Genomic DNA, 72,089 nt, shown 5'->3' on the forward strand with positions numbered 1-72,089 from the left:
AACCGGATACGTATTTATTCTTAATGGGGGTGCGTTAAGCTGGTGCAGTTTCAAGCAAAGCGTCGTAGCAGATTCTACATGTGAAGCGGAGTACATGGCTGCCTCGGAGGCGGATAAGGAGGGTGTCTAGATGAAGCAATTCATGACGGATCTTGGAGTGGTGCCAAGCGCACTGAATCCAATAACCTTGTTCTGTGACAACACGGGTGCCATTGCCTTAGCAAAGGAACCACGGTTTCACAAGAAGTCCAAACACATCAAACGACGCTTCAACCTCATCCGTGACTACGTCGAAGGGGAGGACGTAAATATATGCAAAGTGCACACGGATCTGAATGTAGCAGACCCGCTGACTAAACCTCTTCCACGCGCAAAGCATGATCAACACCAGAACTGTATGGGTGTTAGATTTATTACAATGTAATTCGCATGATGATGTGAGGGCTAGATTATTGACTCTAGTGCAAGTGGGAGACTGTGGGAATTATGCCCTAGAGGCAATAATAAATATAGTTATTATTATAATTCCTGTATCAAGATAATCGTTTATTATCCATGCTATAATTGTATTGAATGAAGACTCATTTACATGTGTGGATACATAGACAAAACATTGTCCCTAGCAAGCCTCTAGTTGGCTAGCCAGTTGACCAAAGATAGTCAGTGTCTTCTAATTATGAACAAGGTGTTGTTGCTTGATAACTGGATCACGTCATTAGGAGAATCACGTGATGGACTAGACCCAAACTAATAGATGTAGCATGTTGATCGTGTCATTTTGTTGCTACTGTTTTCTGCGTGTCAAGTATTTGTTCCTATGACCATGAGATCATATAACTCACTAACACTGGAGGAATACTTTGTGTGTATGAAACGTCGCAACGTAACTGGGTGACTATAAACATGCTCTATAGGTATCTCCGAAGGTGTTCGTTGAGTTAGTATGGATCAAGACTGGGATTTGTCACTCCGTGTGACGGAGAGGTATCTCGAGGCCCACTCGGTAATACAACATCACACACAAGCCTTGCAAGCACTGTGACTTAGTGTAAGTTACGGGATCTTGTATTACGGAACGAGTAAAGAGACTTGCCGGTAAACGAGATTGAAATAGGTATGCGGATACTGACGATCGAATCTCGGGCAAGTAACATACCAAAGGACAAAGGGAATGACATACGGGATTATATGAATCCTTGGCACTGAGGTTCAAACGATAAGATCTTCGTAGAATATGTAGGATCCAATATGGGCATCCAGGTCCCGCTATTGGATATTGACCGAGGAGTCTCTCAGGTCATGTCTACATAGTTCTCGAACCCGCAGGGTCTGCACACTTAAGGTTCGACGTTGTTTTATGCGTATTTGAGTTATATGGTTGGTTACCGAATGTTGTTCGGAGTCCCGGATGAGATCACGGATGTCACGAGGGTTTACGGAATGGTCCGGAAACGAAGATTGATATATAGGATGACCTCATTTGATTACCGGAAGGTTTTCGAAGTTACCGGGAATGTACCGGGAATGACGAATGGGTTCCGGGAGTTCACCAGGGGGGCAACCCACCCCGGGGAAGCCCATAGGCCTTGAGGGTGGCGCACCAGCCCTTAGTGGGCTGGTGGGACAGCCCAAAAGGGCCCTATGCACATTGGAAGAAAAATCAAAGAGAAAAGGAAAAAAAGGAGGAGGTGGGAAAGGAAAGAGGGACTCCACCCACCAAACCAAGTAGGACTCGGTTTGGGGGGGAGTCCTTCCCCCCTTTGGCTCGGCCGACCCCTTGGGGCTCCTTGAGCCCCAAGGCAAGGCTCCCCCTCTCCCACCTATATATACGGAGGTTTTAGGGCTGATTTGAGACGACTTTTCCACGGCAGCCCGACCACATACCTCCACGGTTTTTCCTCTAGATCGCGTTTCTGCGGAACTCGGGCGGAGCCCTGCTGAGACAAGATCATCACCAACCTCCGGAGCGCCATCACGCTGCCGGAGAACTCCTCTACCTCTCCGTCTCTCTTGCTGGATCAAGAAGGCCGAGATCATCGTCGAGCTGTACGTGTGCTGAACGCGGAGGTGCCGTCCGTTCGGTACTAGATCGTGGGACTGATCGCGGGATTGTTCGCGGGGCGGATCGAGGGGCGTGAGGACGTTCCACTACATCAACCGCGTTCACTAACGCTTCTGCTGTACGGTCTACAAGGGTACGTAGATCACACATCCCCTCTCGTAGATGGACATCACCATGATAGGTCTTCGTGCGCGTAGGAAATTTTTTGTTTCCCATGCGACGTTCCCCAACAGATAATGGCCATATCATGTCACTATATGATTGCATTGTGATGTTTATCATGTTTTTCATCTTATTGCTTATAACAACGGTAGGATAATAAGATGATCCCTCTTAAAATTTTGAGAACGTATTCCCCTAAGTGTGCACCGTTGCGAAGGATCGTTGTCTCGAAGCACCACGTGATGATCGGGTGTGATAGATTCTAACGTTCGCATACAACGGGTGTAAGCCAGATTTACACACGTGAAACACCTAGGTTGACTCAACGAGCTTAGCATGTACAGACATGACCTCGAATACAAGAGACCAAAGGTCGAACATGAGTCGTATGGTTGAATACGATCAACATGAAGTTGCTCACCATGGTGACTAGTCTGTCTCACGTGATGATCGCACACGGGTTAGTCAACATGGATCAAGTTTCACTTAGATGACTAGAGGGATGTCGATTTAAGTGGGAGTTCATACTTAATTTGATTAAATGAACTTAATTGTCATGAACTTAGTCTAAAAGTTGTCTTCATAAATATTGTAGATGGCCAACGTCAACCTCAATTTCAATGCATTCCTAGAGAAAAACAAGCTGAAAGATGATGGTAGCAACTATGCGGACTGGGTTCGCAACTTGAAGCTCATCCTTGAAGCAGCTAAAAAGGCTTATGTCCTTGATGCTCCGCTAGGTGACCCTCCCGCTCCCGCAGCAGCCCAGAACATTCTGAACGTCTCGCAAACATGGAGTGATGACTACTCTCTCGTTAGGTGTGGCATGCTATACAGTTTAGAAACGGGGCTCCAAAGGCGTTTTGAGCAACACGGTGCATATGAGATGTTCCAAGAGTTGAAGCTAGTTTTTCAGGCTCATGCCCGTGTCGAGAGATATGAAGTCTCCGACAAGTTCTTTAGTTGTAAGATGGAGGAGAACAGTTGTGTCAGTAAGCACATACTCAAAATGTCTGGGTTACACGGTCGTCTGACTTCACTTGGAGTCGAACTTCCGGATGATGCTATAATTGACAGAATCCTCCAGTCTCTCCCACCAAGCTACAAAGGTTTTGTGCTGAACTACAACATGCAAGGGATGGAGAAGACCATTCCCGAGTTGTACTCGATGCTCAAGTCTGCAGAAGTAGAAATCAAGAAAGAGCATCAAGTGTTGATGGTCAACAAGACCACTAGTTTCAAGAAGGGCAAGGGTAAGAAGAACTTCAAGAAAGACGGCAAAGCCGTTGCCGCGCCCAGTAAGCCAGATGCGAGGAAGAAGAAAAAGAATGGACCCAAGCCTGAGACTGAGTGCTTCTATTGCAAGGGAAAGGGTCACTGGAAGCGGAACTGGCCCAAATACTTAGCGGACAAGAAGGCCGGCAACGTTAAAGGTATATGTGATATACATGTTATTGATGTGTACCTTACCAGCACTCGTAGTAGCTCCTGGGTATTTGATACCGGTGTTGTTGCTCACATTTGCAACTCAAAGTAGGAACTGCGGAATAAGCGGAGACTGGCCAAGGACGAGGTGACGATGCGCGTCGGGAATGGCTCCAAGGTCGATGTGATCACCGTCGGCACGCTACCTCTACATCTACCGTCGGGATTAGTTTTAAACCTTAATAATTATTATTTAGTACCAGCTTTGAGCATCAATATTGTATCAGGGTCTTGCTTAATGCGAGACGGCTACTCATTTAAGTCAGAGAATAATGGTTGTTCTATTTATACGAGTGATATGTTCTATGGTCATGCTCCACCGGTGAATGGTTTATTCTTGATGAATCTCGATCGTGATGTTACGCATACTCATAGTGCGAGTACCAAAAAATGTAAAGTTGATAATGATAGTCCCACATACTTGTGGCACTACCGCCTTGGTCATATCGGCGTTAAGCGCATGAAGAAGCTCCATACTGCTGGACTATTAGAGTCTCTTGACTTTGAATCATTTGACACATGCGAACCGTGCCTCATGGGCAAGATGACTAAGACTCCATTCTCAGGAATAATGGAGAGAGCAACCGACTTATTGGAAATAATACATACTGATGTGTGTGGTCCAATGAACGTTGAAGCTCGCGGTGGTTGTCGTTATGTTCTCACTCTCACTGATGATTTGAGTAGGTATGGGTATATCTACTTGATGAAGCACAAATCTGAGACGTTTGAAAAGTTCAAGGAATTTCAGAGTGGGGTCGAGAATCAACGTGACAGAAAAATAAGTGTCTACGATCTGATCATGGAGGAGAATATTTGAGTCAGGAGTTTGGCACACACCTAAGGAAGTGTGGAATCGTTTCACAACTAACGCCGCCTGGCACACCGCAACGCAACGGAGTGTCTGAACATCGTAATCGCACTTTATTAGATATGGTACGATCTATGATGTCTCTTACCGACTTACCGCTATCAATTTTGGGATACGCATTAGAAACTGCAGCATTCACTTTAAAAAGGGCACCGTCTAAATCCATTGAGACGACACCGTATGAACTATGGTTTGGCAAGAAACCTAAGTTGTCGTTTCTTAAAGTTTGGTGCTGCGATGCTTATGTGAAGAAACTTCAACCAGAAAAGCTCGAACCCAAAGCGGAGAAATGCGTATTCATATGATACCCTAAGGAGACTATTGGGAATACCTTCTATCTTAGATCCGAAGGTAAAACCTTTGTTGCCAAGAACGGATCCTTTCTAGGGAAAGAGTTTCTCTCGAAAGAAGTAAGTGGGAGGAAGGTAGAACTTGATGAGGTAATTACACCCACTCTCGAACAGGATAGTAGCGCAGCGCGGGAAGTTGTTCCTGTGGCGCCTACACCAACTGAAGAGGAAGTTAATGATAATGCTCATGAAGCTTCGGATCAAGTTACTACTGTGCCGCAAAGGTGCACAAGGGTACGCTCCGCACCAGAGTGGTACGGCAACCCTGTAATGGAAATCATGTTGTTAAACAACGGTGAACCTTCGAACTATGAAGAAGCTATGGCGGGCCTGTATTCCAACAAATGGCATGAAGCTATGAAATCCGAGATAGGATCCATGTATGAGAACAAAGTATGGACTTTCGTGGACTTGCCCGATGACCGGCGAGCCATAGAAAATAAATGGATCTTCAAGAAGAAGACTGATGCAAACGGTAATCTAACCGTTTATAAAGCTCAACTTGTCGCAAAGGGTTTTCGACAAATTCAAGGAATTTACTACGAGGAGACTTTCTCTCCCGTAGCGAAGCTGAAATCAGTCTGAATCATGTTAGCACTTGCCGCCTTTTATGATTATGAAATTTGGCAAATGGACGTCAAAACAGTGTTCCTTAACGGGAATCTTAAGGAATAGTTGTATATGATGCAACCAGAAGGTTTTGTCGACCCTAAGGGTGCTAACAAAGTGTGCAAGCTCCAGCGCTCCATCTATGGGCTGGTGCAAGCATCTCGGAGTTGGAACATTCGCTTTAATGAGGTAATTAAAGCGTTTGGGTTCATACAGGTTTATGGAGAAGCATGTCTGTACAAGAAAGTGAGTGGAAGCTCTGTAGCTTTCCTCATACTGTATGTGGATGACATATTATTGATGGGGAATGTTATAGAGATGTTGGAGAGCATAAAGGCATATTTGAACAAGAGTTTTTCAATGAAGGACCTTGGAGAAGCTGCATACATATTAGGCATCAAGATCTCTAGAGATAGATCGAGACGCCTCATAGGTCTTTCGCAAAGTACATACCTTGACAAGATATTGAAGAAGTTCAATATGGAAAACTCAAAGAAAGGGTTCTTGCCAGTTTTGCAAGGTATGAGATTGAGTAACACTCAGTCACCGACCACGACAGCAGATAGAGAAGATGAGTTTTGTCCCCTACGCTTCAGCCGTAGGCTCTCTTATGTATGCCATGCTGTGTACTAGACCTGATATAAACCTTGCCATAAATTTGGTAGGGAGGTACCAAAGTGATCCCGGTATGGAACACTAGACATCAGTCAAGAATATCCTTAAGTACCTGAAAAGGACTAAGGAAATGTTTCTCATTTATGGAGGTGACGAAGAGCTCGTCGTAAAGGGTTACGTCGACGCTAGCTTCGACACAGATCCGGATGACTCTAAGTCACAAACCGGATACGTATATGTTTTGAATGGTGGGGCAGTGAGCTGGTGCAGCAGCAAGCAAGAAGTCGTACATGTGAAGCGGAGTACATAGCTGCTTCAGAAGCAGCTCATGAAGGAATTTGGATGAAGTAGCTCATCACCGACCTTGGAGTGGTTCCAAGCTCGTCGGGTCCAATGACACTCTTCTGTGATAACACTGGGGCCATTGCCATAGCCAAGGAGCCCAGGTTTCACCGGAAGACGAAGCACATCAAACGCCGCTACAACTCCATCCAAGACCATGTCCAGAGTGGAGTAATAGAGATTTGTAAAGTACACACGGATCTGAATGTTGCAGACCCGTTGACTAAACCTCTTCCATGAGCAAAACATGATCAACACCATAATGCTATGGGTGTTCGATACATCACAATGTAACTAGATTATTGACTCTAGTGCAAGTGGGAGACTGTTGGAAATATGCCCTAGAGGCAATAATAAAATGGTTATTATCATATTTCCTTGTTCATGATAATCGTCTATTGTTCATGCTATAATTGTATTAACAGGAAACAGTAATACATGTGTGAATAAATAGATCACAATGTGTCCCTAGCAAGCCTCTAGTCGGCTAGCTCGTTAGTCAATAGATGATCATGGTTTCCTAGTCATGGGCATTAGATGTCATTGATAACTGGATCACATCATTGGGAGAATGATGTGATGGACAAGACCCAATCCTAAGCGTAGCACTAGATCGTATTGTTCGTATGCTAAAGCTTTTCCAATGTCAAGTGTCTTTTCCTTCGACCATGAGATTATGCAACTCCCGGATACCGTAGGAGTGCTTTGGGTGTATCAAACGTCACAATGTAACTGGGTGACTATAAAGGTGCACTACGGGTACCTCTGAAAGTGTCTGTTGGGTTGGTACGAATCGAGATCGGGATTTGTCACTCCGTGTGACGGAGAGGTATCTCTGGGCCCACTCAGTAGAACATCATCATGAGCTCAATGTGACTAAGGAGTTAGTCACACGATGACGTGCTATGGAACGAGTAAAGAGACTTACCGCTAACGAGATTGAACAAGGTATAGGTATACCGACGATCGAATCTCGGGCAAGTTCTATACCGACAGACAAAGGGAATTGTATACGGGATTGATTGAATCCTTGACATCGTGGTTCATCCGATGAGATCATCGTGGAGAAAGTGGTAGCCACCATGGGTATCTAGACCCCGCTGATGGTTATTGGCTGGAGAGGTGTCTCGGTCATGTCTACCTGTCTCCCGAACCCGTAGGGTCTACACACTTAAGGTTCGATGACGCTAGGGTTATAGGGAATTATTATACGAGGATATCGAAAGTTGTTCGGAGTCCCGGATGAGATCCCGGACATCACGAGGAGCTCCGAAATGGTCCGGAGGTAAAGATTGATATATAGGACGGATGGTTTCGGACACCGAAAGTGTTTCGAGCGTCACCGGTAACGTACCGGGTCCACCGGGACCACCGGAGGTGGCCCCGGGGGTCCACTGGAAGGGGCAACGACCCCGGGAGGCTAGATGGGCCAAGTGCGGGAGGGGACCAGCCCCTAGGTGGGCTGGTGCGCCCTCCACACTCAGCCCAAGGCGCGGGAGGTGGAGAGGGGGGGAAACCCTAGGCGCTGGTGGGCCTAAGGCCCACCTAGGGGTGCTCCACCCCTCCCCCTTGCCCTGGCCGCCGCACCTCCCATCTGGGGCGCTGCCGCACCACCTAGGGTGGGAACCCTAGGGGTGGCACCCCCTCCCCTCCTCCTATATATAGTGGGCACTTTTGGGCTTGTGGAGACACGGTTTTCCCTCTCCCTCGGCACAGCCCTGCTCTTCTTTCTCCTCCTCTCTGCCGGTGCTTGGCGAAGCCCTGCCGGGAGACCTCGTCTCTCCATCGACACCACGCCGTCGTGCTGCTGGAGATCTTCCCCAACCTCTCCCTCCTCCTTGCTGGATCAAGGTGCGGGAGACGTCACCGGGCTGCACGTGTGTTGCACGCGGAGGTCCGTAGTTCGGCACTAGATCGGAATCACACCGCGATCTGAATCGCCGCGAGTACGACTCCATCAACCGCGTTCTAGCAACGCTTCCGCTTAGCGATCTTCAAAGGTATGAAGATGCTCTCACCCCTCTCTCATTGCTGGTCTCTCCATAGAAAGATCTGAATATACGTAGGTTTTTTTTGAATTTATGCTACGTTACCCAACACATATGATGTATTTCCCTTACCATCTAGTTGTGATGAATGAGTCTTTTCCTTTAAGATCTCGTCATGTTGGATTAAGCTTATTGGTATGATAGCACTTGATGTAAGTCTTGTGCGGGATACCGATAGTGACATTGGGGTATTCTATTGATTCACTTGATATATGTTGAGGCATTGATAACCCACAAGTATAGGGGATCACAACAGTTTTCGAGGGTAGAGTATTCAACCGAAATTTATTGATTCGACACAAGGGGAAGCCAAAGAATATTCTCAAGTATTAGTAGTTGAGTTGTCAATTCAACCACACCTGAAGGACTTAGTATCTGCAGAAAAGTATCAGTAGCAAGGTAGTGTGATAGCAACATTAGTAGCAGTAACCAGTAGCAGCAAAGTGACAGCAGTAGCAGCAAAGTAACAGCACCAGCACTAACAGCAGTAGCAGCAGAGTAACAGTAGCAGAAGTAGCGACAAAGTAACGTAGCAAGGACCAGTAGTAAAAGACTCGTAGGCATTGGATCGGTGATGGATGATTATGCCGGATGGTATTCATCATGCAACAGTTATAACACGGAGAGATATGTAACTAGCTCCAATTCGTCAATGTAATGTAGGCATGTATTCCGTATGTAGTCATACGTGCTTAGGAAAAAGAACTTGTGTGACATCTATTGTCCATCCCTCCCATGGCAGCGGGGTCCTAATGGAAACTACGGGATATTAAGGTTCTCCTTTTAATAAATAATTGGACCAATGCTTAACACTTAATGAATACATGAACTCCTCATACTATGGTCATCTCCGGGAATGGTTCCGGCTATTGTCACTCTGGGGTTGACGGGTCATAACACATAGTAGGTGACTACAACTTGCAAGATAGGATCAAGAACACACATATATTGACATAAACATAATAGGTTCAGATCTAAAATCATGGCACTCGGGCCCTAGTGACAAGCATTAAGCATGGCAAAGTAGTAGCAACATCAATCTCAGAACAGAGTGGATACTAGGGATCAATCCCCGTCAAAACTAACTCGATTACATGATAGATCTCATCCAACTCATCACTGTCCAGCAAGCCTACGATGAGATTACTCACGAACGGTGAAGAGCATCATGGAATTGGCGATGAAGGAAGGTTGGTGATGACGATGGCGACGACCTCCCCTCTCCGGAGCCCAGAACGGACTCCAGATCCGCCCTCCACAGGAAGAACAGGAGGTGGCGGCGCCTCCATATCGTAAAACGCGATGAACTCTTCTCCTCGATTTTTTTTCCAGACGAAAGGGACTAAATAGAGCTGGATTTGGAGGCGGTGGAGCAACGTGGGCCCCACAAGCCTGCCAGGTGCGGCCAGGGGAGCCCGCGCGTGGTGGGCTTGTGGGCTCCACGCTCCACTTCTCCGGTTGATTCTTGCGCCAGTATTTTTTATATATTACACAAAAAATACTTGTATATTGCCAGGTCATTCCGAGAACTTTTATTTCTGCGCAAAAACAACACCATGGCAATTCTGCTGAAAACAGCGTTAGTCCGGGTTAGTTCCATTCAAATCATGCAAATTAGAGTCCAAAACAAGGGCAAAAGAGTTTGGACAAGTAGATACGACGGACACGTATCAGGTATCAACCTGCGGGTTCCGGTGACCTTGGGGATATATGCATAGGGGTTGATTGCACGCTTTCATACCATGTTCTCCGATAGAAATCTTGGGGTGCTCCTTGCACGTTCTTTGTGTTGGGTTGAAAATGATAGCTCTGAAATTGTTTGATGCATGTCACACAATTTAGCCATGGATACTTGAGGTGACATTGGATTATCTAGGTGACATTAGGGTCGATTGATATGTATCATTGGTGTTATTCAAGTACGAACTCTTAGATAGATCGAATGGAAAGTATAGCCTGATGTTATCTTAGTACAAACTCTTGAATAGATTGAACAGAAAGGATAGCTTGATGTTATCTTAGCACGAACTCTTGAATAGATTGATCGGAAAGAATAACTTTGAAGTGGTTCTACTACCTACACCAATTTCATCTTATTGTTCTCCACTAGATAGGAACTTTGGATTGATTCTTTGTTGCACGGTGAGGGATCCAACTATGTTTGCATTGTTGAGAGATTACACTAGTGAAAGTATGTACCCTAGGCCTTATTTACAAGCATTAATACAACATTTTGCTCGCTGTTTGCCACTTGTTACCTTGTTGTTTTTATATTTTTTGATTACAAAAACCTATATCTACCATCGATATTGCAGTTGTATCACCATCTCTTCGCTGAACTAGTGCACCTATACAATTTACCATTGTATTGGGTCTGTTGGGGACACAAGAGATTTCTCGTATTTGATTGCAGGGTTGCTTGAGAGAGACCATCTTCATCCCACACCTCCCACAGATTGATAAACCTTAGGTCGTCCACTTGAGGGAAAATTGCTATTGTCCTACAAAACTCTGTGCTTGGAGACCCAACACGAGTCTACACGAATAAAGTTGTGTAGTAGACATCAAGCTATTTTCTAGCGTTGTTGCCGAGGAGGTGAGTGCTTGAAGGTATATCTTTAGATCTTGCAATTAAATATTTTAGTTTCGTGTTTTCACTAGTTTTGTTTAATAAAATAAAACTACAAAAATGGAGTCTACGTTGCCTAAATGGTTTCATCGTTTTAAAGTCTTATGTGAAAAAGTTGGTTTGGAAAATTTTGCTCATGTCAGTTCCTTGAATGACGAGCATGATTGCAATGTTGTTAGTACAAGTTCTCTTAATATCCATGATGTTAATGATGATTGCACTAGTCATGATAAAAAGGTTTCCTATAAGCATGTAAATTTTTGTGGAGTGAATAAAATTTGCAAAGTCATGCCATATAGGGACGATAGATTTTGCAAGAAGCATAAACATGATCAAACTAATTGGTGGCTTAAAGTGATAGATGAAAGTGCCACAGAATTATGCTCTCTACATCCCATTACCTATGAACTTTGCAATAGAGTTGGTCATCTTAATTTCCAATGCAAGTTTTTTTATGATCGAACCGTTTCCAAATATTGTGATAATTTGATCTCCCATGAACTCTATAATGAACTTTGTTTATTTTTGGGGCAGGAAGAATTGTCACATAAAAATGATTGGTTTGATATATTCCTTATCAATAATGGTAATGGAACTAATCTACAGGAAATCATTTTGCATGGTGAATTGCAATGAGAATGCTTATATCATCAACTATAGAAAGAATGAGAAACCAATAGAATATAAAAGGAACACTAGTGAAACGGTAAAGCTCTCCCAATACCCCCTATTGTTTCTCATGACGAATCAGGTTGCAAGGAAGATCTTTCCATCAAACCAATCTCTTTAAGAAGCTCGAAAAAATCACTTAGACCCACACATAAGGTGGTGAAGAAGAAGAAAAGAAGGAAAAGTAGAGCTAAAAAGGTATCTCTCCCAAATAATGTTGTTCCTATAATCATTGAGAATGAATACAAAAATAGTGTGGATGATGATGCACTTGATGATTATTTTGGTATGCCTACTACTTGTTGTGATGAGGATAATTGGGAAGATAATGATACTCCTTATAATATTGAAAATCTTTTTGGCACCAACTTGGAAAATTGTGATGATAATAATAGTTGCACTATTGGTGCTATTCATGCTATTGATGATTATGCTAATGATATTCAAACCACAAGCTTGGGGATACTATGCTTGATGAGAATGAAATATTTGAGAATATATTTGCTGCAGTTGATGCGTATTCCAAGCTTGGGGATGCTATGCATAATGAAGATGATCTTTTTAGTCCCCCAAGTTTTGATGAGCAAATTTATTATGATGATGGAATGCCTCCTATTTATGATGATTATGATGATGATATGTATGCTATAAAGAGTAACGATAACCATGAAACTTGTCATCATGATTTTAATATTCAATTTTGTTATGTCAATCAATTGTCTCATGATAGTTATTTTGTTGAGTTTCCTCCCACTACTATGAATGGGGATAAAAATTACTTATGTGAAGAGTAAAGAAAATTCTATGCTTGTGCATCATGAAGATAATGCTTTATGTGATAGTTATATTGTTGAATTCCTTCATGATGCTACTGAAATTTATTATGAGGAACGAACTTATGCTTGTAGGAATTGCAATAATATCAAGTTTCCTCCCTATGTGTTGAAAATCTTGAAGTGTTCCTTGTTTTGCCTTCCTCTGCTAGTTGATTCTTGTTCCCAAAAACTGTTTGCTCACAAAATACCTATGCACAGGAAGAGGGTTAGACTTAAATGTGATTGTCATATGCTTCATGATGCTCCCATTGTGTTCCAATTCAATATTTTTACGTGAGCATCATTGAAATCATCATGCCTAGCTAAAAAGGCTTTAAATAAAAGCACTTGTTGGGAGACAAGCCAACACTTTTACATTATATTCTTGTGTGTTCACATGATTAATCTACTTTATTAATCATGTTTTGTGTATTTTATTTCAATAAAGTGCCAAGTAAAGCCTTTGGGATAGTGTGGAAACTTGTTAGTTTGAATCTGTGCAAAAACATAAAGTTTTGCCTCCAGCATATGAATTATGTGATTTTACTGGAAAGTCAAAAAATTATTACATTTTTAAAAAGTTTTTATATGCAAATTCTATGCATTGTCCTAATGTTTCATAATTTTTAGAGTCACGTAAGTGTGGTGTTCAGTCAGATCTTCACAGACTGTTCGGTATTTGACAGATTCTGTTTTGCATGCATAGTTTGCTTGTTTTAGTGTTTCTATAGATTATATTGAGTGATATAAATTATGGGAACGATAGAATACAGTAGGTATCATGTGTTAAAAATTATGAATCTTGTCTTGACAATACCTAAGTGAATGATCTATCTTTATTATACTAACCCATCTCACGAAGTTCCGTTAAGTTTTGTGTCATTGAAGTTTTCAAGTTTTGGGTGAGATACCGATATGAGGAGAATAAGGAGTGGAAATACCCTAATATTTGGGATGCCCAAGGCACCCCAAGGTAATATTCAAGGAGGACCCAAGCGTCTAAGCTTAGGGATACCTCGGAAAGCATGCCCTCTTTCGTCTTTGATACTATCGGTATATCTTACTTGGAGCTATATTTTTATTCATCACATAATATGAGTTTTGCTTGAAGTATCATTTTGTTTTGTTAGTATTTTCTTGATGTTATTTATAATCTTTATTTTCAATAAAAAGTTCCAAGAATTGCTTTTAGAATGCTTGAATTGCATGAGTCATTTGTGCTGTATAAAAACAGAAACTGTTGTGTAGTATTTGAATTATGTAATTTTACTGGAACGAGGAAAGTATCTGAAAATTTTACACAGAAGGTTAATGCAAATTCTTTGTAAATTCCTAAAGTTTCATAAATTTTGGAGATACATAAGTACACTATTTTAATAAATTGCTACAAACTGTCATGTTTAGACAGATTGATGTCATAGTTTTGTTATCTACTTCTTCTATAGTTTTCATGACTTATATTGGTAGATATAAATTGTGGAAATGATAGTATACAGTAGATAATGTTTGAGAATTATTATGCAACTTGTCTTGGTAGTACATGAATTCTTGATTTATTCTTATGTACTAACCTATCTCACGAGTTCTTTTCAAGTTTTGTGTAGATGAAGTTTTTGAGACATAGGTGAAAACGGGACATGAGAGGATTGAACGAGATACAAAAGATCAATCTTGGGGATGCCCAAGGCACCCCAAGACAATATTACAATAAGTCTCAAGCATCTAAGCTTGGGGATGCTACGCATCCCACCCCTCTTCGTCAACTATCGGTTAGCCTATGTTGAGCCTAAATTTTTATTCGTTCAAATTATATATGATATTCTTGGAGTGCTATTTTTGTTTTGTTTGTTGTTTGAATAAAATATCAAGATCTAAAAATCTTTACTGAGAAAGAGTCCTCATATAGCTAATTAATCGTTTGACTACTCATTGATCTTCACTTATATCTTTTAGGAGTAGTTTGATGTTTACTCTTGTGCTTCACTTATATCCTAAGAGTAAAATGTTGAATGAATTAAATATCATAAATGTGAAATTGTTTATATATGCTTCATATGATTATCCCTTGGGGAGTAGTGACTTCACATACTAGTAGTATAAGCGGTAAAATTTATTGGAAGTTGGCAAACATAACATTAGTCATCTAAACAATTCATGAAAGAACATTGAAGGAAGAGAGGTTTCACATATAGATAGACTATCTTGGACATCTTCTATGATTGTGAGCCCCATTAATTATTTTCAAACTTGATCAAGTAGTTGACATTCGAAAAGGAAGACAACTTAATGGTTATGTTTGTTTATATTCACATAGCAGTTATATTGTCATGGATCCTCTAACATGTGGTGCTTGTTTAGAACCTTTTGCTAGCCAAAACTTCGTACTAAGTAGAGATACTACTTGTGCATCCAAATCCTTGAACCTAGTTTCTTGCCATGAGAGTTCACCATATCTACATATGGATTGAATAAGATCCTGGAAGTAAGTTGTCATTGGTGCAAAAAGCAATAAAAATTTCTCCTAAATATGTATGATCTTTTATTGGAAGGGAAAATAAGATTTGTACAAACTTGAGATGGTGAAGAAATAAAAGCGACGAACTGCATAATAAAGGTTGCCATCACAAGGGGAAATATAAACTGACGTTCCTTTTCATTAACAGATTGCACATCCAAAAATAAAAAGCGCATGACAACATCTACTTCCCTCTATGAAGGGCCTATCTTTTACTTTTCATGTCGAGTCAACTTCTTATTCCAATCTATTAGTTCCTTAGTTGAAAAGCATCATGTGGTGGGGAAGGATCCAGACACACATATCCAATTGAATATAGGTGATCATGATTCATTATTTGTTGACATTATTCCCAAGATAAATAAGTTGGGAGGAGAAACTTTAAGCCCGTATCTTCGTTGTGTTTGACTGAAACTGTTTGTTCTAAAAATATACTTTGAGTGTCAGCAATCATGGAAGACAAAATGGTAGTTGAGTATGTGGAATTTTCTAAACCAAAGCTCTTATATAGACCCTTCATGAAAATAACATTAATTGTAATTGTTTGATGACTGAAAACATAGTTTGCTATTTTTCAAGAAAGTTTATAGTCTATACTTTAACATGTGAATAACTTGCTATTCGATCTTGAGAAGCTTTATGAGAAATACTTGCTGGTTATGATGATAGAAAAATGGCTGAAATTATCCTTGATCAATATTATACATTATGCTAGCATTCACACTTCATAAATTATTTCTTTTATCGTTGACCTACTCAAGGACGAGTAGGAATTAAGCTTGGGGATGCTGATACGTCTCCAATGTATTGATAATTTATGAAGTATTCATGCCATATTTGCCTATGTTTATAATAACTTTATATGGTATTGATGAACTTTATATGATTTATTTAGAATTAACCCGCACTGACATTGTTTTCAGCAGAATTATCGTGGTGTTCTTTTTTGTGCAGAAAATGAAAGTTCTCATAATCGCCCGAAACTTTTTTATGATTTTTTCTGGAACATATGAGCAACGTTGGAGCGAAGAACCACCAGAGGAGGGCTGCCATAGAGGCACAAGCCAACACGATGTGGCCTGGGCCTTGGTCGCGCCCTGATGGCTCGTAGGCCCCACGTGGCTCCATTGCGCGTGATTCCAACGCTGAAAATCCTATAAATCTTTGAAACCCCAGAAATAAAGGTTATAACTTCCGCTCCGCCGTCGCAACTCTATGTATCGCTAAACACCAATCTGGAGCGATTCCAGTACCCCGCTAGAGAGGGAAAACCATCATCGGTGGCCATCTTCATCATCCCGGTGGAGGCCATGACGAGGAGGGAGTATTTCACCCTCGAGGCTGAGGGTATATACCAGTAGCTATGTGTTCAATCTCTCTCTATTTCTCTCTCCCTCTCTCTCTCTCTCGTGTTCTTGAGATGGCACGGTCTCAAGAACACGGGCTTTGTTAATATAGTTGGATCATATGATGTATTCCCCTTACCATCTAGTTGTGATGAATTGAGTCTTTTCCTTTAAGATCTCGTCATGTTGGACAGAGCATATTGGTATGACAACACTTGATGTAAGTCTTGTGTGGGATACCTGTAGTGACATTGGGGTATTCTATTGATTCACTTCATGTATGTTGAGGAATCAACTTGCGGGTTCCGGTGACCTTGGGGATCTATGCATAGGGGTTGGTTGCACGTTTTCATACCATGTTCTCCGATAGAAATCTTGGGGTGCTCCTTCCACGTTCTTTGTGTTGGATTGAATATGATAGCTGTGAAATTGTTTGATGCATGTCGCATAATTTACCCACGGATACTTGAGGTGACATTGGAGTATCTAGGTGACTTTAGGGTCGATTGATATGTATCACCGGTGTTATTCTAGTATGAACTCTTAGATAGATTGATGAGAAAGGATAGCTTGATGTTATCTTAGTATGAACTCTTGAATAGATTGAATGAAAAGGATATCTTGATGTTATCTTAGTACGAACTCTTGAATAGATTGATTGGAAAGAATAACTTTGAGGTGGTTCTACTACCTACACCAATTTCATCTTATTGTTCTCCACTAGATATGACCTTTGGAGTGATTTCTTGTTGCACGTTGAGGGATCTAACTATGTTAGCATTGTTGAGAGATTGCACTAGTGAAAGTATGTACCCTGGGCCTTATTTCCAAGCATTAATACAACATTTTGCTCGCTGTTTTCCACTTATTACCTTGCTATTTTTATATTTTTAGATCACAAAAACATATATATATATATACCATCCATATTGCACTTGTAGCACCATCTCTTCGCCGAACTAGTTCACCTATACAATTTACCATTGAATTGGGTGTGTTGGGGACATAAGAGATTTCTTGTACTTGATTGCAGGGTTGCTTGAGAGAGACCTTCTTCATCCTACACCTCCCACGGATTGATAAATCTTAGGTCATACACTTGAGGGAAAATTATTACTATCCTACAAAACTCTGCGCTTGGAGGCCCAACACGAGTCTACAAGAATAAAGTTGTGTAGTAGACATCAATTAGGCACTAGTCCTAAGGGGACCCCTTCTGACTCAGGTACTCCTATCTCCCATGGCATGTGCAAGGCAGCTGCCAGGTCCAGAAGGAAGATCAATTCTGATGAAGAAGATGCTGATTTCATCCTTGAGGAATCTGCTCCCCAGAAGCAGAAGGAGAAGACTTGAGTGAGGAAGACTATGAGGAAGGATTATGCTAAACCTTCTGACACTAGAGCTACAGAAGCTAGGCTTGCCAAGAAGCCAGGTGTGAAGAGAGCCAGGAAGAGAACTATTCATGTCATTGGTAGGTAAACCTCTATGTATGAAGATCCAACAAAAACTATTGAAGCTGATGATGAGGAAGAAATTCCAGCTGAGGTCCGTCCTCCAAAGAAGTCTAAGCTGATGGCTGATGCTATGCCAAAGAAGCCTTCTGCTCCCAAGAAGTATTCTCCTCTTAAGAAGCTTGTAGCGCCCAAGAGGACTACAAAGGATATTCCTGCAGCTGAGAAAAACAAAGGCTCTACGTCCAAGGATTTTGCTGCTAAGGAATATGAGGATGCCCCTATGCTTATGAAGCTGAGACGTCATATTCCAACTCATGATGCATCTCACCTCATTGCTGAGGACATGAAGAAAAGGAAAGATGTAGGGTTGAGGAAGTGGAGATTTGTTGATCCATATGATGTGAGAAGGAGAACTGCTATTGACCCCTGCTTTCACACAAGGGAACAACAAGATTTCTATGAGACAATCTTGCTTGACAAGAATCCCGCAGTCAGCAACATGAGATATGTCGATTGGAAATACATCAAGGCCAATGAACACTATTTTCCTCATGTGAGAGAAAATTTCACGATGGTTGATATTGAACATTTTGTTGGCAAGGAGATGGCTGCATGGAATGATGATATGATCACGCAATTCTATTCGACCGCTCATTTCTATTCACATGGAAGAATTGTTTGGATGACTCAGGGTCATTGGTACGAGTCTACCGTGGATGAGTGGGATACTATCATTGGTTCTCCTAAAGCACGAGAAGAGGACTTGGATGTGTATTCACACCTCAAAATGAATCACAACTGCATGGCCACCATGTACAAGGTTGTGCCCAATGATTATCTGTCGTCTCACAAATTTGGCTCTGTTTACTTTTTGCAAGCAAGAATACCCACTACGAACACTATCATGAGACACACCCTGATTCCCAAGTCAGGTGATGACAAGATGATTAGAGGTTATTCCATCAACATGTTGCACCATCTAGACACCCACACCCGGTTCCGAGTGATGGACTTGATAGTTGAGAGTGTCAAGAGGACTTCTGCTGATCAGAAGAGATCTTGTGGATATGCTCCATACATTCAGATGCTCATCAATGCCAAGATTGGCAAGCATGCATATCAACTTGATCGTCCCCATCTGACACTCCAGCCTAATTTTGAGGACAATGAAGTTGTGATGGATGATGCCCATCCCAGGTGAGCTAGTGCTAGAGAGGCAGCAGCTGCGGAGGCCGCTAGGAATGCTCCATCTTAACCCCCACAGCTCAAAACCAAAGATGAGCAGATGTCTTTCTTAGCCAGCACCATCCAAGGAATGGAAAAGGAAGTTTCTGAGATTTTGCTGAACCAGAAGAGCCTAGATAGGATCATGGAGACAAAATTCCATGACCTGGATGTTAAGGTGGCGGAGTTGACCAACTCTGTTCACCAAATTTAGCACGAAGTTGACTCAGTGAAGGTTCCACGCTCCAGGAGTGATGATGATGATGATGATGATGATTCACCTCTTCCCAGCACCACTCAGTTCAGGACCCAGACTAGGTCAGCAACTATGCTAGTACCGGAAGCAAAGCCATCTTCGTCAGCTCAAGCTTCAACTGATGTTCTTGCACCTCTAGTGTCTACACCTCCTGTTCAAGCGACATCTGTAGAAGCCTTTATCGATGCTCTCTTGTCCACTCCATCTCCAGCTACCGGAGGAGATTGTGCCCATAGAGACGCTTATTTCTAGACCTTTGAACTTTTTGGTAACTTGTTACCAAAGGGGGGGAAGTGTATAGATCAAATAGGTCTTTGAGAGGGAGATATTTGCACTCTATTTGCTCTCTTTTGGTTTTTCAAAACTTTTGGTCTTTTGGATGACTTTATCCGTTTAGAGGTGTGTTTGATCATATGCTATGGTTGTTTGATGCTACCATGTTATTACTTTTGAGCTATCTACATGTTGATCATGCACGTCTTGTTTGATGTTATGTTCATTACTTTTCGTTCATATCATTTATGCGCACCACCAAGTTGTATGTGACGTGGAAGAGTAACCCATGTTCCTAATCGATTGTGCATTTGCATCCAAACGCAAATTAAAAATGATGCACAAATTTAGGGGGATCTCTTGCTTTTCACATACTTCTCAAAGCGTCGATGCTAATCATTGATTATATGTTTTGTTGAAGCTTTGATCTATATGTTGTCATCAATTACCAAGAAGGGGGAGATTGAAAGCACAATTTCTCCCTAAGGTGGTTTTGGTAATTAATCACAACATATGCATCATTGGACTAATAAATTTATTCAAGTATATTTCAGAAAAGTTCAAAGATGCTTTGTCTATAGGATTGTGAGGAGATGCCCCTTGATGCAAGGAAAGAATAGGATTGGCTCAAGCTTCAAGCAAGAAGACTTTTCATTTTATAATTGTCAGAAATCACTTTGAGTCCATAGGAAAGCCAATATTATTAAAAGGGGATGAGGTATTATGATGAATTGGTTGCTCAAGTGCTTAGAGGTAGCCACCAAAAATACTCTGCCATTCTCCCACAAAATATCTCTGTCCAAACCCAAACCTGCAAAATTGGTGCCACCAACAATTTCCATTCGGCCCTACCAATTTTACACTTGAGAGAACCTACGCCAAACCCTACCATCTCGGTACCACCAACATTCCTATCGATGCCACACAGATTGAGTGACCAACTTTCTGTTGAGAAGATTTCACTAATTGGAATATCCGAGTTTGAAATCGATCTCATCGAGATTTGGGAATTGGTCTAGTTCATCGTATCAGTACCATCGAGATTCCTATATCAGTCTCACTAAGAATTCAAAATTTGCCACATTTAGTGCAACTCGGTACCATCGAGAATCATTTTAGTGTCACTGAGTTGGGCAATAATGTTGTAATGGTTGGATTTTGGGGGATGCCTATATATACCCTCCACCCGCCTCTCATTCGTAGAGGAAGCACTGAGAACACACACACACACACACACTTGCGAGATCCATTTTTCTGAGAGAGAGCCACCTACTCATGTGTTGAGATCAAGAGATTCCAATCCAATCATTTGAACCTTGATTCCTAGCCTCCCCAAGTTGCTTTCCACAAGATCAATCTCTCCTACCCATCTCAAATCTGAGATAGAGTGATTGAGTGTTGAGGAGACTATCTTTAGAAGAACAAGAGCAAGGAGTTCATCATTCTACCACATCTATTACCTTTTGGAGGGTGGTGCCTCCTAGATTGGTTAGGTGCAACTTGGGAGCCTCCTACTCTGTGTTGTGGAGTTGAGCCAAGATGTTTGTAAGGGCAAGGAGATCGCCTACTTCATGAATATCTACCGTGAGTGAGGCTAGTCATGTGTGGACGGAAGCCGTGGTGGAATAGACAAGGCCGCTTCTTTGTGGACCCCTTGTGGGTGGAGCCCTCCATGGACTCTCGCAGTCATTACCCTTTGTGGGTTGAAGTATCCACTAACATGGACGTACGATAGCACCACCTATCGGAACCATGCCAAAAATCGCCGTGTCAACCATTGCGTTTGATCTCCCTACCTTATCCTCTACTTTACACTTGCATGTTTTACTTTCCGCTACTATACTCTTAGATGTGCATGTGTAGGGTGTACTTGACTAGTCATAATTGCTAAAACTAGCCCACACTTAAAATTGGGAAAAGGCTAAGTTTTTATCTTGTCAAGTAGTCTAATCACTCCCCTCTAGACATACTTTCGATCCTACATATCCCCGATAGGGGATGTGAGGACTACACCAGCCCCTAGTCTGGCGAGAGTTTTGGACCCATCAAAGTACATGGTCCAATGAGCATAAGTGCTATACTCCGTGGGGAGCTCTGTCTTTGTCGATTCGGCGAGGAAGTCGGCCGGCACTTGAGATTTGATGGCTCATCGTGGCTTGTAGGCGATATCGAATGGCAAGAATTCGATGGCCCACTTAGCTATTCGACCGGTGGCATCCTTGTTGTTAATGATGTCATTCAGGGGCACATCAGATGTTGTAGTGGCCGCACATTCTTGGAAGTAGTGTCTGAGCTTACGTGATGCCATGGACATTGTTTAGGCAATCTTCTGATAGTGTGGGTATCTTCTTTTGCATGGGGTAAGCACCTCCGATACGTAGTAGAATGGCCTTTGTATCTGTAGTTGATGACCCTCGGCCTCCCGTTCTACGACGAGGACCGTGTTGACCACTTGGTGGGTGGACGAGATATATAGCAACATTGGTTCCCATGCGCAGGGTGCCCCTAGGATGGGGTTGCTGGCGAGCAGCATTTTGATTTCCTCCAGAGTCGTCGCAGCTTCATCGGTCCATTCAAAGTTATCAGTCTTCTTAAGCAACCTGTAAAGTGGTAGTCCTTTCTCGCCAAGGCGAGATATACACCGGCTCAAGGCCGCCACACAGCATGCCAATTTTTGGACATGTTTCCATTATGTAGGGATCGCGAGTTGTGACAGAGGTCGGATCTTTGCTGGGTTGGCCACTATTCCCCATTAGACACAATGAATCCGAGGAGTTTGTCGGCTCGGACTCCGAAGACACACTTGTCCGGGTTAAGACGTATGTCTTATTCTCGTAGGGTGGCAAAGGTATGTCGAAGGTCATTGTAGCGACCCAACTCAAAACGAGTCAAGCCTCTGTGTTTCTGTGCCATCCCTGGATCAGTATGCTGGCACACACAGTACATCAATGTATATATCAAAGTGCAATCACATGTAAATAGCGTAAAACTGATATATACCTTAAAATCTCAGCGGAAGCAGTCAAGGGAGTGGAGTCCCAATAAACACCAACGGCAAGTTGAGTGTAGACCGTAACCCTGAATCGTACTCTTACTCGTCGAAGAAAAATATCTGCAACATAAGACGTTGCAGCCGTGTAGGTCAGCATATTGAATATGCTAGCAAGTCACATATGAGAGGGGGTAAAATATCATCTATACTATATGCATATATGGCAGGTGGTGTTGTAAGTTTTAGCGTAAAGCAAATTTTTCTCCTACAACAAGAGGGGCTAAAAGCAAAATATTACTATGCTGTTGGTTGTTAATGAGATGGTTCCGCCAACTAGTTCTCATACCCAGGTTATCAATATTACCCACATCAAATATATATAATGGTGTTGAGAAATCCAGATAACTTCAGTTCCTTTGGCTCAAGTTGTCCATGACCGTGGACACGGCTAATCGATTAGGTTTGAGTACTCTGCAGGGTTTTGCACACGTTCCCCACAAGATTTGATCGCCTCCGTGTATGTCCTCGCACTTCAGGGTGTTTGAAGATCGGATGATCAAAACATGGTCTTTCAACGGGTCCCTCTGAATCCCTGTCGATGCCCATCCAAATCCTACCGTTCTTCTACATCTGCTGGCACCGCCTGTCGAGAGTCGCCGCGTTGTCCAACCAAGCCAGAGCCCATAATGACTTGTCGCTGTGCAGGTAAGCCTTGGGTCTTGAAAATATCCGTCCGTCTCTTTGAGCCTGGGTGAAGCTTTCCGCAAGATGTCATGGCACGTCTCCAGCATCCTGGGTCATCCACCGGTTTCTCCAGGGAGTCGATCAACCGTCCTTCACCTAGAGTTGCATTGCATCACGAGGTCTTGAAAAGTCTTGACTTAACCGGTCTTGGTTATTAAATTATTCTTGCATCACTCGTGATAAACTCTCAACCAGAATCCCGTCTACTCAAGCATAGAAATATGAAATTTGTCGTCCCGGGCCAAGTAACGGGGTTGTTGGGTGCCTACCACATGATACTACTACAAGTAACCAATATTTCCAAGTACCTACTCAGCATGCAATAGGGTGTTTGAAGGGTAGAACTACAATGCATAAAACATAGGTAATTCATGATCAAATGACTTGCCTGGCGATGTTGACGAAGAAGAATTTCGTTCTCGAGGAATAACTTGACAGACTACTCGTCACTCTCCGATGAAATCTATATAACAACCGTATCATTCACGTAAGCACTCATACTAGCAATCATTCTAGCAATCAAAACAAAAGAGAGAGTGAATAACAATCCGAAAGAAACTTCAACTAAAACTAGGAGTCTTCTACTACATCAAATACTAAATAGTTTTTTTTTTGTTCTAACTGAAAATAAAACATTAAATAACAGAGAACTAAGATATAAATTTAACCAAGATAAAATAAAGTATTTTACATAAAACTATTTTGAAAGTATTTTCAAATGGGAGTTGAAACAGTAGAGAAATCAATTGCAAGTTATTAGAGAACAAGAATTGATTTCATGATAACAAATAAAAATAAAAATAAAAATTTGTTGAAAACCTACTTTTAACTAACAGAAACAAAATATAAACTTTCTGAAATATAAAAGAAAATAATTTAAAAACAATTATAGAAAAAGAAATAGCCATAATCCTAAAAGAACTAAAACAGAATCAGTTTTGGTAAAAACCCGAAGTAAAATTATTTAAAAAAATTTAAACTTAAACTACTGAAAGATATGATCACTAGGAAACAGCAGCAAAAACAAATAAATTAAAATCTATTATTAAACTCCCAGAATAAGCAAAACAAGGTTTAAACTAAATCTGGTCTAATTCAAATTTTCTAATTCCAAACATAGACAAATTATAGATTTTCGGAAACTACAAGAAATTTATGATCTAACGCAAAAATAATCACCTAATTCGGAGTTATAGACTAATAGATATGAATTTATAAGTTTGCTATTTTTCTGGAAAAAAAACTGTGACGGGATTTCGTGGATCTCACCGGAGTTAATCGCCGGAGTTGGAGAAAACGACGGGAAGGTGGCTCCGGTGGCCCTACCGAGGCAGCGGAGGGGTCCAGGCGGGGGAGGTGGGCTCCGGCCGAAGGTTGGTGGTGCCGGCGGGGCGTGGGGTGACGGGAGGAGGCAGCAGGACCTCCGGCGAGTTCCTGTTGAAGATGAACTCCAGCAAGGCGGGGGCTGCGGCTAGAGGCGAGGAGAGGTATGGTTCTTGGGGAAAATGGATAGAGGAGGGTGTGAGGGTTCTTATAGGGGGCTCGGGAGGTGCTGGGATGGAAGGACGAGGGAGATCGGGAAGGGAAATCATTCTCTGTGTCACCATGGCCATGGATGGAAGGTCCTCGCAAGGTTACTTGAGGAAGGAGAAGAAGTTGTCGGGCCAACTTTTGGAAAGGTCTTAATGGCCCAGAGCAAAGTTTCCAAATAAATGAGATTTCTTTCCTATTTTCAAAAACGGAAAGTAAACGATTAAAAAGGAAACGAAATAAATTCGGAATAAATAGTTTCTATATACTAAAATTATCACAAAAATAAAATCTAAATGATAGGCATTTTTCCACGGCCAAAATAAAAAACTTAAAAAAAATGTTTTTCCAGAAAATCCCTAAAAGCATTATTTCTTTTTGCAATTATTTTCTCAAATTAAATTTTGGTTTTTTCTTGGCTCAAAATATTTCAATGAATGCCCCTCGTTTTTGGAGGGTCATGTTCCTCCTCTCTTTCTTGCTTGGCAAGAATTTATTCCTGGCATTTCTTGAGTGGAGAAAAAAATAGAATTGCAAAACAAAAATCGAAATAAATTCAAATGCCACCTTCATTCTAATTCTTTATAGTTGAAGAAGTCATGCTATCTCCTCTCATTGATTTTAAATGGATGAATTTGAATTCACCGGAAAAAGGGTAAAGTCATTTTATTCCCTCTCATTCAAAAGTTTTTGAAAAGTTTCAAATTTCACTCAAGTTTCAATCACTCAAACAAACAAACAATCAATCTAATAATTTTTTTTAACATTCCAAAATTTGGGATGTTACAAACCTACCACACTTAAAAAGAATCTCGTCCTCGAGATTCGAAGAGGCTAGAAAGAAAGGTTAGGGTTTGGGGGTCCTTTAACAAATCCAATCTCTAGCAAAGTGGGATGCTACCACGCTTAAAATGAATATTACTGGTCCCTTAAGACTTTAACTATCCTTTGGGGTTTTGGCATCTGACTCTCCTCAGTCTTCATACTAACTCCTTATGTGATGCTCTTCCGTTATATTCATAACGTTTCCATTAAAACGAGGGTTCTTCTGTTGATATAAGCTTCTTCCGTCACTGGGTCTTCTTAACTCACAGTCTCGTGGTCAATTCTAAATAACACATCGATGGTTCTCATTGTGGTCTACCATTTGTGGTTATCCTGCAGAGAGAGGGGTCTTGGTTTCATCCTCACCGTAAAATTTCTTACGCGTGACAACAAGTGTCATGTACATGGGGCTTTCAACATACCATTCTAAGGCTTTAAACCAAAGCTTCAAAGAACGTCGTCTCTCTCTATGGGTAAGTCTCTCAGATTTACCATTCCGAATAGCAAGAGAATGATAATAGTAAGTCATCATGGTGGCCAAGTCATGTCGCACTGAAATCATTACCTTGTATAAGGCTTAGTGAATCTCGTATTCTAGCACTCGTGCATCCTCACAAGCATTGCAGAATTTCTCTTGTCCATGAACGAAGTTCGGATAATCCATTGGTTCTGCAAGCTGAACAAAACATCTATCGTATCTTCACAACTTTCAGGTTTTTGTATGCTCCTAAGAAAACGTTTGCTGATCCATCATAGCTTCTTCCAAGTTTCTTTCTTCATAAAGGTAGTGATTGATCCTTAGTAGTTCCGGGGTCTGTGGGTTGCAGGACCACTTTAACTCATACTTAAAATTACTCCGCCTTTAAATCCTATGGTGTTTCTGTTGGAATTATGCCCTAGAGGCAATGATAAATATAGTTATTATTATAATTCCTGTATCAAGATAATTGTTTATTGTCCATGCTATAATTGTATTGAATGAAGACTCATTTACATGTGTGCATACATAGACAAAACACCGTCTCTAGCATGCCTCTAGTTGGCTAGCCAGTTGATCGATGATGGTCAGTGTCTTCTGATTATGAACAAGGTGTTGTTGCTTGATAACTGGATCACGTCATTAGGAGAATCCTGTGATGGACTAGACCCAAACTAATAGACGTAGCATGTTGATCGTGTCATTTTGTTGCTACTGTTTTCTGCGTGTCAAGTATTTATTCCTGTGACCATGAGATCATATAACTCACTGACACCGGAGGAATGCTTTGTGTGTATCAAATGTCGCAACGTAACTGGGTGACTATAAAGGTGCTCTACAGGTATCTCCAAAGGTGTTAGTTGAGTTAGTATGGATCAAGACTGGGATTTGTCACTCCGTGTGACGGAGAGGTATCTCGGGGCCCACTCGGTAATACAACATCACACACAAGCCTTGCAAGCAATGTAACTTAGTGTAAGTTGCGGGATCTTGTATTACGGAACGAGTAAAGAGACTTGCCGGTAAACGAGATTGAAATAGGTATACGGATACTGACGATCGAATCTCGGGCAAGTAACATACCGAAGGACAAAGGGAATGACATACGGGATTATATGAATCCTTGGCACTGAGGTTCAAACGATAAGATCTTCGTAGAATATGTAGGATCCAATATGGGCATCCAGGTCCCGCTATTGGATATTGACCGAGGAGTCTCTCGGGTCATGTCTACATAGTTCTCGAACCCGCAGGGTCTGCACACTTAAGGTTCGACGTTGTTTTATGCGTACTTGAGTTATATGGTTGGTTACCGAATGTTGTTCGGAGTCCCGGATGAGATCACGGACGTCACGAGGGTTTCCGAAATGGTCCGGAAACGAAGATTGATATATAGGATGACCTCATTTGATTACCGGAAGGTTTTCGGAGTTACCGGGAATGTACCGGGAATGACGAATGGGTTCCGGGAGTTCACCGGGGGGCAACCCACCCCGGGGAAGCCCATAGGTCTTGGGGGTGACACACCAGCCCTTAGTGGGCTGGTGCGACAGCCCAAAAGGCTCTATGCGCCAAGGAGAAGAAAATCAAGAGAGAAAAAAAAAGAGGAGGAGGTGGGAAGGAAGGGGGACTCCCAACCACCAAACCAAGTCCAACTCGGTTTGGGGGGAAGAGTCCTCCCCTTGGACTCGGCCGACCCCCTTGGGGCTCCTTGAGCCCCAAGGCAAGGTCCCCTCCCTCCCACCTATATATACGGAGGTTTTAGGGCTGATTTGAGACGACTTTTCCACGGCAGCCCGACCACATACCTCCACGGTTTTTCCTCTAGATCGCGTTTCTGCGGAGCTCGGGCGGAGCCCTGCTGAGACAAGGTCTTCACCAACCTCCGGAGCGCCGTCACACTGCCGGAGAACTCTTCTACCTCTCTGTCTCTCTTGCTGGATCAAGAAGGCCGAGATCATCGTCGAGCTGTACGTGTGCTGAACGCGGAGGTGTCGTCCGTTCGGTACTAGATCGTGGGACTGATCGCGGGATTGTTCGCGGGGCGGATCGAGGGACGTGAGGACGTTCCACTACATCAACCGCGTTCTCTAACTCTTCTGTTGTACGGTCTACGAGGGTACGTAGATCACTCATCCCCTCTGTAGATGGACATCACCATGATAGGTCTTCGTGCGCGTAGGAAAATTTTTGTTTCCCATGCGACGTTCCCCAACAGTTTCAGTCCATCATACTCTTGGGGTAACCATCATATAATAAAAATCCTCAGACTTATTTTTGGTTCACACGCCACTCTGTGGATACCATAAGAAGGTACTGCTTCATCGATAAATCATATTTATTTCATACTCAATCCTATATTACATCCTTAATTCCTCCTGAAAACTCCATATTCAAAAAAAATAACTTTATTACAAATGCTGCCATCCACATTGTTCGGTATGGTCAAGCATTTCTGCCAACTTTACTCATTTGTCTCCCTTGGAAATACTTTAGTCTCACTGGAACTTTCCGAGGTGCTCCTTGAAATCATCCATCTTTTGTTTTCTCATGGTGGCCATGAGCTTCATCTCCATCATCTCCGCATGCACTTCACTCAGGTATTCCTGGGTATGACGGAGTCTTGCTTCAAGTATTTCTCCAATCTGAAGTATGGCTTCCATGGCAGCTTCACGAACAACATCAAAGAAGGTTGCTCGTGGTACTCGTGAAATGAAAAAGTATTGCCCCATAGTCTTTGGACAAACTCCTTTCACATGGTGGAGGTGTACTTCCACATACCAAAGTTCTACTCCACTTTCCATGAATGGGTAGCCTTTGTAGACTGCATCTCCTTCAAGATGAATGTGCTTCATCATGTCCTTCGGGATTTTCGGGTAATCATGATCACTGGTTAGGGTCAAGATCATTTTTGGGCCCTTGAGGAATGACTCGTAGAGAGTTGTCATCTACAGGTGTCAGTAAATAGGTACTCAGAGGAATGTATGTGTCTCCTTGGTAATTATGGTACATTCCTACTTAGTGGATCCTGTGGGTTTACCGATTACTACCACACTTAAAATGAATTATACTCATGCATGCATAGACCATATTTTCTCATATCCTCATAATTGTTCAGAGATCTTTGTTCGAAGAGAAACAACGCATACAGTTTCAACATAGGCAATCATGAGACAACAAATTCCATTTATTCATGATGTTATTACAATCTCACGGACTTCTGTTACAAAAAATTTCACTCCATGATCTCATGAAAAACAAGAGTTCTTCAGATTACACTAATTGTCATTGTCAAGACTTAACTACTCATATTAGCTTTCTTCCCATGTGGACAATCACTAGCATAATGTCCTGCTTCCTTGCAATGAAAGCAAATGAGTTCCGACAAGTCTCGAGGCTTCTTGGTGTTTGTTTTTGCTCCTTGGGTTTCCTGCTTCCTTCCTGGGCACATATTGTTGTAGTGGCCCAATTCCTTACACTTGAAACATCTAATATGACTCAGGTCTTTATGTGTCGGGATTTGACTCTGGCTGGTGTATTTTCTCTTCTTTCTGGACTGCTTCATCCTGGTTAGTACTTCCATTTCAAGTGGATCCAACTCTACTTTTTATGTCGGGAAGTCTCCCAGATATTTATGGATTTCCTTCGTGCATTCCTCTGAGAAATGTCCTTCTTCTCCACATGAGTAACACGCATTGGAGAAAAATCTAGTTAGGCCTTATCCATCAGGGTCTTCTATATTTTCCTTCATCACAGGTTCTTCCAGAATCTTCTTCTTGAGTGTTTCCTTCATTGCTTCTTTCTGTTGTTGTACAACTTGTTGCACCTAAAGGTAGCACCGGGCTGGGTAGTGGGTGGTTCCTTCACACAGGAAACAAGTCACCTGACTACTTGGGCACTCCTCAGCTGGGTGATTTTCTTCACAATGGGTGCATCCATCCTGGTGTTCTTCCTGGGTGTGTCCTATTTCTCCATAGATCTTGCATGTAAAAGGCTTCTTCATCGGGCTATCATAGCACTTTTGAATAAGACGGGATCTTAACAAAGTCTTCTTGAATTCATCTTGCTCCACTAAATCCTTGTATGGCATGGTGCATTTTCCACCAGATAGCAGCACTTTGGGTAAAGTACTGGAGAGCGTCTTCCACTTCATACTTCCTTGAGATCAAGTTGCTCCCGAAGTGGTTCTCCATGTTCTGAATCCATATTTCAGCCTCCAGCTGGGTCATTGGTCCAGAGACTACAAGTCCAGTTTCATACTCCATCTGGTAGGGTTGAGGTTTTGGGAATGAGGCGGGTAAGAGAGCGAGGGAGATACGCACAATACAAACAATATTTTTTTTAAAATAGGTTTTATTTGTGGCTGTCGGAAAACACACACCAATGACGGCTCACAAATCATCATAACTTACATGGGTATATAACAGGGGTTTGGACTTCTAATGGTCATATAAATATTCGAACGCTTCAGGGTCTTTGAATTATTCGGGTCTTGAGAGTCTTCAATGGGTGTAGCTTCAATTCTTCAAATGCATGGTGAAATCCACTTTACTTTGAAGTAGAACTCCGTTGATTCTTCATGAGGTCAAAGGGGTAAGGGGATTGTATAACTATTTGAGGTGAGAGAGAACATTTGATGAAATCAGAAGAGATGAGAAGTAAATGATGTTCTTGAAGAATTTTTAGAGAGATCCTATCCTAAGAAATTCCCAGTTTCTAGGGTCACGTCCTATAGTCAACATGTGCTCTGATACCATTTCTGTAGCGACCCGACTCAAAACGAGTCAAGCCTCTGTGTTTCTGTGCCATCCCTGGATCAGTATGCTGGCACACACAGTACATCAATGTATATATCAAAGTGCAATCACATGTAAATAGCGTAAAACTGATATGTACCTTAAAATCTCAGCGGAAGCAGTCAAGGGAGTGGAGTCCCAATAAACACCAACGGCAAGCTGAGTGTAGACCGTAACCCTGAATCGTACTCTTACTCGTCGAAGAAAAATATCTGCAACATAAGACGTTGCAGCCGTGTAGGTCAGCATATTGAATATGCCAGCAAGTCACATATGAGAGGGGGTAAAATATCATCTATACTATATGCATATATGGCAGGTGGTATTGTAAGTTTTAGCGTAAAGCAAATTTTTCTCCGACAACAAGAGGGGCTAAAAGCAAAATATTACTATGCTGTTGGTTGTTAATGAGATGGTTCCGCCAACTAGTTCTCATACCTAGGTTATCAATATTACCCACATCAAATATATATAATGGTGTTGAGAAATCCAAATAACTTCAGTTCCTTTGGCTCAAGTTGTCCATGACCGTGGACACGGCTAATCAATTAGGTTTGAGTACTCTGCAGGGTTTTGCACACGTTCCCCACAAGATTTGATCGCCTCCGTGTATGTCCTCGCACTTCAGGGTGTTTGAAGACCGGATGATCAAAACATGGTCTTTCAACGGGTCCCTCTGAATCCCTGTCGATGCCCATCCAAATCCTACCGTTCTTCTACATCTGCTGGCACCGCCTGTCGAGAGTCGCCGCGTTGTCCAACCAAGCCAGAGCCCATAATGACTTGTCGCTGTGCAGGTAAGCCTTGGGTCTTGAAAATATCCGTCCGTCTCTTTGAGCCTGGGTGAAGCTTTCCGCAAGATGTCATGGCACGTCTCCAGCATCCCGGGTCATCCACTAGTTTCTCCAGGGAGCCGATCAACCGTCCTTCACCCAGAGTTGCATTGCATCATGAGGTCTTGAAAAGTCTTGACTTAACCGGTCTTGGTTATTAAATTATTCTTGCACCACTCGTGATAAACTCTCAACCAGAATCCCGTCTACTCAAGCATAGAAATATGAAATTTGTCGTCCCGGGCCAAGTAACGGGGTTGTTGGGTGCCTACCACATGATACTACTACAAGTAACCAATATTTCCAAGTACCTACTCAGCATGCAATAGGGTGTTTGAAGGGTAGAACTACAATGCATAAAACATAGGTAATTCATGATCAAATGACTTGCCTGGCGATGTTGACGAAGAAGAATTTCGTTCTCGAGGAATAACTTGACAGACTACTCGTCACTCTCCGATGAAATCTATATAACAACCGTATCATTCACGTAAGCACTCATACTAGCAATCATTCTAGCAATCAAAACAAAAGAGAGAGTGAATAACAATCCGAAAGAAACTTCAACTAAAACTAGGAGTCTTCTACTACATCAAATACTAAATAGTTTTTTTTTGTTCTAACTGAAAATAAAACATTAAATAACAGAGAACTAAGATATAAATTTAACCAAGATAAAATAAAGTATTTTACATAAAACTATTTTGAAAGTATTTTCAAATGGGAGTTGAAACAGTAGAGAAATCAATTGCAAGTTATTAGAGAACAAGAATTGATTTCATGATAACAAATAAAAATAAAAATAAAAATTTGTTGAAAACCTACTGTTAACTAACAGAAACAAAATATAAACTTTCTGAAATATAAAAGAAAATAATTTAAAAACAATTATAGAAAAAGAAATAGCCATAATCCTAAAAGAACTAAAACAGAATCAGTTTTGGTAAAAACCCGAAGTAAAATTATTTAAAAAAATTTAAACTTAAACTACTGAAAGATATGATCACTAGGAAACAGCAGCAAAAACAAATAAATTAAAATCTATCATTAAACTCCCAGAATAAGCAAAACAAGGTTTAAACTAAATCTGGTCTAATTCAAATTTTCTAATTCCAAACATAGACAAATTATATATTTTCGGAAACTACAAGAAATTTATGATCTAACGCAAAAATAATCACCTAATTCGGAGTTATAGACTAATAGATATGAATTTATAAGTTTGCTATTTTTCTGGAAAAAAAACTGTGACGGGATTTCGTGGATCTCACCGGAGTTAATCGCCGGAGTTGGAGAAGACGACGGGAAGGTGGCTCCGGTGGCCGGCCGAGGCAGCGGAGGGGTCCAGGCGGGGGAGGAGTGCTCCGGCCAAAGGTTGGTGGTGCCGGGGGGTGTGGGGCGACGGGAGGAGGCAGCAGGACCTCCGGCGAGTTCCTGTTGAAGATGAACTCCAGCGAGGCGGGGGCTGCGGCTAGAGGAGGGTGTGGGGGTTCTTATAGGGGGCTCGGGAGGCGCTGGGATGGAAGGACGAGGGAGATCGGGAAGGGAAATTATTCTGTGTGTCACCATGGCCATGGATGGAAGGTCCTCGCAAGGTTACGTGAGGAAGGAGAAGAAGTTGTCGGGCCAACTTTTGGAAAGGTCTTAATGGGCCAGAGCAAAGTTTCCAAATAAATGAGATTTCTTTCATATTTTCAAAACCGAAAAGTAAATGATTAAAAAGGAAACAAAATAAATTCGGAATAAATAGTTTATATATACTAAAATTATCAGAAAAATAAAATCTAAATGATAGGCATTTTCCACGGCCAAAATAAAAACTTAATAAAAATGTTTTTCCAGAAAATCCCTAAAAGCATTATTTCTTTTTGCAATTATTTTCTCAAATTAAATTTTGGTTTTTTCTTGGCTCAAAATATTTCAATGAATGCCCCTCATTTTTGGAGGGTCATGTTCCTCCTCTCTTTCTTGCTTGGCAAGAATTTATTCCTCGCATTTCTTGAGTGGAGAAAAAAATAGAATTGCAAAAAAAAATCGAAAGAAATTCAAATGCCACCTTCATTCTAATTCTTTATAGTTGAAGAAGTCATGCTATCTCCTCTCATTGATTTTAAATGGATGAATTTGAATTCACCGGAAAAAGGGGAAAGTCATTTTATTCCCTCTCATTCAAAAGTTTTTGGAAAGTTTCAAATTTCACTCAAGTTTCAATCACTCAAACAAACAAACAATCAATCTAATAAATTTTTTAACATTCCAAAATTTGGGATGTTACAGTCATCTACCACCTCGACGACGTGACTGGTCTTGACGACCACGTCCTCCACGTATAAATCTATTGTTTTGCTGATTTTTTTTCTCCAAGTATGCCTAGATCATGCGCTCATAAGTGGCGCCCGCGTTCTTTAACCCGAAAGGCGTTGTGTTAAAGCAGAATGGTCCATAGGGGGTTATGAAGGTGGTTGCAGCCTGATCGGGTTCCTTCATTTTAATCCAATGGTATCTGCTACAGTGACAGAAATCTTCTGTCGTCTCTTGAGCTTGCGTTGGTTTTTCCCTTGAAGAGGAAAGGGCGATGCAGCACATGAGCAGTAATTATTTCCCTCAGTTTGAGAACTAAGGTATCAATCCAGTACGAGAATCTCGTCAAGTCCAGAGTACCTGCACAACCACAAAAGAGCTTGCACCCAACTCTATAAAGAGGTTGTCAATCCCTATATGATTGATTGCAAAGTGAGATCTGAAGGCGGAAAGTGCAACGAAGAAAAGGTGTAAGGCTAAAAATATGGTGTGAAGTAGACCCGGGGGCCATAGTTTTCACTAGAGACTTCTCTCAAAATAGCAAATATTATGATGGGTGAACAAATTACTGTCGAGCAATTGATAGAACCGTGCAAAGTCATGATGATATCTAAGGCAATGATCATACATATAGGCATCACGTCCGAGACAAGTAGACCGATACTTTCTCCATCTACTACTATTACTCCACACATAGACCGCTATCCAGCATGCATCTAGTGTATTGAGTTCATGACGAACAGAGTAACGCCTTAAGCAAGATGACATGATGTAGAGGGATAAACTCAAACCAATGATGAAACCCCATATTTTTACCCTTGATGGCAACAACACGATGCGTGCCTCGCTACCCCTTCTGTCACTTGGTGAGGTCACCGCACGGTATGAACCCAAAATCAAGCACTTCTCCCATTGCAAGAATCATAGATCAAACTGGCCAAACAAAACCCACAACTCGAAGAGAATTACAAGGATATGAAGTCATGCATAAGAGAGATCAGAAGAAACTCATATAAGATTCATAGATAATCTGATCATAAATCCACAATTCATCGGATCTCGACAAACACACCGCAAAAGAACATTACATCTGATAGATCTCCATGAAGATCATGGAGACTTTGTATTGAAGATCCAAGAGAGAGAAGAAGCCATCTAGGTACTAGCTATGGACCCATAGGTCTATGGTGAACTACTCACGCATCATCGGAGAGGTCATGGTGTTGATGAAGAAGCCCTCCGTATCCGAATCCCCCCGCCGACAGGACACAAGAACGGGTCTGATACATCTCCATCGTATCTTTAATTTTGATTGTTTCATGTCAATATTCTACAACTTTCATATACTTTTGGCAACTTTTTATACTATTTTTGGGACTAACATATTGATCCAGTGCACAGTGCCAGTTCCTGTTTGTTGCATGTTTTTTATTTCATAGAATATCCATACCAAACAAAGTCCAAACGTAATAAAAACATACGGGAATTTTTTGGAATATTTATGATTTTTGGGAAGAAGAATCAACGCGAGGTGATGCATGAAGTGCCCACAAGCCCTGTCGCCGCGGCCAGGGGGTGGGCCCTCGGCAGGCAGGCTTGTGGCCACTCCTTAAGGCGGTTGGTGCCCTTCTTTCGCCGCAAGAAAGAAAATATCCGGAAGAAAATCATGTTAAAATTTCAGCCCAATCGGAGTTACGAATCTCTGGGAATTTAAGAAGCGGTGAAACGCAGAATCTGGGAGCGCTGAAACAGAAGGACACACAGAGAGAGATCCAATCTCGGAGGGGCTCTCGCCCCTCCGCCAAAACCCCTCTCCCATCTAGGGAGGAGGTTAAGGAAGAATAAGAAGGAGGGGGGCTCTCTCCCCCTCTCTCCCGGCGGCGCCGGAACGCCGCCCGGGACATCATCGTGTGACGGCGGTTTACACCAACACCTCCGTTATCTTCACCAACATCTCCATCATCTTCCCCCATCTATATTCAGCGGTTCACTCTCCCGCAACCTGCTGTACCCTCTACTTGAACATGGTGCTTTATGCTACATATTATTATCCAATGATGTGTTGCTATCCTATGATGTCTGAGTAGATTATCGTTGTCCTATCGGTGATTGATGAATTGCTATGATTGGTTTAATTTGCTTGTGGTTATGTTGTTGTCCTTTGGTGCCCATCATATGATCGCGCGTGTGGATCACACCATAGGGTTAGTTGTATGTTGATAGGACTATGTATTGGCAGGCTAGAGTGACAGAAGCTTCAAACCTAGCATAGAAATTGATGCATATGGGATTGAAGGGGGACCAATATATCTTATTGCTATGGTTGGATTTTACCTTAATGGACGTTAGTAGTTGCGGACGCTTGCTAATAGTTCCAATCATAAGTGCATAGAATTCCAAGTAAGGGATGACATGCTAGCATAGGCCTCTCCCACATGATACTTGCTATCGATCTACTAACGTAGTCAATTGCTTAGGGACAATTCCGCAACTCCTACCACCACTTTTCCACACTCTTTAGACACTCGTATTTGTTTCTTTTTCTAACCAGCCCCTAGTTTTATTTGCGTGTTCTTTACTTTCTTGCAAGCCTTTCCTATCACTCCTACAAAGTACTTCTAGTTTCATACTTGTTCTAGCTAAAACGAACGTAAAGTGTGCGTAGAGTTGTATCGGTGGTCAATAGAACTTGAGGGAATATTTGTCCTACCTTTAGCTCCTCGTTGGGTTCAACACTCTTACTTATCGAGAAAGACTACAATTGATCCCCTATACTTGTGGGTTATCAAGACCTTTTTCTCGCGCCGTTCCCGGGGAGGAATAGCGTGGGGTGAATATCCTCGTGTGTGCTTGGTTGCTTTATAACTAAGTACATTTATTTGTTGTTCTAAGTTGTTCTCTATTTTAGTTATGGATATGGAACACGAAATACCAAAAAAATTAGGTGTACTTGCTACTCATGGAGATGGGGAACCTCCTAAAACCCTCGAGGCTCGTTATGTGGAAAATATTATATACTTCTTTAATAATCCTGATAAAGCCCCATTCAATTATATAATGGGATACATGTTGGATCAACGTGAATACTTTAGGGATTATCGCTTGACTCAAAAAGGGAAACTTTTATGGGATCAAATCCATTTGTTGAAATGGTATGCTTGGGAACTATGCAAGAGATATGGTGTTACTTGTTGCTCTAGGATGAAGGCTCCACACCTTCCCTTTTCTTGTGAATTTAATGATCATAGAACCTTGGCTTCTTATGCTAATGGTATATATGATTACTCTGATGTGGATCAAGTAGAAGAGTTTGTTGCTTTTATGGGTGCTTATGAAATTGAGGCTCTGTTTAAAAGGTGTGATGATAATGATGATGCTCCTTACCGATCTGAAAATATTGCTATGCTTCGTTACTGTTATACTAATTATGAATATAATGCCCATATTGAACGATTTAAGGAGAAATCCTATGCTGCCCAAGAAGAGACTATTATTTTGCAGGAAACTATGGAAGAAGAAAATGCTGAAATTGTGAGCTCATTAGATGAAAAAGATGAAGAGGAGAGCGAAGAACAAAAGGAGGAAGAGAGGACTAGCTACCCGTGTCCACCTTCTAATGAGAGTAACTCTTCTACTCATATATTATTGAATTTCCCTTCGTTCTTACCGAAGGATGAATGCTATGATCCCTTGGGTTCGTTTGAAATATCCCTTTTTCATGAACTTGATGCTTGCTATGCTTGTGGCCATGATGCCAATATGAATGATGCTTATGAAGATGAGCTAGCTATAGTTCCTTATGTTACACATGATGATTTTGATGAATATAATATGCATGTGCTTGCTGCTCCTACTTGCAATTATTATGAGAGAGGAACTACATCTCCACCTCTCTATGTAACCAATACGATAAAATTGCAAGAAACTGCTTATGCTATGTATTGGCCTTTACTTGGTGTGCATGAATTGTTCTTTTATGACATGCCAATGCATAGGAAGAGAGTTAGACTTTGTCATTACTTGATATATGTTATCTTGTGCTCACTACTAAATTTCAAATCATTGCTAATTAAAATTGGCTTTGATATGCCTTGGGATCCAGGTGGATCCATTACGTGAGCACTTTATGCCTAGCTTAATGGCTTTAAAGAAAGCGCTGATTGGGAGACAACACGGAAGTTTTCGAGAGTCATTTATTTCTGTTGAGTTCTTTTATTTAGTTTTAAAACAAAAAATATAGAGGGGAACTTAAAACTTCTTCAAAAAGAGGAGCGATTGAAAGGTGATGCATTGCGGAAGTGAGGGTCGACCTTGAACACTTGTGTTCATGCTCATGGAAACAATGTAGAATTTTTCATGGAAATTTATCACAAAAATAATTATCCCCTTGTACAATTCCTTTGTGTTTTTTAAAAATAATGTGCCAAGCAAAGCCTTTACGATTAGTTTGGGTGATAGTTGTTTGATCACGCTGAGAAAAGACAGAAACTTTCTGCTCACGAAATTAATTTTCATTTTTATTCTGGAAAAGCTTTTGAGTTGATTCTTTTTTCTTCTGATTTATATGAAAATTTTCAAGACGTTCGTAAGTTTTCATATTTTTTGAGATATCATAGGTATACGGAATATACAGATTGCTACAGACTGTTCTGTTTTGACAGATTCTGTTTTCTATGCATTGTTCTCTTATTTTGATGAATCTATGGGTAGTATCGGTGGGTATGACCAACGGTTGAGTTGTATTACAGCAGATATAATGCTAATATGAATTTAGAATGAGTTCACAACAGTACTTGAAGTGGTGATTTATTTTATTATACTAACGGATCTCACGAAGTTTTGTTAAGTTTTGTGTGATTGAAGTTTTCAAGTTTTGGGTGAGAGCACGATGGATGAAGGAATAAGGAGAGGCAAGACCTAAGCTTGGGGATGCCCGAGGCACCCCAAGGTAATATTCAAGAAAGACTCAAGCGTCTAAGCTTGGGGATGCCCCGGAAGGCATCCCCTCTTTCGTTTACAATCTATCGGTAATTTCACTCGGAGCTATATTTTATTTCGTCACATGATATGTGCAAATGCTTGGAGCGTATTTTGTGTTTATTTTTCCTTTTTATTTTATGCACCATGTTGGTATGATATAGTCCTTGGTTGGCTTTATAGAATGCTTCTTGTGCTTCACTTATATCTTTTGAAGTTTGGATTGCCTGTTTCCCTACACATAGAAAACCGCCATTTGTAGAATGCTCTTTTGCTTCACTTATATTTGTTAGAGCGGGGCATATATTTTGTAGAAAGAATTAAACTCTCATGCTTCACTTATACCTATTTAGAGAGTTAACAAGAGTTGGCCATTCACATGGTTAGTCATAAAATCCTACATAAAACTTATAGATCACTGAATATGATATGTTTGATTCCTTGCAATAGTTTTGCGACATGAATATGTGATATTAGATTCATGCTAGTGTGTAATTGTGTATTCGTAGAAATAGTTGTGTTAAGGTTTGTGATTCCCGTAGCATGCACGTATGGTGAACCGTTATGTGATGAAGTTGGAGCATGATTTATTTATTGATTGTCATCCTTTGTGTGGAGGTCGGGATCGCACGATGGTTAACTCCTACCAACCTTTCCCCTAGGAGCATGCGTGTAGTACCTTGTTTTGATGACTAATAGGCTTTTGCAATAAGTATGTGAGTTCTTTATGACTAATGTCGAGTCCATGAATTATACGCACTCTCACCCTTCCACCATTGCTAGCCTCTCTAGTACCGCGCAACTTTCGCCGGTGCATTAGTCCCACCATATAGCCTTCCTCAAAATAGCCACCATACCTACCTATTATGGCATTTTCATAGCCATTCCGAGATATATTGCCATGCAACTACCACCGTTCTGTCTCATGACATGTGCCACCACTTCCATATTGCCATTGCATGATCGTAAGATAGCTAGCATGATGTTTCCCTGGCTTGTCCATTTTTTGATGTCATTGCTATGCTAGATCATTGTCACGATACACTACCGAAGGCATTTCATATAGAGTCATCATTGCTCTAAGTATTGAGTTGTAAGTGTGATGATCATCATTAATAGAGCATTGTCCCATGTGAGGAAATGAAAGTGGCCAGCGAAGCCCATTTATAAAAAAGACGACAAAGATGCCCACCCAAAAAAAAGGAGGCCAAAAAGAGCCCACAAAAAATGAGAGAAAAGAGAGAAGGGACAATTGCTACTATCCTCTTTCCACACTTGTGTTTCAAATAGCACTATGATCTTCATGACAGAGAGTCTCCTATGTTGTCACTTCCATATACTAGTGGGAAATTTTCATTCTATAACTTGGCTTGTATATTCCAATGATGGGCTTCCTCAAAATTGCCGTAGGTCTTCGTCAGCAAGCAAGTTGGGTGCACACCCACTAGTTTCTTTTGTGAGCTTTCATACACTTATAAGCTCTAGTGCATCCGTTGCATGGCAATCCCTACTCACTCACATTGATATCTATTGATGGGCATCTCCATAGCCCGTTGATACACCTAGTTGATGTGAGACTATCTCCTCATTTTTGTCTTCTCCACAACCACCATATTCTATTCCACCTGTACTGCTATGTCCATGGCTCACGCTCATGTATTGCGTGAAAGTTGAAAAAGTTTGAGAACACTAAAGTATGAAACAATTGCTTGGCTAAAACCGGGGTTGTGCATGATTTAAATACGTTGTGTGGGGAAGATGGAGCATAGACAGACTATATGATTTTGTAGGGATAACTTTCTTTGGCCGTGATATTTTGAGAAGACATGATTGCTTTGTTAGTATGCTTGAAATATTATTGTCTTTATGTCAAATGATAGACTATTGCTTTGAATCACTCGTGTTTTAGTATTCATGACATGATTAGATTATATGATCAAGATTATGCTAGGTAACATTCCACATCAAAAATTATCTCTTTTATCATTTACCTACTCGAGGACGAGCAGGAATTAAGCTTGGGAATGTTGATACGTCTCCGTCGTATCTATACTTTTTGATTGTTTCATGCCAATATTCTACAACTTTCATATACTTTTGGCAACTTTTTATACTATTTTTGGGACTAACATATTGATCCAGTGCCGAGTGTCATTTCCTGTTTGTTGCATGTTTTTTGTTTCGCAGAATATCCATACCAAACGAAGTCCAAACGTAATAAAAACTTACGGGGATTTTGTTTGGAATATTTATGATTTTTGGGAAGAAGAATCAACGCGAGGTGATGCACGGAGTGCCCACAAGCCCTGTCGCCGCGGCCAGTGGGTGGGCCCGCGGCAGGCAGGCTTGTGGTCACTCCTTAAGGCGGTTGGTACCCATCTTTCGCCACAAGAAGCCCAATCGGAGTTACGGATCTCCGGGAATTTAAGAAACGGTGAAACGCAGAATCTGGGAGCGCTGGAACAGAAGGACACACACAGAGAAATCTAATCTCGGAGGGGCTCTCGCCCCTCCGCCGCCATGGAGACCATGGACCAGAGGGGAAACCCTTCTACCATCTAGGGAGGAGGTCAAGGAAGAAGAAGAAGGAGGGGGGCTCTCTCCCCTCTCTCCCGGCAGCGATGGAACGCCGCCCAGGACATCATCGTGTGACGGCGAACTACACCAACACCTCCGTTAGCTTCACCAACATCTTCATCATCTTCCCCCATCTATATTCAGCGGTTCACTCTCCCGCAACCTGCTGTACCCTCTACTTGAACATGGTGCTTTATGCTACATATTATTATCCAATGATGTGTTTCTATCCTATGATGTCTGAGTAGATTATCGTTGTCCTATCGGTGATTGCTGAATTGCTATGATTGGTTTAATTTGCTTGTGGTTATGTTGCTGTCCTTTGGTGCCCATCATATGATCGCGCGCGTGGATCACACCATAGGGTTAGTTGTATGTTGATAGGACTATCTATTGGCAGGCTATAGTGACAGAAGCTTTAAACCTAGCATAGAAATTGATGCATATGGGATTGAAGGGGGACCAATATATCTTATTGCTATGGTTGGGTTTTACCTTAATGAACGTTAGTAGTTGCGGACGCTTGCTAATAGTTCCAATCATAAGTGCATAGAATTCCAAGTAAGGGATGACATGCTAGCATAGGCCTCTCCCACATGATACTTGCTATTGATCTAGTAACGTAGTCAGTTGCTTAGGGACAATTCCGCAACTCCTACCACCACTTTTCCACACTCGTTAGACACTCGTATTTGTTTCTTTTTTTAACCATCCCCTAGTTTTATTTACGTGTTCTTTACTTTCTTGCAAGCCTTTCATATCACTCCTACAAAGTACTTCTAGTTTCATACTTGTTCTAGGTAAAGCGAACGTAAAGTGTGCGTAGAGTTGTATCGGTGGTCGATAGAACTTGAGGGAATATTTGTCCTACCTTTAGCTCCTCGTTGGGTTCGACACTCTTACTTATCGAGAAAGGCTACAATTGATCCCCTATACTTGTGGGTTATCAGTGCCCCAGATGGGATCTTGCGGAGACAGAAGCTTGCGGCGGCGGAAAAGTACTTTTGATGATCTCCTGATTTTTTCTGGAATTTATGGGAATATATAGGTAAAAGACCTAGGGCAGAGGTGGCCCAGGGAGCCCACAAGCCTAGGAGGCACGGGCCCCCCTAGCCGCGTCTAGGGGGCTTGTGGGGTCCCTGGTGGCCCCCTGCCTTGGTTCTCAAGTTTCTCGATCTTCTTTTGTTTCGTAAAAAATCTTTTTGGAAGTTTTGTTCCGTGTGGACTCCGTTTAAAATCCTCCTCTAAAAGGGGTCAAAAACACGGAAAAAACAGGAACTGGCACTTGGCACTGAGTTAATAAGTTAGTCCCAAAAAGATATAAAAGGCTTACAAAAACATCCAAAGTTTGACAGGATAATAGCATGAAACCATAAAAAATTATAGATACGTTGGAGACGTATCAGTATCCTGAACAGGCATCAAGAAAATACAGAGAGTCGTGCTCGGTTGTTGCGTCGATAATTTGGTTTATTCATGGTAAAGGGAAATGATCTTTAGGGCATGACTTGTTGAGGTCTTTGAAATCGACACATAGCCGCCAAGATTTGTCCTTCTTTGGTACCGTGGCCAGGTTTGCCAACCAGTAGGGATGTTTAATTTCTCTGATGAACCCGGTTTGTAGTAGTTTGGCAAGTTTCTCACCCATAGCTTGACGCTTTGGTCTGGAAAATCGACGCAAGTCCTGTTTGACACGTTTAAAGCCTGCTATTATGTTCCGGCTGTGTTCGGCCAGCCCCTGAGGGATACCTTGCATGTCTGAGGGGTGACACGCGAATATGTCCCAATTTTCATGCAGTAAACTGTGCAACGCTTCATCGATTGCGGGGTCTTGTTGAGCTCCAATGGTCGCCGTTTTGTTGGGGTCCGTTGGATGCACCTGAAATTTGATGTTCTCGTCCACACATTTCAAGGATATGGACTTGGAACGCTAATCGAGTATCACGTCGTACTTGTCCACTATGGAGCGAAGTGTGGTGAGCTCTTCTACGGCGAGGGTTTTCGCTAGTACCTCAAGGGCTAGGGATGTCGTTTTGTTTTCGGCTCAGAGGGCTCTATTGGCGTCACTTATGACTGTAATCACACCATTCGGCCCTGGCATTTTGAGCTTCATGTATATGTAATGTGGTATGGCCTCGAATCTTGTGAAGGCTTCACGTCCCAACAGGGCATGGTAACCATCCTGAAAGGGTACGATAAGGAAAAGAGGTTCTTCAGACCAGTAGTTCTCGGGTATGCCGAATACCATGTCGAGTGTTACTCATCCCGTACAATGTGCTTCTTTCCCAGGGACAATACCTCGGAAGGTGGTGTTGCTATGTTTGATTCGAGATTTGTCGAACTGCATTTTTTCCAATGTGTCCTCGTAAATGAGGTTTAGACCACTACCCCCATCCATTAGCACCTTATTCAGTCGAAAGCCATTGACTATCGGGTTTAGGGCTAGGGCGGAAGGTGCTCAGCCTGTGCTGGTGATCGGCTGGCCGCCTTTGTCGAAGGTGATTGGTTTGTCTGACCATGGGTTACCCGTCGTTACATGGTGGATTTGATGGAACTCTCGAAGATCTCTCTTTCTTTGAGTTATTGAGGAAAATGTTTTGTAGATCGTTAGGATCTCCGACTTGCAATTTGTCATAAGTGGGGCCTTAAGGATGGCCTCTCCACTTTTTGCAATTTGCCTAACGACCCAACATGCTCAAAGGCTATGGGTGGAACTTGTATTAGGCAGGGCCGAGTGTATGTGGCAAGGCTTGTCCAGTAGTATGTCAAGACCGATATGGCTCTCGTCCGCATTTTGTTCCTTTTCTTTGTGGGACCGGATATATTCGCCCCTGTGAATGAGGGAGCATGCCTTCTTCGGGTTCCTCTGGTTTGCTCGATATGTCCAGGCTCTGTGCACATTTGCTACATTTGCCAAGTGCTTTCCCTGGCGCAATATTTGAGCACCAAGTTTGACAGCTCTGCGAAGGTTTGAACTCAGCGACGACGAGGGCGTTGAGGATGACCTCCTCATGGCAGCTATGCTGAAAGGCATTGATCATCTCATGCTCGCACTGGCCCTCTTTCCTATCTTTGTTTAGGAGGAATCTAGTCCAAAGGTGGTGTATTTATTCCCCTGGCCGTTGTATAACCTTCTGTGGGTCCAGTAAACTGAACCCTTCCGCTTTTCCCGAGGGATGCTCGAGTTGGGTGGTGGGTGGGATGAAATTTTGTGTTCCCATGAGGTGCGTATCCGAGCCTTTAGCGACTACGTCCCATGCTTTAGTAGGGTTTAGCACGGCAGGCCCAGGGTCTGTGGTAGCGATGAGACCCTGCTGCACTAATTCTGGGTCGCGTGCCGGGTCGGCCCCTCGCCCTGAGCTTATCTCGGGACGAGATCCAAGTTCTAGATTATCGAAGGAGTTCGTATGTTCAGTTACCGGGATGTAGACCGTCCTTAAATCCGGTAGTTGATGTGGGGGGGGGGCTTAGCCGGGAACTCGACAGTAGCGACCAAATGCGTGACGGGTGGGACGTGAATTTCCCTATCGCTGGTTCTAAGCCCGACTCGATCATAGATTGGAGATTGGTCGCCGATCATGCCCATGGATTGGATCCGGTCGAGTAACTCGTGTAGTAACAGGGTCTCGGTGGAGTCCGTACTGTTTAAGTGTTCGGGATCGGCCCCCAGCATTGGTGCCCCGGGGTCGTTCGAGGACGCTCCCAGGATATGTTTGGCTAAGCCGAATCTGGGTGTATCGACCATGTCAGGCTCTATGGCTGGACCAAGGGCCAAAGTCACCCTAGTAGCGGGACCACGACTTTTGAAGTCAAGGCATCAGGGGTCGTGTGCTCCTTGAAAGGAGCTAGGAGCCGTGTTAACACAAGATCTCCCCGGGGGTCGATGGTGAATTCTAGGCTTCCGAACCTTACTTCCTGACCAAGGGTGAAGCTTCCGACCTGGCCGAGGTGGTCGATCGGATCATCATGCAGAACGATGCTTTCGAACGGGAAGATGTGTCCAGGGACAAAGACGTCCTTGATGCGGATCTCTTCACGGATGACTAATTGTGCCATCAATCCTTCTTGCGACCCTATATCGGAACTCTCAATGAAAGCACCAATTTCGGCATCAAAACCGACGGATCTCAGGTAGGGGGTCCCCAACTATGGACCTTGGATCGATGGGTTGGAGCAGACGAAGGAGACAATATTTACCCAGGTTCGGGCCCTCTTGAGGAGGTAAAACCCTACGTCATGCTGGATTATATTGATGGTGTATGAGGATTAGAGAGTTGATCTACCTCGAGATCATATGAGCTCAGCCCTAGATGAGTTAACTTGCCTACGCAGATCAAGCCCTCTAGTTTATATAGATGATGACCCACAAGTATAGGGGATCAATCATAGTCCTTTCGATAAGTAAGAGTGTCGAACCCAACGAGGAAAAGAAGGATCTGACAAGTGGTTTTCAACAAGGTAAAATCTGCAGGCACTCAAATTGTCGGTAACAAGTGATTGTGTAGTGAGATGATTCGTAGCAAGCAACAAGTAACAAAAGTAGCAACAGTGTAGCAAAGTGGCCCAACCCCTTTTGTAGCAAGGGACAAGCCTGGACAAAGTCTTATAGGAGGAAAAACGCTCCCGAGGACACACGGTAGTTTCTGTCATGCTAGTTTCATCATGTTCATATGGTTCGCGTTCGTTACTTTGATAGTTTGATATGTGGGTGGACCGGCGCTTGGGTACTGCCCTTACTTGGACAAGCATCCCACTTATGATTAACCCCTCTCGCAAGCATCCGCAACTACGAAAGAAGAATTAAGACAAAGTCTAAACATAGCATTAAACTAATGGATCCAAATCAGCCCCTTACGAAGCAGCGCATAAACTAGCGTTTAAGCTTCTGTCACTCTAGCAACCCATCATCTACTTACTACTCCCCAATGCATTCCTCTAGGCCCAAATAATGGTGAAGTGTTATGTAGTTGACGTTCACATAACACCACTAGAGGAAAAACAACATACAACATATCAAAATACCGAACGAATACCAAATTCACATGACTACTATTAGCATGACTTATCCCATGTCCTCAGGAACAAAAGTAACTACTCACAAAGCATAATCATATTCATGATCAGAAAGGTAATGAGTAGCATCAAGGATCTGAACATAAACTCTTCCACCAATTAATCCAACTAGCATCAACTACAAAGAGTAATCAACACTACTAGCAACCTTACAAGTACCAATCGGAGTCGCGAGACGGAGATTGGTTACAAGTGATGAACTAGGGTTAGGAGATGAGATGGTCTAATGAAGATGTTGATGGTGATGAGTCCCCTCCGATGAGAGGAGCGTTGGTGATGACGATGGCAATGATTTTGCCCTCTTGGAGGGAAGTTTCCCCGGCAGGATCATCCTACCGGAGCTCTAGATTGGTTCTGCTCAATTTCCGCCTCGTGGCGGCGGTGAATCCACGAAAAAGCTCCTCTCTGATTTTTTCCTGGACGAAACCCTCCATATAGAAAAAGAGGGGGCCAGTGGGCCAGTGGTCTATCCACAAGCCCCCATGGCGCGACCTGGGGGTGGCTGCGCCGTGCAGGCTTGTGGGCACCCCCTGGTGCCCCTCTGGCACTTCTTCGGCCCAGTATTTCTGACAAATTGGAAAAAAAATCCCTGTTGATTTTCACGGCGTTTGGAGTTGCGCAGAATAGGTATCTCAACTTTGCTCCACTTTCAGGCCAAAATTCCAGTTGCCGGTATTCTCCCTCTTCATGTAAACCTTGCAAAATAAGAGAGAAAAGGCATAAGAATTGTACCGTGAAGTGAAATAACAGCCAAAGGAGTGATAAATATCAACATGAAAACATGATGCAAAATGGACGTATCAACTCCCCCAAACTTAGATCTCGCTTGTCCTCAAGCGAAAGCCTAGCTCAATAAATATGTCCTTAGGTTGTTCTTGTCTTGATTCTCCTCAGCAACGGCACCAGGAATCGTTCTGCTACGGCTACGCCTTTAGGGACTTCCTAGGCAAATATGCAAAGGATTTCCCCGTGGCCTTGGAGCCTTGCATTGGTGTTCCCTCGAAGTGGAAAGGGTGATGTAGCGCAGCGGTGGTAAGTATTTCCCTCAGTTTTGAGAACCAAGGTATCGATCCACTGAAGGAGTATCACAAGTACCTGCACAAACACAAAGAACCTGCACCCAACGCTATGAAGGGGTTGTCAATCCCTTATAGATTGTTTGCCAATTGAGAACTAAAAGCAACAAAATAACAAAGCAAAGTAAAAGCGGAGGCGTAAACGATAGGTGTGAATATACCCGGGGGCCATAGTGTTCACTAGTGGCTTCTCTCGTGAAAGCAAGTAGATGGTGGGTGAACAAATTACTGTCGAGCAATTGATAGAACCGCGCAAAGTCGTGACGCCATCTATGGCAATGATTATATCTATAGGCATCACGTACAAAATAAGTAGACCGATACTTTCTGCATCTACTACTATTACTCCACACGTCGACCGCTATCCACCATGCATCTAGTGTATTAAGTCCAAAAGAACAGAGTAACGCCTTAAGCAGGATAACATGATGTAGATGGACAATCTCATATCTACGACAAAGCCCACCTTGTTACCCTCGATGGCACCTACACGATGTGTGCCTTGCTGCCCCTACTGTCACTGGGAAAGGTCACCACACGGTAAGAACCCAAAACCAAGCACTTCTCCCATTGCAAGAATCATAGATCTAGTTGGACAAACAAAACCCAAGACTGGGAGAGACTTACAAGGATATCAAATCATGCAAATAAGAAATCAGCAAAGACTCAAATATATATCATAGATAATCTGATCACAAATCCACAATTCATCGGATCTCGACAAACACACCGCCAAAGAAGATTACATCAGATAGATCTCCATGAAGATCATGGAGAACTTTGTATTGAAGATCCAAGATAGAGAAGAAGCCATCTAGCTACTTACTACGGACCCGTAGGTCTGAAGTGAACTACTCACGAGTCATTGGAGGGGCGATGATGTTGATGAAGAAGCCCTCCAACTCCAAAGTCCCATCTGGCAGGGCACCGGGAAGGGTCTCCAGATGAGATCTCGCGGAAACGGAAGCTTGCGGCGGCGGAAAAGTGTTTTCGTGGACGCCCTGATATTTTCAGGATTTTTAGGGAATATATAGGCCAAAGACCTAGGGCAGGGGAGCGCCAGGGGGGCACAAGCTTGGTTGCCACGGCCTCCCCCTGGCCGCAGCAACAGGGCTTGTGGGCTCCCTGTGGCCCCACTTGCTTGGCCCTCAAGCATCCTGATCTTCTTCCGTTCTGGAAAAAATCATTTTGGGGATTTTGTTCCGTTCGGCCTCTGTTCCAAAATCAGATCTGAAAAGAGTCAAAAACACAGAAAAAACATGAACTAGCACTTGGCACTGAGTTAATAAGTTAGTCCCAAAAAATATATAAAAGGTAAACAAAACATCCAAAGTTGACAGATAACAGCGTGAAACCATCAAAAATTATAGATACGTTTGAGACGTTTCAAGCATCCCCAAGCTTAAGTCTTGCTCGTCCTCGAGTAGGGAAGTGATAAAGAATGAATTTTTGATGCTTTCATGCTACCTAGCATAGATGTCCTTTGTAAATCCTCTTATGTGACGTGAATGTTCAAATCCATTAGATTCAAAAAAATAGTTTGCTATTGACGTGGAAACAATAATAATTCAAGCAAACTAGCAAAGTAATCATGAACTTTCAAAATAACAAGGCCAAAAGAAAGTTATCCCTACAAAATCATATAGTCTAGCTATGCTCTATCATCATTGCACAACGAATTTAAATCATGCACAACCCCAGTATTGGCCAAGTAATTGTTTTCACACCTTTACTTTCTCAAACTTTTTCAACTCTCATGCAATACTATAAGTGGTGTGGACTGTGGTGGAGGTTGCAAGACAAACAAGGAGAAGATGGTCACATTAACTAGGCATATCAATGAGCTGTGGAGATGCTCATCAATAGATATCAATGTGAATGAGTAGGGATTGCCATACAAATGATGCACTAGAGCTAAGAGTATGTGAAAGCTCTTAAAGAAAACTAGTGGGTGTGCATCCAACTTGCGTGCTCACGAAGACCTAAGGCAATTTTGAGGAAGCCTATCATTGGAATATACAAGCCAAGTTATATAATGAAAATTTCCCACTAGCTATATGGTGGTGACAAAACGAGAGACTCTCAATCATGAAGATCATGGTGCTTAATATGCACAAGTGTGGAAAGGTGGTAGCATTGTCCCTTCTCTCTTTTTCTCTCTTTTTTTGTTTTTTTGGATGGGCTCTTTGGCCTCTTTTTTTATTTTAGTGGGCATCTTTGGCCTCTTTTATTTCCTCACATGGGACAATGCTCCATTAATGATGATCATCACACATACAACTCAAAACTTAGAGCAATGATGACTCTATATGGAATGCCTTCGGTAGTATACCGTGACAATGATCTAGCATGGCATAGACATAAATGGAAACATCATGCTAGCTATCTTATGATCATGCAATGGCAATGTAGACGTAGTGGCACATGTCATGGTGGTAGTTGCATGGCAATATATCTAGGAATGACTTTGAAAAAACCATAGTAGGTTGGTATGGTGGCTGTTTTGAGGGAGGCTAATGGTGGGTTTTGTGCACCGGCGAAAGTTGCACGGCACTAAAGAAGATAGTGATGGTGGAAGGTGAAAGTGCATCTAAACCATGGACTCAACATTAGTTAAGAAGAACTCACATACTTGTTGCAAAAGTTTTATTAGTAATCGAAACAAAGCATTTAACGCATACTCCTAGGGGAAGGGTTGGTAGGTATAGACCATCGCGCGCTCCCGACCGCCACACAAAGGATAACAACCAATAGACTAATCATGATCAGACTTCATCACATAGCGGTTCACCATACGTGCATGCTACGGGAACCACTAACTTCAACACAAGTATTTCTAGATCCACAACACCTCACTAATATAAATTCAATATTACCATAACCACGACTCAAAACTAGTTCAGATGAATCAAACTTCTCTAACTATTCAATCCACATGAAGGTGGAAGTTTTCGTATCCCTTTGGATAACTACCCCTTTTGAGACTACTTTCATAGCATAGATCAACTACCAAGCCACGCACCGCTGTGCTCTAAAAGATATAAGTGAAGCACATAGAGCAAAATCAACTGGCTCAAAAGATATAAGTGAAGCATATGTGAGCTGAATTGTCTACCAAAGGATATAAGTGAAGCTCGACAAAATCACGGTGTGTGCATGTCTTTCTCTCTCTAGGTGTGCAGCAAGGATGATTATGACACAACAAAAATAAAAGACTCCTACGATACAAGACGCTCCAAGCAAAACACATAACATGTGGTGAATAAAAATATAGCCCCAAGTAACGTTATCGATGGATTGAAGACAAAAGAGGGGATGCCTTCCTGGGGCATCCCCAAGCTTAGGCTTTTACGGCATCCTTGAATATCTTGGGGTGCCTTGGGCATCCCCAAGCTTGAGCTCTTGCCACTCTTTATCTTTTTGTCCATAAGAACTTCACCCAAAACTTGAAAACTTCACAACACGAAACTTAAACAGAAACTCGTGATAACATTAGTATAAGAAAGCAAACCACCACTTCCTTAGGTACTCTAGCAAACTTAAATTCTACTTATGTTGATGTTGGGTTACTGTATTTTCAATCTTCCATGGCTAATACCCCCCGATACTATCCATAGTTTCATCAAAATAAGGAACCAACACAACAAAAACAGAATCTGTTAACAGCAGACCAGTCTGTAGCAATCTATATACTTCGTATACTTCTGGTACTTCAAAAATTTGAAATAATTACAACGGTCTGAAGAATTTGCGTAGCAACCAGCAGAAAAAAGAATCAACTCAAAAGCTCTTACAGAAAAAATGGAAATTCTTTTCGTGAGCAGAAAGTTTCTGTCTTTTCCAGCATGACCAAACGATCATCCCCAAGACTAATCATAATGGTTTTGCTTGGCACAAATGCAAAAGGAAACACAAAAAACACAATCATAACAGAATTATGAAAGTGTGGAAAACACAAAACAAAAAGAAAAAGGATAGATTCACTGGGTTGCCTCCCAACAAGCACTATTTTTTAACGCCCTTAGCTAGGCAAAAGATGATGGAATCACGTATAGTCATCTTTGGTGCCCAATCTATAAGTAGCCCTCATCATAGATTCATAAGGCAATATTATTTTCTTTCTTGGAAAGTGCTCCATGCCCTTCTTTAAGGAAAATTGAAATCTAATATTCCCTTCCTTTATATCGATGATAGCACCAATAGTCCTTAGGAAAGGTCTACCAAGAATAATGGGACATGAAGGATTGCACTCTATGTCAAGTACAATGAAATCCACGGGTACATAGTTCTTATTTGCAACAATAAGAACATCATAGATCCTTCTCATGGGTTTCTTGACAGTAGAATCCGCAAGATGCAAATTAAGAGAACACTCTTCAATCTCATGAAAACCAAGAATATCACATACAGATTTTGGAATCGCGGAAACACTAGCAACCAAATCACACAAAGCATTGCACTCATAGTTTTTGATCTTGATTTTGATAGTAGGTTCCCACTCATCATGAAGTTTTCTAGGTATAGAGACTTCTAGTTCGAGCTTCTCTTGAAGAGATTTCATCATAGCATCTATGATATGTGCGGTAAAGGCTTTGCTTTGGCTATAAGCATGTGGAGAGTTTGCAATGGATTGGATCAAAGAAATGCGTTCAAACAAGGAGCAATTATCATAATTGAATTCCTTGAAATCCAAAGTGGGAGTTTCATTACTACCCAAAATTTTGATTTCTTCTACTCCACTCTCCACACCTTTATCATCAAGATAGGTGGACTCCGAATCATTGGGGCGTTTTTCAACCAAGGTGGATTCATATCCAACCCCTTCATCAATAGGTTTGACACGTGAAAACAAAGATTCAAGAGGAGACACACCAAGCACTTTAAGATCTTCGTGATTTGCATCACTATAACGCACCCTTTTAAACCATTCATGCCTAGTACGAATTTGGGCGGTTCTTTCTTTGCTCTCATTCATGGAGACACGCATAGCTTTCAAAGTTTCATCCAAGTTGACCTTGGTAGGAGCACATCTAACTTTCAAAGCATCAATATCACAAGACATCCTATCAACGCTCTTAGCCAATTCGTCAATTTTGAGTAGTTTTTCCTCTATGGACGCGTTGAAAATCTTTTGAGAGTTGATGAACTCTTTGATATTACTCTCTAAATCAGAGGGTAATTTGTTGTGATTTCCATAAGTGTTATTGTAGGAATTGCCATAATTGTTAGAGGAGTTACTAGGAAAAGGCCTAGGAACATAGTTTCCTCTAAAAGCATTGTTGTTGCCAAAATTGTTCCTACCAACAAAATTAACGTCCAAACTAGCGTTGCTACTCTCAATCAAGAAGATAGTGGTATGTCATTAGGATCTAAAGGAGCGTTTCTGCTAGCAACCAAATTCATCAACTCGTCCATCTTAGCACTAAGCGAGTTAATTTCTTCTATAGCATGTACCTTTTTGATTGCAGGTGACCTTTCAGTGTGCCACTGAGAGTAGTTGGTCATGATATTGTCTAGGAGTTTTGTAGCGTCTCCTAACATGATTTCCATGAACGTTCCACCTGAGGCGGAGTCCAAGATATTGCGAGAAGCGAAATTCAAGCCAGCGTAAAAGATTTGTATAATCATCCACAAACTCAAGCCATGAGCGGGACAATTTCTAATCATAAGCTTCATCCTCTCCCAAGATTGTGCAACGTGTTCATGATCAAGTTGCTTGAAATTCATGATATCGTTACGTAAGGAGATGATCTTAGCCGGCGGAAAATACTTGGATATGGAAGCATCTTTGCACTTATCCCAAGAATTGATACTATTTTTAGGCAAAGAATAAAACCAAGTTTCTGCGCGATCTCGCAACGAGAAAGGAAAAGGCTTCAACTTAAGCACGTCATTATCCACATCTCTTTTCTTTTGCATATCGCAAAGCTCAATGAAGATATTGAGATGGGATGCGGCATATTATCTAGGAAGGCGAGAGAATTGCTCTTTCATCACAAGATTCAGCAAAGCTGCGTTGAGTTCATACGATTCCGCACTAGTGGCGGGAGCAATCGGAGTACTAATAAAATCATTATTATTAGTGCTCGAGAAGTCGCAAAGTTTGGTGTTTTCATCCATGATGACTTCAACAAACAAACAAGCACACAATCAAGCAAGAAAACCGGCAAATGAAAACGGCAAAGGCAAAAGAAAACAGCAAAGGAGAAAGGCAAATGAAAACGGCAAAAGTGAAGTGGGGGAGAGGAAAACGAGAGGCAACTGGCAAAAAAGTAAATGCAGGAGATGAGTTTGTGAGACCTACTTGGATAGATCTTGATCTCTCCTTCCCCGGTAACGGCACCAGAACTACTACTGCTGATGCAACAAAAGACCTTCCAACGGCGCCAGAAACACGTGCTCACGGGAGGCTATTCTTGTCTTGATTCTCCTCAGCAATGGCACCAGGAATCCTTCTGCTACAGCTACGCCTTTAGGGACTTCCTAGGAAAATATGCAAAGGATTTCACCGTGGCCTTGGAGCCTTGCGTTGGTGTTCCCTCGAAGCGGAAAGGGTGATGTAGCGCAGCGGTGGTAAGTATTTCCCTCAGTTTTGAGAACCAAGGTATCGATCCAGTGAAGGAGTATCACAAGTACGTGCACAAACACAAAGAACCTGCACCCAACGCTATGAAGGGGTTGTCAATCCCTTATAGATTGTTTTCCAAGTGAGAACTGAAAGCAACAAAGTAACAAAGCAAAGTAAAAGCGGAGGTGTAAACGATAGGTGTGAATACACCCGGGGGCCGTAGTGTTCACTAGTAGCTTCTCTCGTGAAAGCAAGTAGACGGTGGGTGAACAAATTACTGTCGAGGAATTGATAGAACCGCGCAAAGTCGTGACGTCATCTATGGCAATGATTATATCTATAGGCATCACGTCCAAAACAAGTAGAACGATACTTTCTGCATCTACTACTATTACTCCACACGTCGACCGCTATCCAGCATGCATCTAGTGTATTAAGTCCAAAAGAACAGAGTAACGCCTTAAGCAAGATGACATGATATAGATGGACAATCTCATATCTACGACAAATCCCACCTTGTTACCCTTGATGGCAACTACATGATGTGTGCCATGCTGCCCCTACTGTCACTTGGAAAGGTCACCACACGGTAAGAACCCAAAACCAAGCACTTCTCACATTGCAAGAATCATAGATCTAGTTGGCCAAACAAAACCCAAGACTCGGAGAGACTTACAAGGATATCCAAATCATGCAAATAAGAAATCAGCAAAGACTCAAATATATATCATAGATAATCTGATCAGAAATCCACAATTCATCGGATCTCGACAAACACACCGCCAAAGAAGATTACATCGGATAGATCTCCATGAAGATCATAGAGAACTTTGTATTGAAGATCCAAGAGAGAGAAGAAGCCATCTAGCTACTAACTACAGACCCGTAGGTCTTAAGTGAAGTACTCACGAGTCATTGGAGGGGCGATGATGTTGATGAAGAAGCCCTCCAACTCCAAAGGCCCCTCCGGTAGGGCACCACGAAGGGTCTCCAGATGAGATCTCGCGGAAACGGAAGCTTGCGGCAGCGGAAAAGTGTTTTCGTGGACGCCCTGATTTTTTCTGGATTTTTAGGGAATATATAGGCGAAATACCTAGGGCAGGGGAGCGCTAGGGGGGCCACAAGCTTGGTTGCCGCGGCCTCCCCCCTGGCCGCGGCAACAGGGCTTGTGGGCTCCATGTGGGCCCACTTGCTTGGCCCTCAAGCCTCCTGATCTTCTTCCGTTCTGGAAAAAAATCATTTTGGGATTTTATTCCGTTCGGACTCCGTTCCAAAATCAGACCTGAAAAGAGTCAAAGACATAGAAAAAACAGGAACTGGCACTTGGCACTGAGTTAATAAGTTAGTCCCAAAAAAGATATAAAAGGTAAACAAAACATCCAAAGTTGACAAGATAACAGCATGAAACCATCAAAAATTATAGTTACATTTGAGACGTATCAATCACCATGACTCTTTCAAGGGCAAAATGTAAAGGTACAAGATAGGCCCTTCGCAGAGGGAAGCATTGGTTGCCATGCGCTTTTGAGGTTTGGATGCGTGTCCTCTTAGTGTGGACGAACGTCACTTTATATTGCCCCCTGTGATAAAGAACTTTATTATGCAGTCTGTCGCTTTTATGCCTTCCTCATCACAGGTTCGTATAAAGCTTATTTTCCACACACTAATAGATCATACATATTAGAGAGAAATTTTTATTGCTTGCACCGATGACAACTTACTTGAGGGATCTTATTCAATCCATAGGTAGGTATGGTGGACACTCATGGCAAAACTGGTTTGAAGGTTTATGGATGCACAAGTAGTATCTCTACTTGGTGCGGGAGTTTTAGCTAATATGAGGTGGAAGCAATCGTCACATGCTAAGGGATCTCTAATCATATAACATTGTTCAGAGCCAAGCAAACACAATTCATTATGCTGTCTTCCTTGTCCAACATCTACTTCTAGGCATGTAATTGTTTAGTGAGTGTTCACAATCATAGATGGTGTCAGAGATGATATATTTATATGTGAACCTCTCCTTCTTTATCACTTCCTATTAATTGCAACAATGACCAAGGTCTATGTTTGCCTACCCTCAATAAGTTTCAATCCTCATTCTTTTTATATGTGAAGCCATCACTTCCCATAAGATCATTACATGATCTTTCATGCTTTTGTTCTATTCTCACTCTTTTGATCATGGCTAGAGGCAAAGCCCTTCAACTAAGACACTCTTTATTATATGGCTCGCGAGCAAGAATACATCGGGGGTGACACAAAGCAAAACTCAAGACTAAAACACTAATACTTTTAATCTACTAGAGAAAGAGAAAACTGAAAAGGAAAAACAAAAACAAAGGTAAAGGCAAAACATGTGATGGTGATACGATACCGGGGCAACTCCCCCAATCTTGGCAAAAGCCAAGGGGATTGCCCATACCAATGCTCAGTTGTGTTCCTTTGGTGGTGATGGTGGTGGAGTTGTTGAAGAGGTCTTGAGCTTGTTTAATTTCCACTTGAGCATAAAATTTTGTTCCCTGAGATCATTATTTTCCTCTTCAAGCTTCAACACCCTTTGGCATAATTCCTGCTTACTCTCCTGCGAGAAACGAGAAGGGATAAACAAGGTCTTAGGCTTCTTCCTTGACTCAGGGAGGCTCGACTTCTTGAACTCCACATGTGTGTGTCCAGGTTGAGGTAGAGGAGCCTCCTCTTCATCGGAACTTGATTGTTCCTTCCCCTTGGGATCATAGTCTTCTTCCTCATCAGTGGTCCAGCCATATGGATCAAAGTCCCCATAGACCTTGGGGTTAGCAAGGTAATCAGCCACATAGCTCTCCCCCTCTGAATCCTAAGAAGACATCTTGACCTAGATCTGCGACAGAAAACAGGCTCGAAACGAAAAACAGAGGAACTCTGCGTGATGCATGGGTCAGACCAAACGGAAGTATATATAATTATTTCTTCCAGACCAGAAGGAGTACCCTGCACGAAAACGGAGTCCGGGAGGCGCACGAGGTGGCCACAAGCCCTCACGGCGCGGCCAGGGGGTGGGCTCGCGCCGTGCAGGCTTGTCGCCTCCTCGCTCACTTTCCGGACTACTTCCAATTTTTGTATTTTTTCAAATATTCAAAAACAGAGAAAATTTTCTAGTGGAAAAGTTTTGGACTCTCTTTTCTTACCGAATCACATACCTCTTCGTTTTCGGAGTCTGAAACAGGATGATAAATGTCCCTTAGGTATTCTTCCGGAGTTATGGTATTGATGATATTGCTTTCAACATTTATGGGAGGACCTGAGATATAATGGTTGATTCTCAGCCCATTTACCACTCTCAAACAATTTCCTTCCGTGTTGTTGATCTTGATAGCACCGGGACGATATACTTCCTCAACAACATAGGGACCTTCCCATTTAGAGAAAAGCTTGCCTACAAAGAATCTTAAACGAGAGTTATATAGCAAGACATAATTGCTACTTCTCAAACAACAGCGCCAGAAATTGACACGCTGACGGAGATTGGGCTTGCGTTGGTTTTTCCCTTGAAGAGGAAAGGGTGATGCAGCACAAGAGCAGTAAGTATTTCCCTCAGTTTGAGAACCAAGGTATCGATCCAGAAGGAGGGTCTCGTCAAGTCCAGAGTACCTGCGCAAACACAAACAAGCTTGCACCCAACGCTTCAAAGGGGTTGTCAATCCCTTCAAGATTGTTTGCAAAGTGAGATCTGAAGGCGGAAAGTGCAACGAAGTAAAAAGTGTAAGGCTGAAAATATGGTGTGGAGTAGACCCTGGGGGCCATAGTGTTCACTAGAGGCTTCTCTCCAAATAGCAAGTATTACGATGGATGAACAAATTACTGTCGAGAAATTGATAGAACCGCGCAAAGTCATGACGATATCTAAGGCAATGATCATACATATAGGTATCACGTCCGAGACAAGTAAACCGATACTTTCTGCATCTACTACTATTACTCCACAAATCGACCGCTGTCCAGCATGCATCTAGTGTATTGAGTTCATGACGAACAGAGTAACGCTTTAAGCAAGATGACATGATGTAGAGGGATAATCTCAAACCAATGATGCAAACCCCATCTTTTTACCCTTGATGGCAACAACACGATGCATGCCTCGCTACCCCTTCTGTCACTGGGTGAGGTCACCGCACGGTATGAACCCAAAACCAAGCACTTCTCCCATTGCAAGAATCATAGATCTAGTTGGCCAGACAAAACCCACAACTCGAAGAGAATTACAAGGATATGAAATCATGCATAAGAGAGATCAGAAGAAACTCAAATAAGATTCCTAGATAATCTGATCATAAATCCACAATTCATCGGGTCTCGACAAACAAACTGCAAAAGAAGATTACATCGGATAGATCTCCATGAAGATCATGGAGAACTTTGTATTGAAGATCCAAGAGAGAGAAGAAGCCATCTAGTTACTAGCTATGGACCCGTAGGTCTATGGTGAACTACTCACGCATCATCGAAGAGGTCATGGTGTTGATGGCGAAGCCTTCCGTGTCTGAATACCCCCTCCGGCAGGGCACCAGGACGTGCCCCAGATGGGATCTTGCTGAGACAGAAGCTTGCGGCGGCGGGAAAGTGATTACGATGTTCCCCTGATTTTTTTGGGAATATTTGGGAATTTATAGGCGCAAGATCTAGGTCAGGGGACCTCCAGGGGGCCCACAAGCCTGCATGGCGCGACCCCCTGGCCGCGGGGTGGAGGCTTGTGGGGCCCCTGGCGCTCTTCTGGCTTGGCTCCCAAGTCCCCCGATCTTCTTCCGTTCCAGAAAAAACATTTTCGGGGATTTTCTTCCGTTTGGACTCTGTTTCAAAATCTCCTCTGAAAGGGGTCAAAAACATGGAAAAAACAGGAACTGGCACTTGGCACTGAATTAATAAGTTAGTCCCAGAAAATAAATAAAAGGCATGCAAAACATCCAAAGTTTGACAAGATAATAGCATGAAACCATAAAAAATTATAGATACGTTGGAGACGTATCAAGCATCCCCAAGCTTAACTCCTGCTCGTCCTCGAGTAGGGAAGTGATAAAGAATGAATTTTTGATGTGGAATGCTACCTAGCATAGTTGTCCTTTGCAACTTATTTCACGTGACATGAATGTTCAGATCCGTAAGATTCAAAACAATAGTTTGCTATTGACATGAAAACAGTAATAGTTCAAGCAAACTAGCAAAGTAATCATGAACTTTCGAAATAACAAGGCCAAAGAAAGTTATCCCTACAAAATCGTATAGTCTGGCTATGCTCCATCATCCTCACACAACTAATGTAAATCATGCACAACCCCAGAATTGGCCAAGTAATTGTTTTCGCACTCTTACTTTCTCAAACTTTTTATAACTATCACGCAATACATGAGCGCGAGCCATGGATATATCACTATAGGTGGAATAGAGTGTGGTAGTGGTTGCGAGACAAAAAAAGGAGGAGATGGTCACATTGACTCGGCATATCAATAGGCTATGGAGATGCCCATTAATAGATATCAATGTGAATGAGTAGGGATTGTCATACAAGAGATGCACTAGAGCTATATGTATATGAAAGCTCAAAAGGGAAACTAGTGGGTGTGCATCCAACTTGCTTGCTCACGAAGACCTAGGGCTATTTTGAGGAAGCCCATCATTGGAATATACAATCCAAGTTATATAGTGAAGATTCCCACTAGAATATGGTAGTGACAAAGCAGGAAGCTCTCAATCATGAAGAACATGGTGCTATCATGAAACACAAGTGTGGAAAAAGATAGTAGCATTGTCCCTTCTCTCTTTTTCTCTTTTTTTATTATTTGGGCTCTTAGGCCTCTTTTTTTATTTTCTCTTTTTTTCCTCACATGGGACAATGCTCTAATAATGATGATCATCACACTTTTATTTACTCATAGCTCAAAGATCACAATGATGATGACTCCATAGGAAATGCCTCCGGCAGTGTACTGGGATGTGCAACGATCTAGTATGATCATGCAATGGCAATATGAGAGTGACGGCACAAGTCATGAGACGGAACGATGGTAGTTGCATGGCAATATATCTCGGAATGGCTATGAAATTCCATAGTAGGTAGGTATGGTGGCTGTTTTGAGGAAGGAATTTGATGGGTTTGTGTACCGGTGAGAATTGCGCGGCACTAGAGAGGCTAGCAATGGTGGAAGGTGAAAGTGCATCTATACCATGGACTCAACATTAGTCATAAAGAACTCACATACTTGTTGTGAAAGTTTTTATTAGTAATCGAAACAATGTGCTAAACGCATACTCCGAGGGGAACGGTTGGTAGGTGTAAACCATCGCGCGATCCCGACCTCAACACAAAGGATGACAATCAATAGATCAATTATGCTCCGACTTCCTAACATAGTGGTTCACCATACGTGCATGCTACGGGAATCACTAACTTCAACACAAGTATTTCTAGATTCACAACACCCTACTAACATAACTCTTAATATTACCGAATCCATGTCTCAAAACTAATTGAGAGGAATCGAAAGTTTTCTTTCAACTCAATGCACATGAAGATGGAGGTTTTTGCATCCTCTTTGGGTACCTAGCACATGGGACTACTTTCATACCATAAGCCAACTACCAAATCACGCACCGCCATGACCTAAAGATATAAGTGAATCACATGGGAAAAAGTATCTAGCTCTTAAGATATAAGTGAAGCATTATGAGCAAAAGTATCTAGCTCAAAATATATAAGTGAAGCACTATGAGCATTCTAACAAAATCACGATGAGTGCATGTCTCTCTCTCTCAAAAAGGTGTGCAGCAAGGATGATTGTGACACAACAAAAGGAAAAAAACTCCTACGATACAAGATGCTCCAATCAAAACACATATCATGTGGTGAATAAAAATATAGCTCCAAGTAATGTTACCAATGGATTGAAGACGAAAGAGGGGATGCCTTCCCGGGGCATCCCCAAGCTTAGGCTTTTTAGTGTCCTTGAATTTGGCTTGGGGTGCCTTGGGCATACCCAAGCTTGAGATCTTTCCACTCCTTGTTTCTTTGTCCATGAAAACGTCACCCAAAACTTGAAAACTTCACAACACAAAACATAAACAGAAACTTGTGATAACATTAGTACAAGAAAACAAACTACCACTTCTTTTGGTACTGTAGCAAACTTGAATTCTATCTATATTGATGATGGGCTACTGTATTCTCACTTTCCCATGGCTAGTACCCCCAATACTAACCATAGTTTCATCAAAACAAGCAACCAACCCAACAAAAACAGAATCTGTCAAAAACAGACCAGTCTGTAGCAATCTGTATACTTCGTATACTTCTCGTACCTCAAAAAGTCTGACAAATTATGAAGGTCTCGGGAAAAAGCATATAAATCAACAAAAAAAGAATCAACTCAAAAGCTCTTTCTTAATAAAAATGAAAAATCATCACGTGAGCGAAAAGTTTCTGTCTTTTTCCAGCAGGATCAAACAACCATTACCAAGACTAATCATAAAGGCTTTGCTTGGCTCAAAAATAAAAAGAAACACAAAAAACACAATCACAACAGAATTATGAAAGTGTAGACGCAACAAAACAGAAAGAAAAAGATAAATTCATTGGGTTGCCTCCCAACAAGCGCTATTGTTTAACGCCCTTAGCTAGGCATAGAAGCGATAGAATCACGTATCGTCGTCTTTGGTGCTCAAACCATAAGTGGCCCTCATCATGGATTCATAAGGAAATCTTATTTTCTTTCTAGGAAAGTGTTCCATACCCTTCCTTAAAGGAATTTGAAATCTAATATTCCCTTCCTTCATATCGATGATAGCACCAATAGTCCTTAGGAAAGGTCTACCAAGAATAATAGGGCATGTAGGATTGCAATCAATGTCAAGCACAATGAAATCCACGGGTACATAGTTCCTATTTGCAATAATAAGAACATCATTGATCCTTCCCATGGGTTTCTTGATAGTAGAATTAGCAAGATGCAAATTAAGAGAACACTCTTCAATCTCATTAAAACCCAGAACATCACATAAAGACTTTGGGATCGCAGAAACACTAGCACCCAAATCACACAAAGCATTGCACACATAGTTTTTGATTTTGATTTTGATGGTAGGTTTCCACTCATCATGAAGCTTTCTAGGGATAGAGACTTCCAATTCAAGTTTCTCTTCAAGAGCTTTTATCATAGCTTCGACGATATGATCGGTAATTGCTTTGTTTTCGCTATAAGCGTGTGGAGAGTTTAACATGGATTGCATCAAAGAAATGCATTCAATCAAGGATCAACTACCATAATTGAATTCCTTGAAATACACGGTAGTAATTTCATTACTACTCAAAGTTTTAACGTCTTCTACTCCACTTTTAATGCTTTTAGCATCAATATAGATGGACTCCAAATCATTGGGGCACTTTTCAACCAAAGTGGATTCATATCCAACCCCATAATCATTAGGTTTGACACAAGAAAACAAAGATTCAATGGGAGTCACACCAAGCACTTTAAGATCTTCGTGATTCTCATCATGATAACACGCCTTTTTAAGCCATTCATGTCTAGCATGAATTTGGGCGGTTCTTTCTTGGCTCTCAATCATGGAAACACGCATATCTTTCAAAGTTTCATCCATGTTGATTTTGGGAGGAGCACATCTACCTTTCAAAGAATCAACATCACAAGAAATCCTATCAATGCTCTTAGCCAAATCGACAATTTTGAGTAGTTTTTCCTCTATGGAAGCATTCAAAATCTTTTGAGAGTTGATGAACTCTTTGATATTACTCTCTAGATTAGAGGGTAATCTATTGTAATTTCCATGAGTATTGTTGTAGGAGTTGCCAAAATTATTAGAGGAGTTACTAGGAAAAGTCCTAGGAACATAGTTTCCTCTAAAAGCATTGTTGTTGCCAAAGTTATTCCTACCAACAAAATTAACGTCCAAGCTAGCGTTGCTACTCTCAATCAAAGAAGACAAAGGCATATCATTAGGATCCAAAGGAGCACTTCTACTAGCAACCAAATTCATTAACTCATCCATCTTAGCACTCAATGAGTTAATTTCTTCTATAGTGTGTACCTTCTTACTAGTAGGTGACCTTTCAGTGTGCCATTGAGAGTAGTTTGTCATGATGTTGTCTAAGAGCTTTGTGGCTTCTCCTAATGTGATTTCCATGAACGTTCCACCTGAGGCAGAGACCAAGATATTTCTAGAAGCGAAATTCAAGCCAGCGTAAAAGATTTGAATAATCATCCAAAGGCTCAATCCATGAGCGAGACAATATCTAATCATTAATTTCATTCTCTCCCAAGCTTGTGCAACATGTTCATGATCAAGTTGCTTGAAATTCATGATATCATTATGGAGAGAGATGATCTTAGCCGGCGAAAAATACTTGGATATATAAGCATCTTTGCACTTATCCCAAGAATCGTTACTATTTTTGGGCAAAGAAGAAAACCAAGTTTTTGTGCGATCTCGCAACGAGAAAGGAAAAAACCTTCAATTTAATCACGCCATTATCCACATCTTTTTTATTTTGCATATCGCAAAGCTCAATGAAGGTATTGAGATGGGATGCGACATCTTCACTAGGAAGGCCAGAGAATTGCTCATTCATAACAAGATTCAGCAAAGCAGCATTGATTTCGTATGACTTCGCACTAGTGGCGGGAGCAATCGGGGTACTAATAAAATCATTATTATTAGTATTTCAGAAGTCACAAAGTTTTCTCTTTTCGTTCATGGTGACTTCAGCAAGCAAGCAAGCACACAAGCAAACAAAGAGCAGGCGAGAAAAAGGTCGAACGAAAAGGCGAACGAAAAAGGCAAATTGGTGAAGTGGGGGAGAGGAAAACGAAAGGCAACTGGCAACAATGTAAATGCAAGAGATGAGTTTGCGGCACTTACATGGATAAGTTATTGACTTGATCTTCCTCCCCGGCAACGGCGCCACAAACCCTTCTGCTACTTCTCAAAAAATAGCGCCAGAAATTGACACGTTGATGGAGATTGGGCTTGCGTTGGTTTTTCCCTTGAAGAGGAAAGTGTTGGAAATATGCCCTAGAGGCAATAATAAAATGGTTATTATCATATTTCCTTGTTCTTGATAATCGTCTATTGTTCATGCTATAATTGTATTAACAGGAAACAGTAATACATGTGTGAATAAATATATCACAATATGTCCCTAGCAAGCCTCTAGTTGGCTAGCTCGTTAGTCAATAGATGATCATGGTTTCCTGGTCATGGGCATTAGATGTCATTGATAATGGGATCACATCATTGGGAGAATGATGTGATGGACAAGACCCAATCCTAAGCATAGCACTAGATCGTATTGTTCGTATGCTAAAGCTTTTCTAATGTCAAGCGTCTTTTCCTTCGACCGTGAGATTGTGCAACTCCCGGATACTGTAGGAGTGCTTTGGGTGTATCAGATGTCACAACGTAACTGGGTGACTATAAAGGTGCACTACAGGTACCTCCGAAAGTGTCTGTTGGGTTGGTACGAATCGAGATCGGGATTTGTCACTCCGTGTGATGGAGAGGTATCTTTGGGCCCACTCGGTAGAACATCATCATGAGCTCAATGTGACTAAGGAGTTAGTCACACGATGACGTGCTACGGAACGAGTAAAGAGACTTATCGGTAACGAGATTGAACAAGGTATAGGTATACCAACGATTGAACCTCGGGCAAGTTCTATACCGACAGACAAAGGGAATTGTATACGGGATTGATTGAATCCTTGACATCGTGGTTCATCCGATGAGATCATCGTGGAGCAAGTGGGAGCCACCATGGGTATCCGGACACTACTGATGGTTATTGGCTAGAGAGATGTCTCGGTCATGTCTACCTGTCTCCCGAACCCGTAGGGTCTACACACTTAAGGTTCAATGACGCTAGGGTTATAGGGAATTGTTATATGAGGTTATCTAAAGTTTTTTGGAGTCCCGGATGAGATCCTGAACGTCACGAGGAGCTCCGGAATGGTCCGGAGGTAAAGATTGATATATAGGACGGATGGTTTCGGACACCGGAAGTGTTTCGGGCATCACCGGTAACGTACCGGGACCACCGGGACCACCGGAGGTGGCCCCGGGGGTCCACCGAAAGGGGACAACGACCCCAAGAGGCTAGATGGGCCAAGTGGGGAAGGGAACCAGCCCCTAGGTGGGCTGGTACACCCCCCCCCCTCTCAGCCCATGGCGCAAGAAGAGGGGAGAGGGGGGGAACCCTAGCGCAGGTGATCCTAAGGCCCACCAGAGGGGTGCGCCACCCCTCCTCCCTCCCCTGGCCGCCGCACCTCCCATCTGGGGGGCTGCCGCACCACCTAGGGTGGGAACCCTACGGGTGGCACCCCCCTCCCCTCCTCCTATATATAGTGGGCACTTTTGGGCTTTTGGAGACAGACTTTTCCCTCTCCCTCGGCGCAGCCCTGCCCTTCTTTCTCCTCCTCTCTGCCGGTGCTTGGCGAAGCCCTGCCGGGAGACCTCGTCTCTCCATCAACACCACGCCGTCATGCTGCTGGAGTTCTTCCCCAACCTCTCCCTCCTCCTTGCTGGATCAAGGTGCGGGAGACGTCACCGGGCTGCATGTGTGTTGAACGCGGAGGTGTCGTAGATCGGCACTAGATCAGAATCACACCGCGATCTGAATCGCCGCGAGTACCACTCCATCAACCGCGTTCTAGCAATGCTTCCGCTTAGCGATCTTCAAAGGTATGAAGATGCTCTCACCCCTCTCTCGTTGCTGGTATCTCCATAGGAAGATCTGAATATGCGTAGGAAAATTTTGAATTTATGCTACGTTTCCCATCACTGGTATCAGAGCCAGGTTTTCTATGTGTAGATTCTATGCACGAGTAGAACACAAAAGGTTGTTGGTGATGATTTGTCAATTGCTTCCTGCTACTAGTCTTATTCTTTCCCGGCGGTATTGTGGGATGAAGCGACCCGGACCGACTTTACACGTACGCTTACATGAGACTGGTTCCACCGATAGACATGCACACCGTGCATAAAGGTGGCTAGCGGGTGTCTATCTCTCCTACTCTAGTCGGATTGGATTTGATGAAAAGGGTCCTTATGAAGGGTAAATAGCTTTGGCATATCATCGTTGTGGCTGTCATGTAGGTAAGAAAGCGTTCTTGCTAGAAACCCAATTCAGCCACGAAAAACTTGCAACAACAATTAGAGGACGTCTAACTTGTTTTTGCAGGGTTTGACCTGTGATGTGATATGGCCAAAGTTGTGATGTTGCATGTATGATGTATGAGATGATCATGTTATTGTAATAGGTTTCACGACTTGCATGTCGATGAGTATGACAACCGGCATGAGCCATAGGAGTTGTCTTAATTTATTGTATGAGATGCAACGCCATGTGCTTACTACTTTTACCTCATTGCTAACGGTTACCCATAGTAGTAGTGATAGTAGTAGTTGGTGTGACGACTTCATGGAGACACGATGATGGAGATCATGGTGTCACGCCGGTGACGATGATGATCATGCAATGCCTGAAGATGGAGATTGAAAGAGCAAAGATGATAATGGCCATATCATGTCACTATATGATTGCATTGTGATGTTTATCATGTTTTTCATCTTATTGCTTAGAACGACGGTAGCATAATAAGATGATCCCTCTTAAAATTTCGAGAACGTATTCCCCTAAGTGTGCACCGTTGCGAAGGATCGTTGTCTCAAAGCACCACGTGATGATCGGGTGTGATAGATTCTAACGTTCGCATACAACGGGTGTAAGCCAGATTTACACACGCGAAACACCTAGGTTGACTCGACGAGCTTAGCATGTACAGACATGACCTCGAATACAAGAGACCGAAAGGTCGAACATGAGTCATATGGTTGAATACGATCAGCATGAAGTTGCTCACCATGGTGACTAGTCTGTCTCACGTGATGATCGGACACGGGTTAGTCAACATGGATCATGTATCACTTAGATGACTAGAGGGATGTATATTTAAGTGGGAGTTCATACTTAATTTGATTAAATGAACTTAATTGTCATGAACTTAGTCTGAAAGTTGTCTTTATAAATATTGTAGATGGCCAACGTCAACCTCAATTTCAACGCATTCCTAGAGAAAAACAAGCTGAAAGATGATGGTACCAACTATGCGGACTGGGTTCGCAACTTGAAGCTCATCCTTGAAGCAACTAAAAAGGCTTATGTCCTTGATGCGCCGCTAGGTGACCCTCCCGCTCCCGCAGCAGCCCAGGACATTCTGAACGTCTGGCAAACGCGAGTGATGACTACTCTCTAGTTAGGTGTGGCATGTTATACAGTTTAGAAACGGGGCTCCAAAGGCGTTTTGAGCAACACGGTGCATATGAGATGTTCCAAGAGTTGAAGCTAGTTTTTCAAGCTCATGCCCGTGTCGAGAGATATGAAGTCTCCGACAAGTTCTTTAGCTATAAGATGGAGGAGAACAGTTCTGTCAGTGAGCACATACTCAAAATGTCTGGGTTACACGGTCGTCTGACTTCACTTGGAGTCGAACTTCCGGATGATGCTATAATTGACAGAATCCTCCAGTCTCTCCCACCAAGCTACAAAGGCTTTGTGATTAACTACAACATGCAAGGGATGGAGAAGACCATTCCCGAGTTGTACCCGATGCTCAAGTCTGCAGAAGTAGAAATCAAGAAAGAGCATCAAGTGTTGATGGTCAACAAGACCACTAGTTTCAAGAAGGGCAAGGGTAAGAAGAACTTCAAGAAAAACGGCAAAGCCATTGCCGCGCCCGGTAAGCCAGATACCGGGAAGAAGAAAAAGAATGGACCCAAGCCTGAGACTGAGTGCTTCTATTGCAAGGGAAAGGGTCACTGGAAGCGGAACTGCCCCAAATACTTAGAGGACAAGAAGGCCGGCAACGTTAAAGGTATATGTGATATACATGTTATTGATGTGTGCCTTACCAGCGCTTGTAGTAGCTCCTGGGTATTTGATATCGGTGTTGTTGCTCACATTTGCAACTCAAAGCAGGAACTGCGGAATAAGCGGAGACTGGCCAAGGACGAGGTGACGATGCGCGTCGGGAATGGTTCCAAGGTCGATGTGATCGTCGTCGGCACGCTACCTCTACATCTACCGTCGGGATTAGTTTTAAACCTTAATAATTGTTATTTAGTACAAGCTTTAAGCATGAACATTGTATCAGGGTCTTGCCTAATGCGAGACGGCTACTCATTTAAGTCAGAGAATAATGGTTGTTATATTTATATGAGTGATATGTTTTATGGTCATGCTCCGCTGTTGAATGGTTTATTCTTGATGAATCTCGATCGTGATGTTACGCATATTCATGCTGTGAGTACCAAAAGATGTAAAGTTGATAATGATAGTCCCACATACTTGTGGCACTGCCGCCTTGGTCATATCGGTGTTAAGAGCATGAAGAAGCTCCATACTGATGGACTATTAGAGTCTCTTGACTTTGAATCATTTGACACATGCGAACCGTGTCTCATGGGCAAGATGACTAAGACTCCATTCTCAGGAATAATGGAGAGAGCAACCGACTTATTGGAAATAATACATACTGATGTGTGTGGTCCAATGAACGTTGAAGCTCGCGGTGGCTATCGTTATGTTCTCACTCTCACCGATGATTTGAGTAGGTATGGGTATATCTACTTGATGAAGCACAAATATGAGACATTTGAAAAGTTCAAGGAATTTCAGAATGAGGTTGAGAATCAACGTGACAGAAAAATTAAGTGTCTACGATCTGATTGTGGAGGAGAATATTTGAGTCATGAGTTTGGCACACACCTAAGGAAGTGTGGAATCGTTTCACAACTGACGCCGCCTAGCACACCGCAACGCAACGGAGTGTCTGAACGTCGTAATCGCACTTTATTAGATATGGTACAATCTATGATGTCTCTTACCGACTTACCGCTATCATTTTGGGGATACGCATTAGAAACTGCAGCATTCACTTTAAATAGGGCACCGTCTAAATCCGTTGAGACTACACCGTATGAACTATGGTTTGGAAAGAAACCTAAGTTGTCGTTTCTTAAAGTCTGGGGCTGCGATGCTTATGTGAAGAAACTTCAACCAGAAAAGCTCGAACCCAAAGCGGAGAAATGCGTATTCATAGGATACCCTAAGGAAACTATTGGGTATACCTTCTATCTTAGATCCGAAGGTAAAACCTTTGTTGCCAAGAATGGATCCTTTCTAGAGAAAGAGCTTCTCTCAAAAGAAGTAAGTGGGAGGAAGGTAGAACTTGATGAGGTAATTACACCCCCTCTCGAACAGGATAGTAGCGCAGTGCGGGAAGTTGTTCCTGTGGCGCCTACACCAACTGAAGAGGAAGTTAATGATAATGATCACGAGGCTTTGGATCAAGTTACTACTGAACCGCGAAGGTCCACGAGGGCACGCTCCGCACCAGAGTAGTACGGCAACCCTGTGATGGAAATCATATTGTTAGACAACGGTGAACCTTCGAACTATGAAGAAGCGATGGTGGGCCCGGATTCCAACAAATGGCTTGAAGCTATGAAATCCGAGATAGGATCCATGTATGACAACAAAGTATGGACTTTGGTGGACTTGCCCGATGACCGGCGAGCCATAGAAAATAAATGGATCTTCAAGAAGAAGACTAATGCAAACGGTAATGTAACCGTTTATAAAGCTCGACTTGTCGCAAAGGGTTTTCGACAAATTCAAGGAGTTGACTACGAAGAGACTTTCTCTCCCGTAGCGAAGCTGAAATCAGTCCGAATCATGTTAGCGATTGCCGCCTTTTATGATTATGAAATTTGGCAAATGGACGCCAAAACAGCGTTCCTTAACAGGAACCTTAAGGAAGAGTTGTATATGATGCAACCAGAAGGTTTTGTCGACCCTAAGGGTGCTAACAAAGTGTGCAAGCTCCAGCGCTCCATCTATGGGCTGGTGCAAGAATCTCGGAGTTGGTACATTCGCTTTAATGAGGTGATTAAAGCGTTTGGGTTCATACAGGTTTACGGAGAAGCCTGTCTGTACAAGAAAGTGAGTGGGAGCTCTGTAGCTTTCCTCATACTATATGTGGATGACATATTATTGATGGGGAATGATATAGGGATGTTGGAGAGCATAAAGTCCTATTTGAACAAGAGTTTTTCGATGAAGGACCTTGGAGAAGCTGCATACATATTAGGCATCAAGATCTATAGAGATAGATCGAGACGCCTCATAGGTCTTTTGCAAGGTACATACCTTGACAAGATATTGAAGAAGTTCAATATGGAAAACTCAAAGAAAGGGTTCTTGCCAGTTTTGCAAGGTATGAGATTGAGTAAGACTCAGTCGCCGACCATGGCAGCAAATAGAGAGAAGATGAGTTATGTCCCTTATGCTTCAGCCGTAGGCTCTCTTATGTATGCCATGCTGTGTACCAGACCTGATATAAACCTTGCCATAAGTTTGGTAGGGAGGTACCAAAGTGATCCCGGTATGGAACACTAGACAGCGGTCAAGAATATCCCTAAGTACCTGAAAAGGACTAAGGAAATGTTTCTCGTTTATGTAGGTGACGAAGAGCTCGTCATAAAGGGTTACGCCGACGCCAGCTTCGACACAGATCCGGATGACTCTAAGTCACAGACCGGATACGTATATGTTTTGAATGGTGGGGCAGTGAGCTGATGCAGCAGCAAGCAAGAAGTCGTGGCAGCATCTACATGTGAAGCGGAGTACATAGCTGCTTCAGAAGCGGCTCATGAAGGAATTTGGATGAAGGAGCTCATCACCGACCTTGGAGTGGTTCCAAGCGCGTCGGGTCCAATGACACTCTTCATTGATAACACTGGGGCCATTGCCATAGCCAAGGAGCCCAGGTTTCACCGGAAGACGAAGCACATCAGACGCCACTACAACTCCATCCAGGACCATGTCCAGAGTGGAGTGATAGATATTTGTAAAGTACACACAGATCTGAATATTGCAGACCCGTTGACTAAACATCTTCCACGAGCAAAACATGATCAACACCATAATGCTATGGGTGTTCGATACATCACAATGTAACTGGATTATTGACTCTAGTGCAAGTGGGAGACTGTTGGAAATATGCCCTAGAGGCAATAATAAAATGGTTATTATCATATTTCCTTCTTCGTGATAATCGTCTATTGTTCATGCTATAATTGTATTAACAGGAAACAGTAATACATGTGTGAATAAATAGATCACAATGTGTCCCTAGCAAGCCTCTAGTTGGCTAGCTCGTTAGTCAATAGATGATCATGGTTTCCTGGTCATGGGCACTAGATGTCATTGATAACGGCATCACATCATTGGGAGAATGATGTGATGGACAAGACCCAATTCTAAGCATAGCACTAGATCGTATTGTTCGTATGCTAAAGCTTTTCTAATGTCAAGTGTCTTTTCCTTCGACCGTGAGATTGTGCAACTCTCGAATACCGTAGGAGTGCTTTGGGTGTATCAAACGTCACAACGTAACTGGGTGACTATAAAGGTGCACAACGGGTACCTCCAAAAGTGTCTGTTGGGTTGGTATGAATCGAGATCGGGATTTGTCACTCCGTGTGACGGA

Source organism: Hordeum vulgare, chromosome 3H (genome assembly GCF_904849725.1).
Source record: "Hordeum vulgare subsp. vulgare chromosome 3H, MorexV3_pseudomolecules_assembly, whole genome shotgun sequence".
Classification (NCBI taxonomy): Eukaryota; Viridiplantae; Streptophyta; class Magnoliopsida; order Poales; family Poaceae; genus Hordeum; species Hordeum vulgare.